Source organism: Nannobrachium achirus, assembly GCF_963921795.1.
Source record: "Nannobrachium achirus genome assembly, chromosome: 23".
NCBI lineage: Eukaryota > Metazoa > Chordata > Actinopteri > Myctophiformes > Myctophidae > Nannobrachium > Nannobrachium achirus.
This window is the reverse complement of record NC_137830.1, coordinates 15,456-87,544: the sequence shown is the minus strand read 5'-3', so window position 1 is coordinate 87,544 and position 72,089 is coordinate 15,456.

Genomic DNA, 72,089 nt, shown 5'->3' with positions numbered 1-72,089 from the left:
AAAGAAACATTTCTCAATTACTGAAAAACAAGGGTACATGTGGTAAAACAGTTGAACACTGGTGGTTGAAAGAGTGGAAAAAAGACGAGCAAAAAAAAAAAACACACCAGAACACTGTTAATTGGCTCTGTGCAAAACTGCACTCAAATATAAAATGAAATAGGGGCTAAAACCCTCCTAAGAGCACCTCAATTATGGAAAAACAAGTGTAAAAATGGTAAAAGTAAAATGAACAAACCTACAACATTAGTGCAAACAGGAGCTAAAACCTCCTTAAAAGAAACATTTCTCAATTACTGAAAAACAAGGGTAAAACTTTTGAACACTGGTGGTTGAAAGAGTGGAAAAAAGAAAAAGGACGAGGAGAACAAAAAATAAAATAATAAAAATAAAAAACACCAGAACACCGTTGATTGGCTGTGTTCAAAACTGCAATCCCAGGTTTTTCATTTACTCTGGCAGCCAAATCCAGCATGAATCAGATCTGGGCCACATCCAGATTGGAATCCAATTGGTTTTAATGGTCACGTGATGTTAATACCGATTGGATTCCAATCTGGATGTGGCACAGATCTGATTAAGGACAGTGTAAAACAAAAGGGTACAGGTGGTAAAACTTTTGAACACTGGTGGTTGAAAGAGTGGAAAAAAGAAAAAAGACGAGCAGAACAAAAAAGACCACACACCAGAACACTGTTAATTGGCTCTGTGCAAAACTGCAATCCCAGGTTTTTCATTTACACTAGCAGCCAAATCCAGATCTGTGCCACATCCAGATTGGAATCCAATTGGTTTTAATGGTCACGTGATGTTAATACCGATTGGATTCCAATCTGGATGTGGCACAGATCTGATTAAGGCCAGTGTAAATGGGGCCTAAAGGGTGGAATAAATGTTTCCTGTTCCTGATTACAGTTTTGCACAGAGTCTAATGCCTCATTCACATACAGAAAAGCCAAGCTAATGGTTTGCTTGGTAATGCAATGTATTCACTATGCAAACCAGCTTTTAAAATTTCCAAGCTGGAAAAAAAGCTTGGAATTTTTTAAAGCTGGTTTGCATAGAGAATACATTGAATTACCAAGCAAACCATTAGCTTGGTTTCTCTCAGTGTGAATGCAGCATTACAGAGCCTCTTCACTCCGCTGCAGAGAGATCAGCACTCCCAGAGGCTTCCTCATTGTGGAGAAGGTACATCTCCTTCTCCTGTGCAGCAGGGGGGGCTCTAATGCTGAATTCTCCATAGTTGTTTCGTGCGCGTGTGGATTTTGGCTCTATAGCTTTCTTTCGGTTGTCGTCGAGGGCCTTTTGACAGGCCTCCATTATACCTGAAAGCCGGGCTGCCCTCCACTTCGATGATTTCACTTTATAGGCCTTCTTGTCCTCGTCTGTCTCCTCATCAGACACAAAGTTTGTGTCACAGTTGGTCAGGTACTTGAGGTCTTCGGTGGACAGGATCTTCTGCCCAACAGTGACCCGTTTCTTGAATAGCTGTGTAACAGATGGAAAGAGGTGGTTAGAATTAGCACTTTGCATCGTTTGTGTAACAGATGGAAAGAGGTGGTTAGATTTAGCACTTTGCATTGTTTGAAGAAAAAATAAATAAGAAAAGACAAGGTTACAACAGGATGTAATTTCTTAACTTGCTGCCATTGACTGAGTATTGAAGCAGCAGATAAGCAGTATGGGGTTTATATAGCCCTAGTCTGTAGATTTTTAGTGTCCACCAGATGGCAATGATAGCTCTCTGACACCTGATCTATATATGGGACCCCACCCCAACATTTCCAGATCCTAGTTTGTATAGAGACCTGTTGTTTGCTGAACTGTGATGCTACTGAACCACTACCAGTCTTCTAAATAACTGAACTGAAAGAACCCAAGTTTCTTCATTTATAAATAAGAACATTACATGGTACCAGGAGTGTTCACGAGTTGTCATAATGTAAAGTGTGAAGCCGCCAGACACTGAATTGGGCTGGTATTGTGGAGTGGCATACCTTTAAACAGCGGTTCATGCTGTACCTGATGGCTGAAATACAGAAGATTGCACTGCTTTTGACTGTCATGGGACAACAAGCCATGGAAGTATACAACACATTTGTTTTTGCCATCACAGAGGACAAAGACAAGTTTGATGAGGTTGTCAAGAGGTTTGATGAACACTGTTCACCAAAGAAGAATGAAACCTTTGAACGGTATGTTTCGCTCGAGAATGCAACAGCCTGCTGAAGGTTTTGATGTGTTCCTGATGGACTTAAAGCTAAAAGTTAGAACATGTAACTTTGGAGTTGTGCATGATCCGTGACCAGCTTATGTTTGGCATACAAGATTCAAAGTTTAGGGAGAGGTTACTGCAGGAGATCGAGCTAACCCTTGAATCCGCTGTGAAAAGGCACAGGCAGAGGTGAATGTGTACACACAGTAGAAGAAAGTGACCCGTATGATTCCTTCTTTTTGGGCATGGTGACACAGGATGTGGACAACATGCCTGAAGAGTCAAGTGTGAAACAGATCAAGTGGACCGAGCCGTTGCACATACATGGAGCAACAATTGCTTTACAGGAGCAAAGGCTGACATGATAAATGAACCTCACATCAGAGCCATGAAGGTTAAGCCCCACATTCGTCCTAATCCAATTCTACTCAAGGCCTACATGGACAGCCCATTCCCACAAGAGGAATATGCAGACTACAGGTGAGAGTTGAAGGAAATCATCACCATCAACCATCACTGTTAGGGGAGATATATATATATATATATTGGAATATGCTTTGCTCCATGCATACTGGAAGGAGTACAAGGAGCACGGGTCTACGTGATGGATGATGTAGTTGTGTGGGGATCCACACTGATGCAGCACAATGAGAGACTTATCAAAGTGTCGCAAAACATCCAAAAGCATGGACTAAAGCTGAACAGAGCTAAATATCAGTTTGGTGTGAGAGAAATCACCTTTCTGGGAGACAAGCTTTTGAGTGCATTAGCTTGGTTTCTCTAACCCTAACCCTAACCCAAACACTAACCCAAACACGGGGTGTATTTTAGCTCAGGATTCTGTACTGATACGACCTATAACCATATATGAAGTCCAAACACGGGGTGTATTTTAGCTCAGGATTCTGTACTGATACAACCTATAACCATATATGAAGTCCAAACACGGGGTGTATTTATCTCAGGATTCTGTACTGATACGACCTGTAACCATATATTAAGTCCAAACACATAGCGTATTTATTTTACCTCAGGATTCTGTACTGATACAACCTGTACATACACACCGGGAGTATTTTAGCTCAGGATTCTGTATTGATACGACCTGTAACCATATATTAAGTCCCAAACACCATGTGAATTTTAGCTCAGGATTCTGTATTGATAAGACCTGTGACCATACTTCAAATCCTAACACCAGTTATGTTTTACGTCAGGATATTTTACAGCCAGGATATTGTATTGATACAGCCTGTAACCATATACTGTTTAAGTCCAAAACCAGTTGTAATTCTATTGCAAGGATACTGTATTGATATGACAAAATATAATAAATAATTTGATGGAATTAAACAACCATTTATTTTAGTGCAAATATCAAACAGTAGGGGCTAAAACCACTTAAGAGCACCTCAAATACTGAAAAACAAAAGGGTACACCTGGTAAAAGTAAAATGAACTTAATTATAATTTAGTGCAAATAAACAGGAGGGGCTAAAACCTTTAAAAACAATCTTAAAAAACAAAAGGGTACACATGGTAAAACTTTTGAACACTGGTGGTTGAAAGAGTGGAGGAAAAACGACGAGCAGAAAAAAAAAACACACCAGAACACTGTTCACACGAGGAAGCCTCTGGGAGTGGAGGGCAAGCTGATCTCTCTGCAGCGGAGTGAAGATAATCTGTGCAAAACTGCAATCCCAGGTTTTTCATTTACACTGGCAGCCAGCCAAATCCAGCATGAATCAGATCTGGGCCACATCCAGATTGGAATCCGATTGGTTTTAATGGTCACGTGATGTTAATACCGATAGGATTCCAATCTGGATGTGGCACAGATCTGATTCATGCTGGTTTTTCAGGAAACCTAACTAACAGGAAAAACTTGGGATTGCAGTTTTGCACAGAGCATCTTCACTCCGCTGCAGAGAGATCAGCTTGCCCTCCACTCCCAGAGGCTTCCTCGTTCTGCAGCGGGGGGGGGGGGGGGGCTCTTCAAATATAAAATAGGGGCTAAAACCCTCCTAAGAGCACCTCAATTATGGAAAAACAAGTGTACAAATGGTAAAAGTAAAATGAACAAACCTACAACATCAGTGCAAATATGAAACCAGGAGCTAAAACCTCCTTAAAAGAAACATTTCTCAATTACTGAAAAACAAGGGTACATGTGGTAAAACAGTTGAACACTGGTGGTTGAAAGAGTGGAAAAAAGACGAGCAAAAAAAAAAAAAAAACACACCAGAACACTGTTAATTGGCTCTGTGCAAAACTGCACTTGAAATATAAAATGAAATAGGGGCTAAAACCCTCCTAAGAGCACCTCAATTATGGAAAAACAAGTGTACAAATGGTAAAAGTAAAATGAACAAACCTACAACATTAGTGCAAACAGGAGCTAAAACCTCCTTAAAAGAAACATTTCTCAATTACTGAAAAACAAGGGTACACGTGGTAAAACTTTTGAACACTGGTGGTTGAAAGAGTGGAAAAAAGAAAAAGGACGAGGAGAACAAAAAATAAAATAATAAAAATAAAAAACACCAGAACACCGTTGATTGGCTGTGTTCAAAACTGCAATCCCAGGTTTTTCATTTACTCTGGCAGCCAAATCCAGCATGAATCAGATCTGGGCCACATCCAGATTGGAATCCAATTGGTTTTAATGGTCACGTGATGTTAATACCGATTGGATTCCAATCTGGATGTGGCACAGATCTGATTAAGGACAGTGTAAAACAAAAGGGTACAGGTGGTAAAACTTTTGAACACTGGTGGTTGAAAGAGTGGAAAAAAGAAAAAAGACGAGCAGAACAAAAAAAGACCACACACCAGAACACTGTTAATTGGCTCTGTGCAAAACTGCAATCCCAGGTTTTTCATTTACACTAGCAGCCAAATCCAGATCTGTGCCACATCCAGATTGGAATCCAATTGGTTTTAATGGTCACGTGATGTTAATACCGATTGGATTCCAATCTGGATGTGGCAGAGATCTGATTAAGGCCAGTGTAAATGGGGCCTAAAGGGTGGAATAAATGTTTCCTGTTCCTGATTACAGTTTTGCACAGAGCCTAATGCCTCATTCACATACAGAAAAGCCAAGCTAATGGTTTGCTTGGTAATGCAATGTATTCACTATGCAAACCAGCTTTTAAAATTTCCAAGCTGGAAAAAAAGCTTGGAATTTTTTAAAGCTGGTTTGCATAGAGAATACATTGAATTACCAAGCAAACCATTAGCTTGGTTTCTCTCAGTGTGAATGCAGCATTACAGAGCCTCTTCACTCCGCTGCAGAGAGATCAGCACTCCCAGAGGCTTCCTCATTGTGGAGAAGGTACATCTCCTTCTCCTGTGCAGCAGGGGGGGCTCTAATGCTGAATTCTCCATAGTTGTTTCGTGCGCGTGTGGACTTTGGCTCTATAGCTTTCTTTCGGTTGTCGTCGAGGGCCTTTTGACAGGCCTCCATTATACCTGAAAGCCGGGCGGCCCTCCACTTCGACGATTTCACTTTATAGGCCTTCTTGTCCTCGTCTGTCTCCTCATCAGACACAAAGTTTGTGTCACAGTTGGTCAGGTACTTGAGGTCTTCGGTGGACAGGATCTTCTGCCCAACAGTGACCCGTTTCTTGAATAGCTGTGTAACAGATGGAAAGAGGTGGTTAGAATTAGCACTTTGCATCGTTTGTGTAACAGATGGAAAGAGGTGGTTAGATTTAGCACTTTGCATTGTTTGAAGAAAAAATAAATAAGAAAAGACAAGGTTACAACAGGATGTAATTTCTTAACTTGCTGCCATTGACTGAGTATTGAAGAAGCAGATAAGCAGTATGGGGTTTATATAGCCCTAGTCTGTAGATTTTTAGTGTCCACCAGATGGCAATGATAGCTCTCTGACACCTGATCTATATATGGGACCCCACCCCAACATTTCCAGATCCTAGTTTGTATAGAGACCTGTTGTTTGCTGAACTTTGATGCTACTGAACCACTACCAGTCTTCTAAATAACTGAACTGAAAGAACCCAAGTTTCTTCATTTATAAATAAGAACATTACATGGTACCAGGAGTGTTCACGAGTTGTCATCATGTAAAGTGTGAAGCCGCCAGACACTGAATTGGGCTGGTATTGTGGAGTGGCATACCTTTAAACAGCGGTTCATGCTGTACCTGATGGCTGAAATACAGAAGATTGCACTGCTTTTGACTGTCATGGGACAACAAGCCATGGAAGTATACAACACATTTGTTTTTGCCATCACAGAGGACAAAGACAAGTTTGATGAGGTTGTCAAGAGGTTTGATGAACACTGTTCACCAAAGAAGAATGAAACCTTTGAACGGTATGTTTCGCTCGAGAATGCAACAGCCTGCTGAAGGTTTTGATGTGTTCCTGATGGACTTAAAGCTAAAAGCTAGAACATGTAACTTTGGAGTTGTGCATGATCCGTGACCAGCTTATGTTTGGCATACAAGATTCAAAGTTTAGGGAGAGGTTACTGCAGGAGATCGAGCTAACCCTTGAATCCGCTGTGAAAAGGCACAGGCAGAGGTGAATGTGTACACACAGTAGAAGAAAGTGACCCGTATGATTCCTTCTTTTTGGGCATGGTGACACAGGATGTGGACAACATGCCTGAAGAGTCAAGTGTGAAACAGATCAAGTGGACCGAGCCGTTGCACATACATGGAGCAACAATTGCTTTACAGGAGCAAAGGCTGACATGATAAATGAACCTCACATCAGAGCCATGAAGGTTAAGCCCCACATTCGTCCTAATCCAATTCTACTCAAGGCCTACATGGACAGCCCATTCCCACAAGAGGAATATGCAGAATACAGGTGAGAGTTGAAGGAAATCATCACCATCAACCATCACTGTTAGGGGAGATATATATATATATATATTGGAATATGCTTTGCTCCATGCATACTGGAAGGAGTACAAGGAGCACGGGTCTACGTGATGGATGATGTAGTTGTGTGGGGATCCACACTGATGCAGCACAATGAGAGACTTATCAAAGTGTCGCAAAACATCCAAAAGCATGGACTAAAGCTGAACAGAGCTAAATATCAGTTTGGTGTGAGAGAAATCACCTTTCTGGGAGACAAGCTTTTGAGTGCATTAGCTTGGTTTCTCTAACCCTAACCCTAACCCAAACACTAACCCAAACACGGGGTGTATTTTAGCTCAGGATTCTGTACTGATACGACCTATAACCATATATGAAGTCCAAACACGGGGTGTATTTTAGCTCAGGATTCTGTACTGATACAACCTATAACCATATATGAAGTCCAAACACGGGGTGTATTTATCTCAGGATTCTGTACTGATACGACCTGTAACCATATATTAAGTCCAAACACATAGCGTATTTATTTTACCTCAGGATTCTGTACTGATACAACCTGTACATACACACCGGGAGTATTTTAGCTCAGGATTCTGTATTGATACGACCTCTAACCATATATTAAGTCCCAAACACCATGTGTATTTTAGCTCAGGATTCTGTATTGATAAGACCTGTGACCATACTTCAAATCCTAACACCAGTTATGTTTTACGTCAGGATATTTTACAGCCAGGATATTGTATTGATACAGCCTGTAACCATATACTGTTTAAGTCCAAAACCAGTTGTAATTCTATTGCAAGGATACTGTATTGATATGACAAAATATAATAAATAATTTGATGGAATTAAACAACCATTTATTTTAGTGCAAATATCAAACAGTAGGGGCTAAAACCACTTAAGAGCACCTCAAATACTGAAAAACAAAAGGGTACACCTGGTAAAAGTAAAATGAACTTAATTATAATTTAGTGCAAATAAACAGGAGGGGCTAAAACCTTTAAAAACAATCTTAAAAAACAAAAGGGTACACATGGTAAAACTTTTGAACACTGGTGGTTGAAAGAGTGGAGGAAAAAAGACGAGCAGAAAAAAAAAACACACCAGAACACTGTTCACACGAGGAAGCCTCTGGGAGTGGAGGGCAAGCTGATCTCTCTGCAGCGGAGTGAAGATAATCTGTGCAAAACTGCAATCCCAGGTTTTTCATTTACACTGGCAGCCAGCCAAATCCAGCATGAATCAGATCTGGGCCACATCCAGATTGGAATCCGATTGGTTTTAATGGTCACGTGATGTTAATACCGATAGGATTCCAATCTGGATGTGGCACAGATCTGATTCATGCTGGTTTTTCAGGAAACCTAACTAACAGGAAAAACTTGGGATTGCAGTTTTGCACAGAGCATCTTCACTCCGCTGCAGAGAGATCAGCTTGCCCTCCACTCCCAGAGGCTTCCTCGTTCTGCAGCGGGGGGGGGGGGGGGGCTCTTCAAATATAAAATAGGGGCTAAAACCCTCCTAAGAGCACCTCAATTATGGAAAAACAAGTGTACAAATGGTAAAAGTAAAATGAACAAACCTACAACATCAGTGCAAATATGAAACCAGGAGCTAAAACCTCCTTAAAAGAAACATTTCTCAATTACTGAAAAACAAGGGTACATGTGGTAAAACAGTTGAACACTGGTGGTTGAAAGAGTGGAAAAAAGACGAGCAAAAAAAAAAAACACACCAGAACACTGTTAATTGGCTCTGTGCAAAACTGCACTCAAATATAAAATGAAATAGGGGCTAAAACCCTCCTAAGAGCACCTCAATTATGGAAAAACAAGTGTAAAAATGGTAAAAGTAAAATGAACAAACCTACAACATTAGTGCAAACAGGAGCTAAAACCTCCTTAAAAGAAACATTTCTCAATTACTGAAAAACAAGGGTAAAACTTTTGAACACTGGTGGTTGAAAGAGTGGAAAAAAGAAAAAGGACGAGGAGAACAAAAAATAAAATAATAAAAATAAAAAACACCAGAACACCGTTGATTGGCTGTGTTCAAAACTGCAATCCCAGGTTTTTCATTTACTCTGGCAGCCAAATCCAGCATGAATCAGATCTGGGCCACATCCAGATTGGAATCCAATTGGTTTTAATGGTCACGTGATGTTAATACCGATTGGATTCCAATCTGGATGTGGCACAGATCTGATTAAGGACAGTGTAAAACAAAAGGGTACAGGTGGTAAAACTTTTGAACACTGGTGGTTGAAAGAGTGGAAAAAAGAAAAAAGACGAGCAGAACAAAAAAGACCACACACCAGAACACTGTTAATTGGCTCTGTGCAAAACTGCAATCCCAGGTTTTTCATTTACACTAGCAGCCAAATCCAGATCTGTGCCACATCCAGATTGGAATCCAATTGGTTTTAATGGTCACGTGATGTTAATACCGATTGGATTCCAATCTGGATGTGGCACAGATCTGATTAAGGCCAGTGTAAATGGGGCCTAAAGGGTGGAATAAATGTTTCCTGTTCCTGATTACAGTTTTGCACAGAGTCTAATGCCTCATTCACATACAGAAAAGCCAAGCTAATGGTTTGCTTGGTAATGCAATGTATTCACTATGCAAACCAGCTTTTAAAATTTCCAAGCTGGAAAAAAAGCTTGGAATTTTTTAAAGCTGGTTTGCATAGAGAATACATTGAATTACCAAGCAAACCATTAGCTTGGTTTCTCTCAGTGTGAATGCAGCATTACAGAGCCTCTTCACTCCGCTGCAGAGAGATCAGCACTCCCAGAGGCTTCCTCATTGTGGAGAAGGTACATCTCCTTCTCCTGTGCAGCAGGGGGGGCTCTAATGCTGAATTCTCCATAGTTGTTTCGTGCGCGTGTGGATTTTGGCTCTATAGCTTTCTTTCGGTTGTCGTCGAGGGCCTTTTGACAGGCCTCCATTATACCTGAAAGCCGGGCTGCCCTCCACTTCGATGATTTCACTTTATAGGCCTTCTTGTCCTCGTCTGTCTCCTCATCAGACACAAAGTTTGTGTCACAGTTGGTCAGGTACTTGAGGTCTTCGGTGGACAGGATCTTCTGCCCAACAGTGACCCGTTTCTTGAATAGCTGTGTAACAGATGGAAAGAGGTGGTTAGAATTAGCACTTTGCATCGTTTGTGTAACAGATGGAAAGAGGTGGTTAGATTTAGCACTTTGCATTGTTTGAAGAAAAAATAAATAAGAAAAGACAAGGTTACAACAGGATGTAATTTCTTAACTTGCTGCCATTGACTGAGTATTGAAGCAGCAGATAAGCAGTATGGGGTTTATATAGCCCTAGTCTGTAGATTTTTAGTGTCCACCAGATGGCAATGATAGCTCTCTGACACCTGATCTATATATGGGACCCCACCCCAACATTTCCAGATCCTAGTTTGTATAGAGACCTGTTGTTTGCTGAACTGTGATGCTACTGAACCACTACCAGTCTTCTAAATAACTGAACTGAAAGAACCCAAGTTTCTTCATTTATAAATAAGAACATTACATGGTACCAGGAGTGTTCACGAGTTGTCATAATGTAAAGTGTGAAGCCGCCAGACACTGAATTGGGCTGGTATTGTGGAGTGGCATACCTTTAAACAGCGGTTCATGCTGTACCTGATGGCTGAAATACAGAAGATTGCACTGCTTTTGACTGTCATGGGACAACAAGCCATGGAAGTATACAACACATTTGTTTTTGCCATCACAGAGGACAAAGACAAGTTTGATGAGGTTGTCAAGAGGTTTGATGAACACTGTTCACCAAAGAAGAATGAAACCTTTGAACGGTATGTTTCGCTCGAGAATGCAACAGCCTGCTGAAGGTTTTGATGTGTTCCTGATGGACTTAAAGCTAAAAGTTAGAACATGTAACTTTGGAGTTGTGCATGATCCGTGACCAGCTTATGTTTGGCATACAAGATTCAAAGTTTAGGGAGAGGTTACTGCAGGAGATCGAGCTAACCCTTGAATCCGCTGTGAAAAGGCACAGGCAGAGGTGAATGTGTACACACAGTAGAAGAAAGTGACCCGTATGATTCCTTCTTTTTGGGCATGGTGACACAGGATGTGGACAACATGCCTGAAGAGTCAAGTGTGAAACAGATCAAGTGGACCGAGCCGTTGCACATACATGGAGCAACAATTGCTTTACAGGAGCAAAGGCTGACATGATAAATGAACCTCACATCAGAGCCATGAAGGTTAAGCCCCACATTCGTCCTAATCCAATTCTACTCAAGGCCTACATGGACAGCCCATTCCCACAAGAGGAATATGCAGACTACAGGTGAGAGTTGAAGGAAATCATCACCATCAACCATCACTGTTAGGGGAGATATATATATATATATATTGGAATATGCTTTGCTCCATGCATACTGGAAGGAGTACAAGGAGCACGGGTCTACGTGATGGATGATGTAGTTGTGTGGGGATCCACACTGATGCAGCACAATGAGAGACTTATCAAAGTGTCGCAAAACATCCAAAAGCATGGACTAAAGCTGAACAGAGCTAAATATCAGTTTGGTGTGAGAGAAATCACCTTTCTGGGAGACAAGCTTTTGAGTGCATTAGCTTGGTTTCTCTAACCCTAACCCTAACCCAAACACTAACCCAAACACGGGGTGTATTTTAGCTCAGGATTCTGTACTGATACGACCTATAACCATATATGAAGTCCAAACACGGGGTGTATTTTAGCTCAGGATTCTGTACTGATACAACCTATAACCATATATGAAGTCCAAACACGGGGTGTATTTATCTCAGGATTCTGTACTGATACGACCTGTAACCATATATTAAGTCCAAACACATAGCGTATTTATTTTACCTCAGGATTCTGTACTGATACAACCTGTACATACACACCGGGAGTATTTTAGCTCAGGATTCTGTATTGATACGACCTGTAACCATATATTAAGTCCCAAACACCATGTGAATTTTAGCTCAGGATTCTGTATTGATAAGACCTGTGACCATACTTCAAATCCTAACACCAGTTATGTTTTACGTCAGGATATTTTACAGCCAGGATATTGTATTGATACAGCCTGTAACCATATACTGTTTAAGTCCAAAACCAGTTGTAATTCTATTGCAAGGATACTGTATTGATATGACAAAATATAATAAATAATTTGATGGAATTAAACAACCATTTATTTTAGTGCAAATATCAAACAGTAGGGGCTAAAACCACTTAAGAGCACCTCAAATACTGAAAAACAAAAGGGTACACCTGGTAAAAGTAAAATGAACTTAATTATAATTTAGTGCAAATAAACAGGAGGGGCTAAAACCTTTAAAAACAATCTTAAAAAACAAAAGGGTACACATGGTAAAACTTTTGAACACTGGTGGTTGAAAGAGTGGAGGAAAAAAGACGAGCAGAAAAAAAAAACACACCAGAACACTGTTCACACGAGGAAGCCTCTGGGAGTGGAGGGCAAGCTGATCTCTCTGCAGCGGAGTGAAGATAATCTGTGCAAAACTGCAATCCCAGGTTTTTCATTTACACTGGCAGCCAGCCAAATCCAGCATGAATCAGATCTGGGCCACATCCAGATTGGAATCCGATTGGTTTTAATGGTCACGTGATGTTAATACCGATAGGATTCCAATCTGGATGTGGCACAGATCTGATTCATGCTGGTTTTTCAGGAAACCTAACTAACAGGAAAAACTTGGGATTGCAGTTTTGCACAGAGCATCTTCACTCCGCTGCAGAGAGATCAGCTTGCCCTCCACTCCCAGAGGCTTCCTCGTTCTGCAGCGGGGGGGGGGGGGGGGGCTCTTCAAATATAAAATAGGGGCTAAAACCCTCCTAAGAGCACCTCAATTATGGAAAAACAAGTGTACAAATGGTAAAAGTAAAATGAACAAACCTACAACATCAGTGCAAATATGAAACCAGGAGCTAAAACCTCCTTAAAAGAAACATTTCTCAATTACTGAAAAACAAGGGTACATGTGGTAAAACAGTTGAACACTGGTGGTTGAAAGAGTGGAAAAAAGACGAGCAAAAAAAAAAAACACACCAGAACACTGTTAATTGGCTCTGTGCAAAACTGCACTCAAATATAAAATGAAATAGGGGCTAAAACCCTCCTAAGAGCACCTCAATTATGGAAAAACAAGTGTAAAAATGGTAAAAGTAAAATGAACAAACCTACAACATTAGTGCAAACAGGAGCTAAAACCTCCTTAAAAGAAACATTTCTCAATTACTGAAAAACAAGGGTAAAACTTTTGAACACTGGTGGTTGAAAGAGTGGAAAAAAGAAAAAGGACGAGGAGAACAAAAAATAAAATAATAAAAATAAAAAACACCAGAACACCGTTGATTGGCTGTGTTCAAAACTGCAATCCCAGGTTTTTCATTTACTCTGGCAGCCAAATCCAGCATGAATCAGATCTGGGCCACATCCAGATTGGAATCCAATTGGTTTTAATGGTCACGTGATGTTAATACCGATTGGATTCCAATCTGGATGTGGCACAGATCTGATTAAGGACAGTGTAAAACAAAAGGGTACAGGTGGTAAAACTTTTGAACACTGGTGGTTGAAAGAGTGGAAAAAAGAAAAAAGACGAGCAGAACAAAAAAGACCACACACCAGAACACTGTTAATTGGCTCTGTGCAAAACTGCAATCCCAGGTTTTTCATTTACACTAGCAGCCAAATCCAGATCTGTGCCACATCCAGATTGGAATCCAATTGGTTTTAATGGTCACGTGATGTTAATACCGATTGGATTCCAATCTGGATGTGGCACAGATCTGATTAAGGCCAGTGTAAATGGGGCCTAAAGGGTGGAATAAATGTTTCCTGTTCCTGATTACAGTTTTGCACAGAGTCTAATGCCTCATTCACATACAGAAAAGCCAAGCTAATGGTTTGCTTGGTAATGCAATGTATTCACTATGCAAACCAGCTTTTAAAATTTCCAAGCTGGAAAAAAAGCTTGGAATTTTTTAAAGCTGGTTTGCATAGAGAATACATTGAATTACCAAGCAAACCATTAGCTTGGTTTCTCTCAGTGTGAATGCAGCATTACAGAGCCTCTTCACTCCGCTGCAGAGAGATCAGCACTCCCAGAGGCTTCCTCATTGTGGAGAAGGTACATCTCCTTCTCCTGTGCAGCAGGGGGGGCTCTAATGCTGAATTCTCCATAGTTGTTTCGTGCGCGTGTGGATTTTGGCTCTATAGCTTTCTTTCGGTTGTCGTCGAGGGCCTTTTGACAGGCCTCCATTATACCTGAAAGCCGGGCTGCCCTCCACTTCGATGATTTCACTTTATAGGCCTTCTTGTCCTCGTCTGTCTCCTCATCAGACACAAAGTTTGTGTCACAGTTGGTCAGGTACTTGAGGTCTTCGGTGGACAGGATCTTCTGCCCAACCCGTTTCTTGAATAGCTGTGTAACAGATGGAAAGAGGTGGTTAGAATTAGCACTTTGCATCGTTTGTGTAACAGATGGAAAGAGGTGGTTAGATTTAGCACTTTGCATTGTTTGAAGAAAAAATAAATAAGAAAAGACAAGGTTACAACAGGATGTAATTTCTTAACTTGCTGCCATTGACTGAGTATTGAAGCAGCAGATAAGCAGTATGGGGTTTATATAGCCCTAGTCTGTAGATTTTTAGTGTCCACCAGATGGCAATGATAGCTCTCTGACACCTGATCTATATATGGGACCCCACCCCAACATTTCCAGATCCTAGTTTGTATAGAGACCTGTTGTTTGCTGAACTGTGATGCTACTGAACCACTACCAGTCTTCTAAATAACTGAACTGAAAGAACCCAAGTTTCTTCATTTATAAATAAGAACATTACATGGTACCAGGAGTGTTCACGAGTTGTCATAATGTAAAGTGTGAAGCCGCCAGACACTGAATTGGGCTGGTATTGTGGAGTGTCATACCTTTAAACAGCGGTTCATGCTGTACCTGATGGCTGAAATACAGAAGATTGCACTGCTTTTGACTGTCATGGGACAACAAGCCATGGAAGTATACAACACATTTGTTTTTGCCATCACAGAGGACAAAGACAAGTTTGATGAGGTTGTCAAGAGGTTTGATGAACACTGTTCACCAAAGAAGAATGAAACCTTTGAACGGTATGTTTCGCTCGAGAATGCAACAGCCTGCTGAAGGTTTTGATGTGTTCCTGATGGACTTAAAGCTAAAAGTTAGAACATGTAACTTTGGAGTTGTGCATGATCCGTGACCAGCTTATGTTTGGCATACAAGATTCAAAGTTTAGGGAGAGGTTACTGCAGGAGATCGAGCTAACCCTTGAATCCGCTGTGAAAAGGCACAGGCAGAGGTGAATGTGTACACACAGTAGAAGAAAGTGACCCGTATGATTCCTTCTTTTTGGGCATGGTGACACAGGATGTGGACAACATGCCTGAAGAGTCAAGTGTGAAACAGATCAAGTGGACCGAGCCGTTGCACATACATGGAGCAACAATTGCTTTACAGGAGCAAAGGCTGACATGATAAATGAACCTCACATCAGAGCCATGAAGGTTAAGCCCCACATTCGTCCTAATCCAATTCTACTCAAGGCCTACATGGACAGCCCATTCCCACAAGAGGAATATGCAGACTACAGGTGAGAGTTGAAGGAAATCATCACCATCAACCATCACTGTTAGGGGAGATATATATATATATATATTGGAATATGCTTTGCTCCATGCATACTGGAAGGAGTACAAGGAGCACGGGTCTACGTGATGGATGATGTAGTTGTGTGGGGATCCACACTGATGCAGCACAATGAGAGACTTATCAAAGTGTCGCAAAACATCCAAAAGCATGGACTAAAGCTGAACAGAGCTAAATATCAGTTTGGTGTGAGAGAAATCACCTTTCTGGGAGACAAGCTTTTGAGTGCATTAGCTTGGTTTCTCTAACCCTAACCCTAACCCAAACACTAACCCAAACACGGGGTGTATTTTAGCTCAGGATTCTGTACTGATACGACCTATAACCATATATGAAGTCCAAACACGGGGTGTATTTTAGCTCAGGATTCTGTACTGATACAACCTATAACCATATATGAAGTCCAAACACGGGGTGTATTTATCTCAGGATTCTGTACTGATACGACCTGTAACCATATATTAAGTCCAAACACATAGCGTATTTATTTTACCTCAGGATTCTGTACTGATACAACCTGTACATACACACCGGGAGTATTTTAGCTCAGGATTCTGTATTGATACGACCTGTAACCATATATTAAGTCCCAAACACCATGTGAATTTTAGCTCAGGATTCTGTATTGATAAGACCTGTGACCATACTTCAAATCCTAACACCAGTTATGTTTTACGTCAGGATATTTTACAGCCAGGATATTGTATTGATACAGCCTGTAACCATATACTGTTTAAGTCCAAAACCAGTTGTAATTCTATTGCAAGGATACTGTATTGATATGACAAAATATAATAAATAATTTGATGGAATTAAACAACCATTTATTTTAGTGCAAATATCAAACAGTAGGGGCTAAAACCACTTAAGAGCACCTCAAATACTGAAAAACAAAAGGGTACACCTGGTAAAAGTAAAATGAACTTAATTATAATTTAGTGCAAATAAACAGGAGGGGCTAAAACCTTTAAAAACAATCTTAAAAAACAAAAGGGTACACATGGTAAAACTTTTGAACACTGGTGGTTGAAAGAGTGGAGGAAAAAAGACGAGCAGAAAAAAAAAACACACCAGAACACTGTTCACACGAGGAAGCCTCTGGGAGTGGAGGGCAAGCTGATCTCTCTGCAGCGGAGTGAAGATAATCTGTGCAAAACTGCAATCCCAGGTTTTTCATTTACACTGGCAGCCAGCCAAATCCAGCATGAATCAGATCTGGGCCACATCCAGATTGGAATCCGATTGGTTTTAATGGTCACGTGATGTTAATACCGATAGGATTCCAATCTGGATGTGGCACAGATCTGATTCATGCTGGTTTTTCAGGAAACCTAACTAACAGGAAAAACTTGGGATTGCAGTTTTGCACAGAGCATCTTCACTCCGCTGCAGAGAGATCAGCTTGCCCTCCACTCCCAGAGGCTTCCTCGTTCTGCAGCGGGGGGGGGGGGGGGGGGCTCTTCAAATATAAAATAGGGGCTAAAACCCTCCTAAGAGCACCTCAATTATGGAAAAACAAGTGTACAAATGGTAAAAGTAAAATGAACAAACCTACAACATCAGTGCAAATATGAAACCAGGAGCTAAAACCTCCTTAAAAGAAACATTTCTCAATTACTGAAAAACAAGGGTACATGTGGTAAAACAGTTGAACACTGGTGGTTGAAAGAGTGGAAAAAAGACGAGCAAAAAAAAAAAACACACCAGAACACTGTTAATTGGCTCTGTGCAAAACTGCACTCAAATATAAAATGAAATAGGGGCTAAAACCCTCCTAAGAGCACCTCAATTATGGAAAAACAAGTGTAAAAATGGTAAAAGTAAAATGAACAAACCTACAACATTAGTGCAAACAGGAGCTAAAACCTCCTTAAAAGAAACATTTCTCAATTACTGAAAAACAAGGGTAAAACTTTTGAACACTGGTGGTTGAAAGAGTGGAAAAAAGAAAAAGGACGAGGAGAACAAAAAATAAAATAATAAAAATAAAAAACACCAGAACACCGTTGATTGGCTGTGTTCAAAACTGCAATCCCAGGTTTTTCATTTACTCTGGCAGCCAAATCCAGCATGAATCAGATCTGGGCCACATCCAGATTGGAATCCAATTGGTTTTAATGGTCACGTGATGTTAATACCGATTGGATTCCAATCTGGATGTGGCACAGATCTGATTAAGGACAGTGTAAAACAAAAGGGTACAGGTGGTAAAACTTTTGAACACTGGTGGTTGAAAGAGTGGAAAAAAGAAAAAAGACGAGCAGAACAAAAAAGACCACACACCAGAACACTGTTAATTGGCTCTGTGCAAAACTGCAATCCCAGGTTTTTCATTTACACTAGCAGCCAAATCCAGATCTGTGCCACATCCAGATTGGAATCCAATTGGTTTTAATGGTCACGTGATGTTAATACCGATTGGATTCCAATCTGGATGTGGCACAGATCTGATTAAGGCCAGTGTAAATGGGGCCTAAAGGGTGGAATAAATGTTTCCTGTTCCTGATTACAGTTTTGCACAGAGTCTAATGCCTCATTCACATACAGAAAAGCCAAGCTAATGGTTTGCTTGGTAATGCAATGTATTCACTATGCAAACCAGCTTTTAAAATTTCCAAGCTGGAAAAAAAGCTTGGAATTTTTTAAAGCTGGTTTGCATAGAGAATACATTGAATTACCAAGCAAACCATTAGCTTGGTTTCTCTCAGTGTGAATGCAGCATTACAGAGCCTCTTCACTCCGCTGCAGAGAGATCAGCACTCCCAGAGGCTTCCTCATTGTGGAGAAGGTACATCTCCTTCTTCTGTGCAGCAGGGGGGGCTCTAATGCTGAATTCTCCATAGTTGTTTCGTGCGCGTGTGGATTTTGGCTCTATAGCTTTCTTTCGGTTGTCGTCGAGGGCCTTTTGACAGGCCTCCATTATACCTGAAAGCCGGGCTGCCCTCCACTTCGATGATTTCACTTTATAGGCCTTCTTGTCCTCGTCTGTCTCCTCATCAGACACAAAGTTTGTGTCACAGTTGGTCAGGTACTTGAGGTCTTCGGTGGACAGGATCTTCTGCCCAACAGTGACCCGTTTCTTGAATAGCTGTGTAACAGATGGAAAGAGGTGGTTAGAATTAGCACTTTGCATCGTTTGTGTAACAGATGGAAAGAGGTGGTTAGATTTAGCACTTTGCATTGTTTGAAGAAAAAATAAATAAGAAAAGACAAGGTTACAACAGGATGTAATTTCTTAACTTGCTGCCATTGACTGAGTATTGAAGCAGCAGATAAGCAGTATGGGGTTTATATAGCCCTAGTCTGTAGATTTTTAGTGTCCACCAGATGGCAATGATAGCTCTCTGACACCTGATCTATATATGGGACCCCACCCCAACATTTCCAGATCCTAGTTTGTATAGAGACCTGTTGTTTGCTGAACTGTGATGCTACTGAACCACTACCAGTCTTCTAAATAACTGAACTGAAAGAACCCAAGTTTCTTCATTTATAAATAAGAACATTACATGGTACCAGGAGTGTTCACGAGTTGTCATAATGTAAAGTGTGAAGCCGCCAGACACTGAATTGGGCTGGTATTGTGGAGTGTCATACCTTTAAACAGCGGTTCATGCTGTACCTGATGGCTGAAATACAGAAGATTGCACTGCTTTTGACTGTCATGGGACAACAAGCCATGGAAGTATACAACACATTTGTTTTTGCCATCACAGAGGACAAAGACAAGTTTGATGAGGTTGTCAAGAGGTTTGATGAACACTGTTCACCAAAGAAGAATGAAACCTTTGAACGGTATGTTTCGCTCGAGAATGCAACAGCCTGCTGAAGGTTTTGATGTGTTCCTGATGGACTTAAAGCTAAAAGTTAGAACATGTAACTTTGGAGTTGTGCATGATCCGTGACCAGCTTATGTTTGGCATACAAGATTCAAAGTTTAGGGAGAGGTTACTGCAGGAGATCGAGCTAACCCTTGAATCCGCTGTGAAAAGGCACAGGCAGAGGTGAATGTGTACACACAGTAGAAGAAAGTGACCCGTATGATTCCTTCTTTTTGGGCATGGTGACACAGGATGTGGACAACATGCCTGAAGAGTCAAGTGTGAAACAGATCAAGTGGACCGAGCCGTTGCACATACATGGAGCAACAATTGCTTTACAGGAGCAAAGGCTGACATGATAAATGAACCTCACATCAGAGCCATGAAGGTTAAGCCCCACATTCGTCCTAATCCAATTCTACTCAAGGCCTACATGGACAGCCCATTCCCACAAGAGGAATATGCAGACTACAGGTGAGAGTTGAAGGAAATCATCACCATCAACCATCACTGTTAGGGGAGATATATATATATATATATTGGAATATGCTTTGCTCCATGCATACTGGAAGGAGTACAAGGAGCACGGGTCTACGTGATGGATGATGTAGTTGTGTGGGGATCCACACTGATGCAGCACAATGAGAGACTTATCAAAGTGTCGCAAAACATCCAAAAGCATGGACTAAAGCTGAACAGAGCTAAATATCAGTTTGGTGTGAGAGAAATCACCTTTCTGGGAGACAAGCTTTTGAGTGCATTAGCTTGGTTTCTCTAACCCTAACCCTAACCCAAACACTAACCCAAACACGGGGTGTATTTTAGCTCAGGATTCTGTACTGATACGACCTATAACCATATATGAAGTCCAAACACGGGGTGTATTTTAGCTCAGGATTCTGTACTGATACAACCTATAACCATATATGAAGTCCAAACACGGGGTGTATTTATCTCAGGATTCTGTACTGATACGACCTGTAACCATATATTAAGTCCAAACACATAGCGTATTTATTTTACCTCAGGATTCTGTACTGATACAACCTGTACATACACACCGGGAGTATTTTAGCTCAGGATTCTGTATTGATACGACCTGTAACCATATATTAAGTCCCAAACACCATGTGAATTTTAGCTCAGGATTCTGTATTGATAAGACCTGTGACCATACTTCAAATCCTAACACCAGTTGTGTTTTACGTCAGGATATTTTACAGCCAGGATATTGTATTGATACAGCCTGTAACCATATACTGTTTAAGTCCAAAACCAGTTGTAATTCTATTGCAAGGATACTGTATTGATATGACAAAATATAATAAATAATTTGATGGAATTAAACAACCATTTATTTTAGTGCAAATATCAAACAGTAGGGGCTAAAACCACTTAAGAGCACCTCAAATACTGAAAAACAAAAGGGTACACCTGGTAAAAGTAAAATGAACTTAATTATAATTTAGTGCAAATAAACAGGAGGGGCTAAAACCTTTAAAAACAATCTTAAAAAACAAAAGGGTACACATGGTAAAACTTTTGAACACTGGTGGTTGAAAGAGTGGAGGAAAAAAGACGAGCAGAAAAAAAAAACACACCAGAACACTGTTCACACGAGGAAGCCTCTGGGAGTGGAGGGCAAGCTGATCTCTCTGCAGCGGAGTGAAGATAATCTGTGCAAAACTGCAATCCCAGGTTTTTCATTTACACTGGCAGCCAGCCAAATCCAGCATGAATCAGATCTGGGCCACATCCAGATTGGAATCCGATTGGTTTTAATGGTCACGTGATGTTAATACCGATAGGATTCCAATCTGGATGTGGCACAGATCTGATTCATGCTGGTTTTTCAGGAAACCTAACTAACAGGAAAAACTTGGGATTGCAGTTTTGCACAGAGCATCTTCACTCCGCTGCAGAGAGATCAGCTTGCCCTCCACTCCCAGAGGCTTCCTCGTTCTGCAGCGGGGGGGGGGGGGGGGGCTCTTCAAATATAAAATAGGGGCTAAAACCCTCCTAAGAGCACCTCAATTATGGAAAAACAAGTGTACAAATGGTAAAAGTAAAATGAACAAACCTACAACATCAGTGCAAATATGAAACCAGGAGCTAAAACCTCCTTAAAAGAAACATTTCTCAATTACTGAAAAACAAGGGTACATGTGGTAAAACAGTTGAACACTGGTGGTTGAAAGAGTGGAAAAAAGACGAGCAAAAAAAAAAAACACACCAGAACACTGTTAATTGGCTCTGTGCAAAACTGCACTCAAATATAAAATGAAATAGGGGCTAAAACCCTCCTAAGAGCACCTCAATTATGGAAAAACAAGTGTAAAAATGGTAAAAGTAAAATGAACAAACCTACAACATTAGTGCAAACAGGAGCTAAAACCTCCTTAAAAGAAACATTTCTCAATTACTGAAAAACAAGGGTAAAACTTTTGAACACTGGTGGTTGAAAGAGTGGAAAAAAGAAAAAGGACGAGGAGAACAAAAAATAAAATAATAAAAATAAAAAACACCAGAACACCGTTGATTGGCTGTGTTCAAAACTGCAATCCCAGGTTTTTCATTTACTCTGGCAGCCAAATCCAGCAAGAATCAGATCTGGGCCACATCCAGATTGGAATCCAATTGGTTTTAATGGTCACGTGATGTTAATACCGATTGGATTCCAATCTGGATGTGGCACAGATCTGATTAAGGACAGTGTAAAACAAAAGGGTACAGGTGGTAAAACTTTTGAACACTGGTGGTTGAAAGAGTGGAAAAAAGAAAAAAGACGAGCAGAACAAAAAAGACCACACACCAGAACACTGTTAATTGGCTCTGTGCAAAACTGCAATCCCAGGTTTTTCATTTACACTAGCAGCCAAATCCAGATCTGTGCCACATCCAGATTGGAATCCAATTGGTTTTAATGGTCACGTGATGTTAATACCGATTGGATTCCAATCTGGATGTGGCACAGATCTGATTAAGGCCAGTGTAAATGGGGCCTAAAGGGTGGAATAAATGTTTCCTGTTCCTGATTACAGTTTTGCACAGAGTCTAATGCCTCATTCACATACAGAAAAGCCAAGCTAATGGTTTGCTTGGTAATGCAATGTATTCACTATGCAAACCAGCTTTTAAAATTTCCAAGCTGGAAAAAAAGCTTGGAATTTTTTAAAGCTGGTTTGCATAGAGAATACATTGAATTACCAAGCAAACCATTAGCTTGGTTTCTATCAGTGTGAATGCAGCATTACATAGCCTCTTCACTCCGCTGCAGAGAGATCAGCACTCCCAGAGGCTTCCTCATTGTGGAGAAGGTACATCTCCTTCTCCTGTGCAGCAGGGGGGGCTCTAATGCTGAATTCTCCATAGTTGTTTCGTGCGCGTGTGGACTTTGGCTCTATAGCTTTCTTTCGGTTGTCGTCGAGGGCCTTTTGACAGGCCTCCATTATACCTGAAAGCCGGGCTGCCCTCCACTTCGATGATTTCACTTTATAGGCCTTCTTGTCCTCGTCTGTCTCCTCATCAGACACAAAGTTTGTGTCACAGTTGGTCAGGTACTTGAGGTCTTCGGTGGACAGGATCTTCTGCCCAACAGTGACCCGTTTCTTGAATAGCTGTGTAACAGATGGAAAGAGGTGGTTAGAATTAGCACTTTGCATCGTTTGTGTAACAGATGGAAAGAGGTGGTTAGATTTAGCACTTTGCATTGTTTGAAGAAAAAATAAATAAGAAAAGACAAGGTTACAACAGGATGTAATTTCTTAACTTGCTGCCATTGACTGAGTATTGAAGCAGCAGATAAGCAGTATGGGGTTTATATAGCCCTAGTCTGTAGATTTTTAGTGTCCACCAGATGGCAATGATAGCTCTCTGACACCTGATCTATATATGGGACCCCACCCCAACATTTCCAGATCCTAGTTTGTATAGAGACCTGTTGTTTGCTGAACTGTGATGCTACTGAACCACTACCAGTCTTCTAAATAACTGAACTGAAAGAACCCAAGTTTCTTCATTTATAAATAAGAACATTACATGGTACCAGGAGTGTTCACGAGTTGTCATAATGTAAAGTGTGAAGCCGCCAGACACTGAATTGGGCTGGTATTGTGGAGTGGCATTCCTTTAAACAGCGGTTCATGCTGTACCTGATGGCTGAAATACAGAAGATTGCACTGCTTTTGACTGTCATGGGACAACAAGCCATGGAAGTATACAACACATTTGTTTTTGCCATCACAGAGGACAAAGACAAGTTTGATGAGGTTGTCAAGAGGTTTGATGAACACTGTTCACCAAAGAAGAATGAAACCTTTGAAAGGTATGTTTCGCTCGAGAATGCAACAGCCTGCTGAAGGTTTTGATGTGTTCCTGATGGACTTAAAGCTAAAAGCTAGAACATGTAACTTTGGAGTTGTGCATGATCCGTGACCAGCTTATGTTTGGCATACAAGATTCAAAGTTTAGGGAGAGGTTACTGCAGGAGATCGAGCTAACCCTTGAATCCGCTGTGAAAAGGCACAGGCAGAGGTGAATGTGTACACACAGTAGAAGAAAGTGACCCGTATGATTCCTTCTTTTTGGGCATGGTGACACAGGATGTGGACAACATGCCTGAAGAGTCAAGTGTGAAACAGATCAAGTGGACCGAGCCGTTGCACATACATGGAGCAACAATTGCTTTACAGGAGCAAAGGCTGACATGATAAATGAACCTCACATCAGAGCCATGAAGGTTAAGCCCCACATTCGTCCTAATCCAATTCTACTCAAGGCCTACATGGACAGCCCATTCCCACAAGAGGAATATGCAGACTACAGGTGAGAGTTGAAGGAAATCATCACCATCAACCATCACTGTTAGGGGAGATATATATATATATATATTGGAATATGCTTTGCTCCATGCATACTGGAAGGAGTACAAGGAGCACGGGTCTACGTGATGGATGATGTAGTTGTGTGGGGATCCACACTGATGCAGCACAATGAGAGACTTATCAAAGTGTCGCAAAACATCCAAAAGCATGGACTAAAGCTGAACAGAGCTAAATATCAGTTTGGTGTGAGAGAAATCACCTTTCTGGGAGACAAGCTTTTGAGTGCATTAGCTTGGTTTCTCTAACCCTAACCCTAACCCAAACACTAACCCAAACACGGGGTGTATTTTAGCTCAGGATTCTGTACTGATACGACCTATAACCATATATGAAGTCCAAACACGGGGTGTATTTTAGCTCAGGATTCTGTACTGATACAACCTATAACCATATATGAAGTCCAAACACGGGGTGTATTTATCTCAGGATTCTGTACTGATACGACCTGTAACCATATATTAAGTCCAAACACATAGCGTATTTATTTTACCTCAGGATTCTGTACTGATACAACCTGTACATACACACCGGGAGTATTTTAGCTCAGGATTCTGTATTGATACGACCTGTAACCATATATTAAGTCCCAAACACCATGTGTATTTTAGCTCAGGATTCTGTATTGATAAGACCTGTGACCATACTTCAAATCCTAACACCAGTTATGTTTTACGTCAGGATATTTTACAGCCAGGATATTGTATTGATACAGCCTGTAACCATATACTGTTTAAGTCCAAAACCAGTTGTAATTCTATTGCAAGGATACTGTATTGATATGACAAAATATAATAAATAATTTGATGGAATTAAACAACCATTTATTTTAGTGCAAATATCAAACAGTAGGGGCTAAAACCACTTAAGAGCACCTCAAATACTGAAAAACAAAAGGGTACACCTGGTAAAAGTAAAATGAACTTAATTATAATTTAGTGCAAATAAACAGGAGGGGCTAAAACCTTTAAAAACAATCTTAAAAAACAAAAGGGTACACATGGTAAAACTTTTGAACACTGGTGGTTGAAAGAGTGGAGGAAAAAAGACGAGCAGAAAAAAAAAACACACCAGAACACTGTTCACACGAGGAAGCCTCTGGGAGTGGAGGGCAAGCTGATCTCTCTGCAGCGGAGTGAAGATAATCTGTGCAAAACTGCAATCCCAGGTTTTTCATTTACACTGGCAGCCAGCCAAATCCAGCATGAATCAGATCTGGGCCACATCCAGATTGGAATCCGATTGGTTTTAATGGTCACGTGATGTTAATACCGATAGGATTCCAATCTGGATGTGGCACAGATCTGATTCATGCTGGTTTTTCAGGAAACCTAACTAACAGGAAAAACTTGGGATTGCAGTTTTGCACAGAGCATCTTCACTCCGCTGCAGAGAGATCAGCTTGCCCTCCACTCCCAGAGGCTTCCTCGTTCTGCAGCGGGGGGGGGGGGGGGGGGGCTCTTCAAATATAAAATAGGGGCTAAAACCCTCCTAAGAGCACCTCAATTATGGAAAAACAAGTGTACAAATGGTAAAAGTAAAATGAACAAACCTACAACATCAGTGCAAATATGAAACCAGGAGCTAAAACCTCCTTAAAAGAAACATTTCTCAATTACTGAAAAACAAGGGTACATGTGGTAAAACAGTTGAACACTGGTGGTTGAAAGAGTGGAAAAAAGACGAGCAAAAAAAAAAAACACACCAGAACACTGTTAATTGGCTCTGTGCAAAACTGCACTCAAATATAAAATGAAATAGGGGCTAAAACCCTCCTAAGAGCACCTCAATTATGGAAAAACAAGTGTAAAAATGGTAAAAGTAAAATGAACAAACCTACAACATTAGTGCAAACAGGAGCTAAAACCTCCTTAAAAGAAACATTTCTCAATTACTGAAAAACAAGGGTAAAACTTTTGAACACTGGTGGTTGAAAGAGTGGAAAAAAGAAAAAGGACGAGGAGAACAAAAAATAAAATAATAAAAATAAAAAACACCAGAACACCGTTGATTGGCTGTGTTCAAAACTGCAATCCCAGGTTTTTCATTTACTCTGGCAGCCAAATCCAGCATGAATCAGATCTGGGCCACATCCAGATGGGAATCCAATTGGTTTTAATGGTCACGTGATGTTAATACCGATTGGATTCCAATCTGGATGTGGCACAGATCTGATTAAGGACAGTGTAAAACAAAAGGGTACAGGTGGTAAAACTTTTGAACACTGGTGGTTGAAAGAGTGGAAAAAAGAAAAAAGACGAGCAGAACAAAAAAGACCACACACCAGAACACTGTTAATTGGCTCTGTGCAAAACTGCAATCCCAGGTTTTTCATTTACACTAGCAGCCAAATCCAGATCTGTGCCACATCCAGATTGGAATCCAATTGGTTTTAATGGTCACGTGATGTTAATACCGATTGGATTCCAATCTGGATGTGGCACAGATCTGATTAAGGCCAGTGTAAATGGGGCCTAAAGGGTGGAATAAATGTTTCCTGTTCCTGATTACAGTTTTGCACAGAGTCTAATGCCTCATTCACATACAGAAAAGCCAAGCTAATGGTTTGCTTGGTAATGCAATGTATTCACTATGCAAACCAGCTTTTAAAATTTCCAAGCTGGAAAAAAAGCTTGGAATTTTTTAAAGCTGGTTTGCATAGAGAATACATTGAATTACCAAGCAAACCATTAGCTTGGTTTCTCTCAGTGTGAATGCAGCATTACAGAGCCTCTTCACTCCGCTGCAGAGAGATCAGCACTCCCAGAGGCTTCCTCATTGTGGAGAAGGTACATCTCCTTCTCCTGTGCAGCAGGGGGGGCTCTAATGCTGAATTCTCCATAGTTGTTTCGTGCGCGTGTGGATTTTGGCTCTATAGCTTTCTTTCGGTTGTCGTCGAGGGCCTTTTGACAGGCCTCCATTATACCTGAAAGCCGGGCTGCCCTCCACTTCGATGATTTCACTTTATAGGCCTTCTTGTCCTCGTCTGTCTCCTCATCAGACACAAAGTTTGTGTCACAGTTGGTCAGGTACTTGAGGTCTTCGGTGGACAGGATCTTCTGCCCAACCCGTTTCTTGAATAGCTGTGTAACAGATGGAAAGAGGTGGTTAGAATTAGCACTTTGCATCGTTTGTGTAACAGATGGAAAGAGGTGGTTAGATTTAGCACTTTGCATTGTTTGAAGAAAAAATAAATAAGAAAAGACAAGGTTACAACAGGATGTAATTTCTTAACTTGCTGCCATTGACTGAGTATTGAAGCAGCAGATAAGCAGTATGGGGTTTATATAGCCCTAGTCTGTAGATTTTTAGTGTCCACCAGATGGCAATGATAGCTCTCTGACACCTGATCTATATATGGGACCCCACCCCAACATTTCCAGATCCTAGTTTGTATAGAGACCTGTTGTTTGCTGAACTGTGATGCTACTGAACCACTACCAGTCTTCTAAATAACTGAACTGAAAGAACCCAAGTTTCTTCATTTATAAATAAGAACATTACATGGTACCAGGAGTGTTCACGAGTTGTCATAATGTAAAGTGTGAAGCCGCCAGACACTGAATTGGGCTGGTATTGTGGAGTGTCATACCTTTAAACAGCGGTTCATGCTGTACCTGATGGCTGAAATACAGAAGATTGCACTGCTTTTGACTGTCATGGGACAACAAGCCATGGAAGTATACAACACATTTGTTTTTGCCATCACAGAGGACAAAGACAAGTTTGATGAGGTTGTCAAGAGGTTTGATGAGCACTGTTCACCAAAGAAGAATGAAACCTTTGAACGGTATGTTTCGCTCGAGAATGCAACAGCCTGCTGAAGGTTTTGATGTGTTCCTGATGGACTTAAAGCTAAAAGTTAGAACATGTAACTTTGGAGTTGTGCATGATCCGTGACCAGCTTATGTTTGGCATACAAGATTCAAAGTTTAGGGAGAGGTTACTGCAGGAGATCGAGCTAACCCTTGAATCCGCTGTGAAAAGGCACAGGCAGAGGTGAATGTGTACACACAGTAGAAGAAAGTGACCCGTATGATTCCTTCTTTTTGGGCATGGTGACACAGGATGTGGACAACATGCCTGAAGAGTCAAGTGTGAAACAGATCAAGTGGACCGAGCCGTTGCACATACATGGAGCAACAATTGCTTTACAGGAGCAAAGGCTGACATGATAAATGAACCTCACATCAGAGCCATGAAGGTTAAGCCCCACATTCGTCCTAATCCAATTCTACTCAAGGCCTACATGGACAGCCCATTCCCACAAGAGGAATATGCAGACTACAGGTGAGAGTTGAAGGAAATCATCACCATCAACCATCACTGTTAGGGGAGATATATATATATATATATTGGAATATGCTTTGCTCCATGCATACTGGAAGGAGTACAAGGAGCACGGGTCTACGTGATGGATGATGTAGTTGTGTGGGGATCCACACTGATGCAGCACAATGAGAGACTTATCAAAGTGTCGCAAAACATCCAAAAGCATGGACTAAAGCTGAACAGAGCTAAATATCAGTTTGGTGTGAGAGAAATCACCTTTCTGGGAGACAAGCTTTTGAGTGCATTAGCTTGGTTTCTCTAACCCTAACCCTAACCCAAACACTAACCCAAACACGGGGTGTATTTTAGCTCAGGATTCTGTACTGATACGACCTATAACCATATATGAAGTCCAAACACGGGGTGTATTTTAGCTCAGGATTCTGTACTGATACAACCTATAACCATATATGAAGTCCAAACACGGGGTGTATTTATCTCAGGATTCTGTACTGATACGACCTGTAACCATATATTAAGTCCAAACACATAGCGTATTTATTTTACCTCAGGATTCTGTACTGATACAACCTGTACATACACACCGGGAGTATTTTAGCTCAGGATTCTGTATTGATACGACCTGTAACCATATATTAAGTCCCAAACACCATGTGAATTTTAGCTCAGGATTCTGTATTGATAAGACCTGTGACCATACTTCAAATCCTAACACCAGTTATGTTTTACGTCAGGATATTTTACAGCCAGGATATTGTATTGATACAGCCTGTAACCATATACTGTTTAAGTCCAAAACCAGTTGTAATTCTATTGCAAGGATACTGTATTGATATGACAAAATATAATAAATAATTTGATGGAATTAAACAACCATTTATTTTAGTGCAAATATCAAACAGTAGGGGCTAAAACCACTTAAGAGCACCTCAAATACTGAAAAACAAAAGGGTACACCTGGTAAAAGTAAAATGAACTTAATTATAATTTAGTGCAAATAAACAGGAGGGGCTAAAACCTTTAAAAACAATCTTAAAAAACAAAAGGGTACACATGGTAAAACTTTTGAACACTGGTGGTTGAAAGAGTGGAGGAAAAAAGACGAGCAGAAAAAAAAAACACACCAGAACACTGTTCACACGAGGAAGCCTCTGGGAGTGGAGGGCAAGCTGATCTCTCTGCAGCGGAGTGAAGATAATCTGTGCAAAACTGCAATCCCAGGTTTTTCATTTACACTGGCAGCCAGCCAAATCCAGCATGAATCAGATCTGGGCCACATCCAGATTGGAATCCGATTGGTTTTAATGGTCACGTGATGTTAATACCGATAGGATTCCAATCTGGATGTGGCACAGATCTGATTCATGCTGGTTTTTCAGGAAACCTAACTAACAGGAAAAACTTGGGATTGCAGTTTTGCACAGAGCATCTTCACTCCGCTGCAGAGAGATCAGCTTGCCCTCCACTCCCAGAGGCTTCCTCGTTCTGCAGCGGGGGGGGGGGGGGGGGGCTCTTCAAATATAAAATAGGGGCTAAAACCCTCCTAAGAGCACCTCAATTATGGAAAAACAAGTGTACAAATGGTAAAAGTAAAATGAACAAACCTACAACATCAGTGCAAATATGAAACCAGGAGCTAAAACCTCCTTAAAAGAAACATTTCTCAATTACTGAAAAACAAGGGTACATGTGGTAAAACAGTTGAACACTGGTGGTTGAAAGAGTGGAAAAAAGACGAGCAAAAAAAAAAAACACACCAGAACACTGTTAATTGGCTCTGTGCAAAACTGCACTCAAATATAAAATGAAATAGGGGCTAAAACCCTCCTAAGAGCACCTCAATTATGGAAAAACAAGTGTAAAAATGGTAAAAGTAAAATGAACAAACCTACAACATTAGTGCAAACAGGAGCTAAAACCTCCTTAAAAGAAACATTTCTCAATTACTGAAAAACAAGGGTAAAACTTTTGAACACTGGTGGTTGAAAGAGTGGAAAAAAGAAAAAGGACGAGGAGAACAAAAAATAAAATAATAAAAATAAAAAACACCAGAACACCGTTGATTGGCTGTGTTCAAAACTGCAATCCCAGGTTTTTCATTTACTCTGGCAGCCAAATCCAGCATGAATCAGATCTGGGCCACATCCAGATTGGAATCCAATTGGTTTTAATGGTCACGTGATGTTAATACCGATTGGATTCCAATCTGGATGTGGCACAGATCTGATTAAGGACAGTGTAAAACAAAAGGGTACAGGTGGTAAAACTTTTGAACACTGGTGGTTGAAAGAGTGGAAAAAAGAAAAAAGACGAGCAGAACAAAAAAGACCACACACCAGAACACTGTTAATTGGCTCTGTGCAAAACTGCAATCCCAGGTTTTTCATTTACACTAGCAGCCAAATCCAGATCTGTGCCACATCCAGATTGGAATCCAATTGGTTTTAATGGTCACGTGATGTTAATACCGATTGGATTCCAATCTGGATGTGGCACAGATCTGATTAAGGCCAGTGTAAATGGGGCCTAAAGGGTGGAATAAATGTTTCCTGTTCCTGATTACAGTTTTGCACAGAGTCTAATGCCTCATTCACATACAGAAAAGCCAAGCTAATGGTTTGCTTGGTAATGCAATGTATTCACTATGCAAACCAGCTTTTAAAATTTCCAAGCTGGAAAAAAAGCTTGGAATTTTTTAAAGCTGGTTTGCATAGAGAATACATTGAATTACCAAGCAAACCATTAGCTTGGTTTCTCTCAGTGTGAATGCAGCATTACAGAGCCTCTTCACTCCGCTGCAGAGAGATCAGCACTCCCAGAGGCTTCCTCATTGTGGAGAAGGTACATCTCCTTCTTCTGTGCAGCAGGGGGGGCTCTAATGCTGAATTCTCCATAGTTGTTTCGTGCGCGTGTGGATTTTGGCTCTATAGCTTTCTTTCGGTTGTCGTCGAGGGCCTTTTGACAGGCCTCCATTATACCTGAAAGCCGGGCTGCCCTCCACTTCGATGATTTCACTTTATAGGCCTTCTTGTCCTCGTCTGTCTCCTCATCAGACACAAAGTTTGTGTCACAGTTGGTCAGGTACTTGAGGTCTTCGGTGGACAGGATCTTCTGCCCAACAGTGACCCGTTTCTTGAATAGCTGTGTAACAGATGGAAAGAGGTGGTTAGAATTAGCACTTTGCATCGTTTGTGTAACAGATGGAAAGAGGTGGTTAGATTTAGCACTTTGCATTGTTTGAAGAAAAAATAAATAAGAAAAGACAAGGTTACAACAGGATGTAATTTCTTAACTTGCTGCCATTGACTGAGTATTGAAGCAGCAGATAAGCAGTATGGGGTTTATATAGCCCTAGTCTGTAGATTTTTAGTGTCCACCAGATGGCAATGATAGCTCTCTGACACCTGATCTATATATGGGACCCCACCCCAACATTTCCAGATCCTAGTTTGTATAGAGACCTGTTGTTTGCTGAACTGTGATGCTACTGAACCACTACCAGTCTTCTAAATAACTGAACTGAAAGAACCCAAGTTTCTTCATTTATAAATAAGAACATTACATGGTACCAGGAGTGTTCACGAGTTGTCATAATGTAAAGTGTGAAGCCGCCAGACACTGAATTGGGCTGGTATTGTGGAGTGTCATACCTTTAAACAGCGGTTCATGCTGTACCTGATGGCTGAAATACAGAAGATTGCACTGCTTTTGACTGTCATGGGACAACAAGCCATGGAAGTATACAACACATTTGTTTTTGCCATCACAGAGGACAAAGACAAGTTTGATGAGGTTGTCAAGAGGTTTGATGAACACTGTTCACCAAAGAAGAATGAAACCTTTGAACGGTATGTTTCGCTCGAGAATGCAACAGCCTGCTGAAGGTTTTGATGTGTTCCTGATGGACTTAAAGCTAAAAGTTAGAACATGTAACTTTGGAGTTGTGCATGATCCGTGACCAGCTTATGTTTGGCATACAAGATTCAAAGTTTAGGGAGAGGTTACTGCAGGAGATCGAGCTAACCCTTGAATCCGCTGTGAAAAGGCACAGGCAGAGGTGAATGTGTACACACAGTAGAAGAAAGTGACCCGTATGATTCCTTCTTTTTGGGCATGGTGACACAGGATGTGGACAACATGCCTGAAGAGTCAAGTGTGAAACAGATCAAGTGGACCGAGCCGTTGCACATACATGGAGCAACAATTGCTTTACAGGAGCAAAGGCTGACATGATAAATGAACCTCACATCAGAGCCATGAAGGTTAAGCCCCACATTCGTCCTAATCCAATTCTACTCAAGGCCTACATGGACAGCCCATTCCCACAAGAGGAATATGCAGACTACAGGTGAGAGTTGAAGGAAATCATCACCATCAACCATCACTGTTAGGGGAGATATATATATATATATATTGGAATATGCTTTGCTCCATGCATACTGGAAGGAGTACAAGGAGCACGGGTCTACGTGATGGATGATGTAGTTGTGTGGGGATCCACACTGATGCAGCACAATGAGAGACTTATCAAAGTGTCGCAAAACATCCAAAAGCATGGACTAAAGCTGAACAGAGCTAAATATCAGTTTGGTGTGAGAGAAATCACCTTTCTGGGAGACAAGCTTTTGAGTGCATTAGCTTGGTTTCTCTAACCCTAACCCTAACCCAAACACTAACCCAAACACGGGGTGTATTTTAGCTCAGGATTCTGTACTGATACGACCTATAACCATATATGAAGTCCAAACACGGGGTGTATTTTAGCTCAGGATTCTGTACTGATACAACCTATAACCATATATGAAGTCCAAACACGGGGTGTATTTATCTCAGGATTCTGTACTGATACGACCTGTAACCATATATTAAGTCCAAACACATAGCGTATTTATTTTACCTCAGGATTCTGTACTGATACAACCTGTACATACACACCGGGAGTATTTTAGCTCAGGATTCTGTATTGATACGACCTGTAACCATATATTAAGTCCCAAACACCATGTGAATTTTAGCTCAGGATTCTGTATTGATAAGACCTGTGACCATACTTCAAATCCTAACACCAGTTGTGTTTTACGTCAGGATATTTTACAGCCAGGATATTGTATTGATACAGCCTGTAACCATATACTGTTTAAGTCCAAAACCAGTTGTAATTCTATTGCAAGGATACTGTATTGATATGACAAAATATAATAAATAATTTGATGGAATTAAACAACCATTTATTTTAGTGCAAATATCAAACAGTAGGGGCTAAAACCACTTAAGAGCACCTCAAATACTGAAAAACAAAAGGGTACACCTGGTAAAAGTAAAATGAACTTAATTATAATTTAGTGCAAATAAACAGGAGGGGCTAAAACCTTTAAAAACAATCTTAAAAAACAAAAGGGTACACATGGTAAAACTTTTGAACACTGGTGGTTGAAAGAGTGGAGGAAAAAAGACGAGCAGAAAAAAAAAACACACCAGAACACTGTTCACACGAGGAAGCCTCTGGGAGTGGAGGGCAAGCTGATCTCTCTGCAGCGGAGTGAAGATAATCTGTGCAAAACTGCAATCCCAGGTTTTTCATTTACACTGGCAGCCAGCCAAATCCAGCATGAATCAGATCTGGGCCACATCCAGATTGGAATCCGATTGGTTTTAATGGTCACGTGATGTTAATACCGATAGGATTCCAATCTGGATGTGGCACAGATCTGATTCATGCTGGTTTTTCAGGAAACCTAACTAACAGGAAAAACTTGGGATTGCAGTTTTGCACAGAGCATCTTCACTCCGCTGCAGAGAGATCAGCTTGCCCTCCACTCCCAGAGGCTTCCTCGTTCTGCAGCGGGGGGGGGGGGGGGGGCTCTTCAAATATAAAATAGGGGCTAAAACCCTCCTAAGAGCACCTCAATTATGGAAAAACAAGTGTACAAATGGTAAAAGTAAAATGAACAAACCTACAACATCAGTGCAAATATGAAACCAGGAGCTAAAACCTCCTTAAAAGAAACATTTCTCAATTACTGAAAAACAAGGGTACATGTGGTAAAACAGTTGAACACTGGTGGTTGAAAGAGTGGAAAAAAGACGAGCAAAAAAAAAAACACACCAGAACACTGTTAATTGGCTCTGTGCAAAACTGCACTCAAATATAAAATGAAATAGGGGCTAAAACCCTCCTAAGAGCACCTCAATTATGGAAAAACAAGTGTAAAAATGGTAAAAGTAAAATGAACAAACCTACAACATTAGTGCAAACAGGAGCTAAAACCTCCTTAAAAGAAACATTTCTCAATTACTGAAAAACAAGGGTAAAACTTTTGAACACTGGTGGTTGAAAGAGTGGAAAAAAGAAAAAGGACGAGGAGAACAAAAAATAAAATAATAAAAATAAAAAACACCAGAACACCGTTGATTGGCTGTGTTCAAAACTGCAATCCCAGGTTTTTCATTTACTCTGGCAGCCAAATCCAGCAAGAATCAGATCTGGGCCACATCCAGATTGGAATCCAATTGGTTTTAATGGTCACGTGATGTTAATACCGATTGGATTCCAATCTGGATGTGGCACAGATCTGATTAAGGACAGTGTAAAACAAAAGGGTACAGGTGGTAAAACTTTTGAACACTGGTGGTTGAAAGAGTGGAAAAAAGAAAAAAGACGAGCAGAACAAAAAAGACCACACACCAGAACACTGTTAATTGGCTCTGTGCAAAACTGCAATCCCAGGTTTTTCATTTACACTAGCAGCCAAATCCAGATCTGTGCCACATCCAGATTGGAATCCAATTGGTTTTAATGGTCACGTGATGTTAATACCGATTGGATTCCAATCTGGATGTGGCACAGATCTGATTAAGGCCAGTGTAAATGGGGCCTAAAGGGTGGAATAAATGTTTCCTGTTCCTGATTACAGTTTTGCACAGAGTCTAATGCCTCATTCACATACAGAAAAGCCAAGCTAATGGTTTGCTTGGTAATGCAATGTATTCACTATGCAAACCAGCTTTTAAAATTTCCAAGCTGGAAAAAAAGCTTGGAATTTTTTAAAGCTGGTTTGCATAGAGAATACATTGAATTACCAAGCAAACCATTAGCTTGGTTTCTATCAGTGTGAATGCAGCATTACATAGCCTCTTCACTCCGCTGCAGAGAGATCAGCACTCCCAGAGGCTTCCTCATTGTGGAGAAGGTACATCTCCTTCTCCTGTGCAGCAGGGGGGGCTCTAATGCTGAATTCTCCATAGTTGTTTCGTGCGCGTGTGGACTTTGGCTCTATAGCTTTCTTTCGGTTGTCGTCGAGGGCCTTTTGACAGGCCTCCATTATACCTGAAAGCCGGGCTGCCCTCCACTTCGATGATTTCACTTTATAGGCCTTCTTGTCCTCGTCTGTCTCCTCATCAGACACAAAGTTTGTGTCACAGTTGGTCAGGTACTTGAGGTCTTCGGTGGACAGGATCTTCTGCCCAACAGTGACCCGTTTCTTGAATAGCTGTGTAACAGATGGAAAGAGGTGGTTAGAATTAGCACTTTGCATCGTTTGTGTAACAGATGGAAAGAGGTGGTTAGATTTAGCACTTTGCATTGTTTGAAGAAAAAATAAATAAGAAAAGACAAGGTTACAACAGGATGTAATTTCTTAACTTGCTGCCATTGACTGAGTATTGAAGCAGCAGATAAGCAGTATGGGGTTTATATAGCCCTAGTCTGTAGATTTTTAGTGTCCACCAGATGGCAATGATAGCTCTCTGACACCTGATCTATATATGGGACCCCACCCCAACATTTCCAGATCCTAGTTTGTATAGAGACCTGTTGTTTGCTGAACTGTGATGCTACTGAACCACTACCAGTCTTCTAAATAACTGAACTGAAAGAACCCAAGTTTCTTCATTTATAAATAAGAACATTACATGGTACCAGGAGTGTTCACGAGTTGTCATAATGTAAAGTGTGAAGCCGCCAGACACTGAATTGGGCTGGTATTGTGGAGTGGCATTCCTTTAAACAGCGGTTCATGCTGTACCTGATGGCTGAAATACAGAAGATTGCACTGCTTTTGACTGTCATGGGACAACAAGCCATGGAAGTATACAACACATTTGTTTTTGCCATCACAGAGGACAAAGACAAGTTTGATGAGGTTGTCAAGAGGTTTGATGAACACTGTTCACCAAAGAAGAATGAAACCTTTGAAAGGTATGTTTCGCTCGAGAATGCAACAGCCTGCTGAAGGTTTTGATGTGTTCCTGATGGACTTAAAGCTAAAAGCTAGAACATGTAACTTTGGAGTTGTGCATGATCCGTGACCAGCTTATGTTTGGCATACAAGATTCAAAGTTTAGGGAGAGGTTACTGCAGGAGATCGAGCTAACCCTTGAATCCGCTGTGAAAAGGCACAGGCAGAGGTGAATGTGTACACACAGTAGAAGAAAGTGACCCGTATGATTCCTTCTTTTTGGGCATGGTGACACAGGATGTGGACAACATGCCTGAAGAGTCAAGTGTGAAACAGATCAAGTGGACCGAGCCGTTGCACATACATGGAGCAACAATTGCTTTACAGGAGCAAAGGCTGACATGATAAATGAACCTCACATCAGAGCCATGAAGGTTAAGCCCCACATTCGTCCTAATCCAATTCTACTCAAGGCCTACATGGACAGCCCATTCCCACAAGAGGAATATGCAGACTACAGGTGAGAGTTGAAGGAAATCATCACCATCAACCATCACTGTTAGGGGAGATATATATATATATATATTGGAATATGCTTTGCTCCATGCATACTGGAAGGAGTACAAGGAGCACGGGTCTACGTGATGGATGATGTAGTTGTGTGGGGATCCACACTGATGCAGCACAATGAGAGACTTATCAAAGTGTCGCAAAACATCCAAAAGCATGGACTAAAGCTGAACAGAGCTAAATATCAGTTTGGTGTGAGAGAAATCACCTTTCTGGGAGACAAGCTTTTGAGTGCATTAGCTTGGTTTCTCTAACCCTAACCCTAACCCAAACACTAACCCAAACACGGGGTGTATTTTAGCTCAGGATTCTGTACTGATACGACCTATAACCATATATGAAGTCCAAACACGGGGTGTATTTTAGCTCAGGATTCTGTACTGATACAACCTATAACCATATATGAAGTCCAAACACGGGGTGTATTTATCTCAGGATTCTGTACTGATACGACCTGTAACCATATATTAAGTCCAAACACATAGCGTATTTATTTTACCTCAGGATTCTGTACTGATACAACCTGTACATACACACCGGGAGTATTTTAGCTCAGGATTCTGTATTGATACGACCTGTAACCATATATTAAGTCCCAAACACCATGTGTATTTTAGCTCAGGATTCTGTATTGATAAGACCTGTGACCATACTTCAAATCCTAACACCAGTTATGTTTTACGTCAGGATATTTTACAGCCAGGATATTGTATTGATACAGCCTGTAACCATATACTGTTTAAGTCCAAAACCAGTTGTAATTCTATTGCAAGGATACTGTATTGATATGACAAAATATAATAAATAATTTGATGGAATTAAACAACCATTTATTTTAGTGCAAATATCAAACAGTAGGGGCTAAAACCACTTAAGAGCACCTCAAATACTGAAAAACAAAAGGGTACACCTGGTAAAAGTAAAATGAACTTAATTATAATTTAGTGCAAATAAACAGGAGGGGCTAAAACCTTTAAAAACAATCTTAAAAAACAAAAGGGTACACATGGTAAAACTTTTGAACACTGGTGGTTGAAAGAGTGGAGGAAAAAAGACGAGCAGAAAAAAAAAACACACCAGAACACTGTTCACACGAGGAAGCCTCTGGGAGTGGAGGGCAAGCTGATCTCTCTGCAGCGGAGTGAAGATAATCTGTGCAAAACTGCAATCCCAGGTTTTTCATTTACACTGGCAGCCAGCCAAATCCAGCATGAATCAGATCTGGGCCACATCCAGATTGGAATCCGATTGGTTTTAATGGTCACGTGATGTTAATACCGATAGGATTCCAATCTGGATGTGGCACAGATCTGATTCATGCTGGTTTTTCAGGAAACCTAACTAACAGGAAAAACTTGGGATTGCAGTTTTGCACAGAGCATCTTCACTCCGCTGCAGAGAGATCAGCTTGCCCTCCACTCCCAGAGGCTTCCTCGTTCTGCAGCGGGGGGGGGGGGGGGGGGGCTCTTCAAATATAAAATAGGGGCTAAAACCCTCCTAAGAGCACCTCAATTATGGAAAAACAAGTGTACAAATGGTAAAAGTAAAATGAACAAACCTACAACATCAGTGCAAATATGAAACCAGGAGCTAAAACCTCCTTAAAAGAAACATTTCTCAATTACTGAAAAACAAGGGTACATGTGGTAAAACAGTTGAACACTGGTGGTTGAAAGAGTGGAAAAAAGACGAGCAAAAAAAAAAAACACACCAGAACACTGTTAATTGGCTCTGTGCAAAACTGCACTCAAATATAAAATGAAATAGGGGCTAAAACCCTCCTAAGAGCACCTCAATTATGGAAAAACAAGTGTAAAAATGGTAAAAGTAAAATGAACAAACCTACAACATTAGTGCAAACAGGAGCTAAAACCTCCTTAAAAGAAACATTTCTCAATTACTGAAAAACAAGGGTAAAACTTTTGAACACTGGTGGTTGAAAGAGTGGAAAAAAGAAAAAGGACGAGGAGAACAAAAAATAAAATAATAAAAATAAAAAACACCAGAACACCGTTGATTGGCTGTGTTCAAAACTGCAATCCCAGGTTTTTCATTTACTCTGGCAGCCAAATCCAGCATGAATCAGATCTGGGCCACATCCAGATTGGAATCCAATTGGTTTTAATGGTCACGTGATGTTAATACCGATTGGATTCCAATCTGGATGTGGCACAGATCTGATTAAGGACAGTGTAAAACAAAAGGGTACAGGTGGTAAAACTTTTGAACACTGGTGGTTGAAAGAGTGGAAAAAAGAAAAAAGACGAGCAGAACAAAAAAGACCACACACCAGAACACTGTTAATTGGCTCTGTGCAAAACTGCAATCCCAGGTTTTTCATTTACACTAGCAGCCAAATCCAGATCTGTGCCACATCCAGATTGGAATCCAATTGGTTTTAATGGTCACGTGATGTTAATACCGATTGGATTCCAATCTGGATGTGGCACAGATCTGATTAAGGCCAGTGTAAATGGGGCCTAAAGGGTGGAATAAATGTTTCCTGTTCCTGATTACAGTTTTGCACAGAGTCTAATGCCTCATTCACATACAGAAAAGCCAAGCTAATGGTTTGCTTGGTAATGCAATGTATTCACTATGCAAACCAGCTTTTAAAATTTCCAAGCTGGAAAAAAAGCTTGGAATTTTTTAAAGCTGGTTTGCATAGAGAATACATTGAATTACCAAGCAAACCATTAGCTTGGTTTCTCTCAGTGTGAATGCAGCATTACAGAGCCTCTTCACTCCGCTGCAGAGAGATCAGCACTCCCAGAGGCTTCCTCATTGTGGAGAAGGTACATCTCCTTCTCCTGTGCAGCAGGGGGGGCTCTAATGCTGAATTCTCCATAGTTGTTTCGTGCGCGTGTGGATTTTGGCTCTATAGCTTTCTTTCGGTTGTCGTCGAGGGCCTTTTGACAGGCCTCCATTATACCTGAAAGCCGGGCTGCCCTCCACTTCGATGATTTCACTTTATAGGCCTTCTTGTCCTCGTCTGTCTCCTCATCAGACACAAAGTTTGTGTCACAGTTGGTCAGGTACTTGAGGTCTTCGGTGGACAGGATCTTCTGCCCAACCCGTTTCTTGAATAGCTGTGTAACAGATGGAAAGAGGTGGTTAGAATTAGCACTTTGCATCGTTTGTGTAACAGATGGAAAGAGGTGGTTAGATTTAGCACTTTGCATTGTTTGAAGAAAAAATAAATAAGAAAAGACAAGGTTACAACAGGATGTAATTTCTTAACTTGCTGCCATTGACTGAGTATTGAAGCAGCAGATAAGCAGTATGGGGTTTATATAGCCCTAGTCTGTAGATTTTTAGTGTCCACCAGATGGCAATGATAGCTCTCTGACACCTGATCTATATATGGGACCCCACCCCAACATTTCCAGATCCTAGTTTGTATAGAGACCTGTTGTTTGCTGAACTGTGATGCTACTGAACCACTACCAGTCTTCTAAATAACTGAACTGAAAGAACCCAAGTTTCTTCATTTATAAATAAGAACATTACATGGTACCAGGAGTGTTCACGAGTTGTCATAATGTAAAGTGTGAAGCCGCCAGACACTGAATTGGGCTGGTATTGTGGAGTGTCATACCTTTAAACAGCAGTTCATGCTGTACCTGATGGCTGAAATACAGAAGATTGCACTGCTTTTGACTGTCATGGGACAACAAGCCATGGAAGTATACAACACATTTGTTTTTGCCATCACAGAGGACAAAGACAAGTTTGATGAGGTTGTCAAGAGGTTTGATGAACACTGTTCACCAAAGAAGAATGAAACCTTTGAACGGTATGTTTCGCTCGAGAATGCAACAGCCTGCTGAAGGTTTTGATGTGTTCCTGATGGACTTAAAGCTAAAAGTTAGAACATGTAACTTTGGAGTTGTGCATGATCCGTGACCAGCTTATGTTTGGCATACAAGATTCAAAGTTTAGGGAGAGGTTACTGCAGGAGATCGAGCTAACCCTTGAATCCGCTGTGAAAAGGCACAGGCAGAGGTGAATGTGTACACACAGTAGAAGAAAGTGACCCGTATGATTCCTTCTTTTTGGGCATGGTGACACAGGATGTGGACAACATGCCTGAAGAGTCAAGTGTGAAACAGATCAAGTGGACCGAGCCGTTGCACATACATGGAGCAACAATTGCTTTACAGGAGCAAAGGCTGACATGATAAATGAACCTCACATCAGAGCCATGAAGGTTAAGCCCCACATTCGTCCTAATCCAATTCTACTCAAGGCCTACATGGACAGCCCATTCCCACAAGAGGAATATGCAGACTACAGGTGAGAGTTGAAGGAAATCATCACCATCAACCATCACTGTTAGGGGAGATATATATATATATATATTGGAATATGCTTTGCTCCATGCATACTGGAAGGAGTACAAGGAGCACGGGTCTACGTGATGGATGATGTAGTTGTGTGGGGATCCACACTGATGCAGCACAATGAGAGACTTATCAAAGTGTCGCAAAACATCCAAAAGCATGGACTAAAGCTGAACAGAGCTAAATATCAGTTTGGTGTGAGAGAAATCACCTTTCTGGGAGACAAGCTTTTGAGTGCATTAGCTTGGTTTCTCTAACCCTAACCCTAACCCAAACACTAACCCAAACACGGGGTGTATTTTAGCTCAGGATTCTGTACTGATACGACCTATAACCATATATGAAGTCCAAACACGGGGTGTATTTTAGCTCAGGATTCTGTACTGATACAACCTATAACCATATATGAAGTCCAAACACGGGGTGTATTTATCTCAGGATTCTGTACTGATACGACCTGTAACCATATATTAAGTCCAAACACATAGCGTATTTATTTTACCTCAGGATTCTGTACTGATACAACCTGTACATACACACCGGGAGTATTTTAGCTCAGGATTCTGTATTGATACGACCTGTAACCATATATTAAGTCCCAAACACCATGTGAATTTTAGCTCAGGATTCTGTATTGATAAGACCTGTGACCATACTTCAAATCCTAACACCAGTTATGTTTTACGTCAGGATATTTTACAGCCAGGATATTGTATTGATACAGCCTGTAACCATATACTGTTTAAGTCCAAAACCAGTTGTAATTCTATTGCAAGGATACTGTATTGATATGACAAAATATAATAAATAATTTGATGGAATTAAACAACCATTTATTTTAGTGCAAATATCAAACAGTAGGGGCTAAAACCACTTAAGAGCACCTCAAATACTGAAAAACAAAAGGGTACACCTGGTAAAAGTAAAATGAACTTAATTATAATTTAGTGCAAATAAACAGGAGGGGCTAAAACCTTTAAAAACAATCTTAAAAAACAAAAGGGTACACATGGTAAAACTTTTGAACACTGGTGGTTGAAAGAGTGGAGGAAAAAAGACGAGCAGAAAAAAAAAACACACCAGAACACTGTTCACACGAGGAAGCCTCTGGGAGTGGAGGGCAAGCTGATCTCTCTGCAGCGGAGTGAAGATAATCTGTGCAAAACTGCAATCCCAGGTTTTTCATTTACACTGGCAGCCAGCCAAATCCAGCATGAATCAGATCTGGGCCACATCCAGATTGGAATCCGATTGGTTTTAATGGTCACGTGATGTTAATACCGATAGGATTCCAATCTGGATGTGGCACAGATCTGATTCATGCTGGTTTTTCAGGAAACCTAACTAACAGGAAAAACTTGGGATTGCAGTTTTGCACAGAGCATCTTCACTCCGCTGCAGAGAGATCAGCTTGCCCTCCACTCCCAGAGGCTTCCTCGTTCTGCAGCGGGGGGGGGGGGGGGGGGCTCTTCAAATATAAAATAGGGGCTAAAACCCTCCTAAGAGCACCTCAATTATGGAAAAACAAGTGTACAAATGGTAAAAGTAAAATGAACAAACCTACAACATCAGTGCAAATATGAAACCAGGAGCTAAAACCTCCTTAAAAGAAACATTTCTCAATTACTGAAAAACAAGGGTACATGTGGTAAAACAGTTGAACACTGGTGGTTGAAAGAGTGGAAAAAAGACGAGCAAAAAAAAAAAACACACCAGAACACTGTTAATTGGCTCTGTGCAAAACTGCACTCAAATATAAAATGAAATAGGGGCTAAAACCCTCCTAAGAGCACCTCAATTATGGAAAAACAAGTGTAAAAATGGTAAAAGTAAAATGAACAAACCTACAACATTAGTGCAAACAGGAGCTAAAACCTCCTTAAAAGAAACATTTCTCAATTACTGAAAAACAAGGGTAAAACTTTTGAACACTGGTGGTTGAAAGAGTGGAAAAAAGAAAAAGGACGAGGAGAACAAAAAATAAAATAATAAAAATAAAAAACACCAGAACACCGTTGATTGGCTGTGTTCAAAACTGCAATCCCAGGTTTTTCATTTACTCTGGCAGCCAAATCCAGCATGAATCAGATCTGGGCCACATCCAGATTGGAATCCAATTGGTTTTAATGGTCACGTGATGTTAATACCGATTGGATTCCAATCTGGATGTGGCACAGATCTGATTAAGGACAGTGTAAAACAAAAGGGTACAGGTGGTAAAACTTTTGAACACTGGTGGTTGAAAGAGTGGAAAAAAGAAAAAAGACGAGCAGAACAAAAAAGACCACACACCAGAACACTGTTAATTGGCTCTGTGCAAAACTGCAATCCCAGGTTTTTCATTTACACTAGCAGCCAAATCCAGATCTGTGCCACATCCAGATTGGAATCCAATTGGTTTTAATGGTCACGTGATGTTAATACCGATTGGATTCCAATCTGGATGTGGCACAGATCTGATTAATGCCAGTGTAAATGGGGCCTAAAGGGTGGAATAAATGTTTCCTGTTCCTGATTACAGTTTTGCACAGAGTCTAATGCCTCATTCACATACAGAAAAGCCAAGCTAATGGTTTGCTTGGTAATGCAATGTATTCACTATGCAAACCAGCTTTTAAAATTTCCAAGCTGGAAAAAAAGCTTGGAATTTTTTAAAGCTGGTTTGCATAGAGAATACATTGAATTACCAAGCAAACCATTAGCTTGGTTTCTCTCAGTGTGAATGCAGCATTACAGAGCCTCTTCACTCCGCTGCAGAGAGATCAGCACTCCCAGAGGCTTCCTCATTGTGGAGAAGGTACATCTCCTTCTTCTGTGCAGCAGGGGGGGCTCTAATGCTGAATTCTCCATAGTTGTTTCGTGCGCGTGTGGATTTTGGCTCTATAGCTTTCTTTCGGTTGTCGTCGAGGGCCTTTTGACAGGCCTCCATTATACCTGAAAGCCGGGCTGCCCTCCACTTCGATGATTTCACTTTATAGGCCTTCTTGTCCTCGTCTGTCTCCTCATCAGACACAAAGTTTGTGTCACAGTTGGTCAGGTACTTGAGGTCTTCGGTGGACAGGATCTTCTGCCCAACAGTGACCCGTTTCTTGAATAGCTGTGTAACAGATGGAAAGAGGTGGTTAGAATTAGCACTTTGCATCGTTTGTGTAACAGATGGAAAGAGGTGGTTAGATTTAGCACTTTGCATTGTTTGAAGAAAAAATAAATAAGAAAAGACAAGGTTACAACAGGATGTAATTTCTTAACTTGCTGCCATTGACTGAGTATTGAAGCAGCAGATAAGCAGTATGGGGTTTATATAGCCCTAGTCTGTAGATTTTTAGTGTCCACCAGATGGCAATGATAGCTCTCTGACACCTGATCTATATATGGGACCCCACCCCAACATTTCCAGATCCTAGTTTGTATAGAGACCTGTTGTTTGCTGAACTGTGATGCTACTGAACCACTACCAGTCTTCTAAATAACTGAACTGAAAGAACCCAAGTTTCTTCATTTATAAATAAGAACATTACATGGTACCAGGAGTGTTCACGAGTTGTCATAATGTAAAGTGTGAAGCCGCCAGACACTGAATTGGGCTGGTATTGTGGAGTGTCATACCTTTAAACAGCGGTTCATGCTGTACCTGATGGCTGAAATACAGAAGATTGCACTGCTTTTGACTGTCATGGGACAACAAGCCATGGAAGTATACAACACATTTGTTTTTGCCATCACAGAGGACAAAGACAAGTTTGATGAGGTTGTCAAGAGGTTTGATGAACACTGTTCACCAAAGAAGAATGAAACCTTTGAACGGTATGTTTCGCTCGAGAATGCAACAGCCTGCTGAAGGTTTTGATGTGTTCCTGATGGACTTAAAGCTAAAAGTTAGAACATGTAACTTTGGAGTTGTGCATGATCCGTGACCAGCTTATGTTTGGCATACAAGATTCAAAGTTTAGGGAGAGGTTACTGCAGGAGATCGAGCTAACCCTTGAATCCGCTGTGAAAAGGCACAGGCAGAGGTGAATGTGTACACACAGTAGAAGAAAGTGACCCGTATGATTCCTTCTTTTTGGGCATGGTGACACAGGATGTGGACAACATGCCTGAAGAGTCAAGTGTGAAACAGATCAAGTGGACCGAGCCGTTGCACATACATGGAGCAACAATTGCTTTACAGGAGCAAAGGCTGACATGATAAATGAACCTCACATCAGAGCCATGAAGGTTAAGCCCCACATTCGTCCTAATCCAATTCTACTCAAGGCCTACATGGACAGCCCATTCCCACAAGAGGAATATGCAGACTACAGGTGAGAGTTGAAGGAAATCATCACCATCAACCATCACTGTTAGGGGAGATATATATATATATATATTGGAATATGCTTTGCTCCATGCATACTGGAAGGAGTACAAGGAGCACGGGTCTACGTGATGGATGATGTAGTTGTGTGGGGATCCACACTGATGCAGCACAATGAGAGACTTATCAAAGTGTCGCAAAACATCCAAAAGCATGGACTAAAGCTGAACAGAGCTAAATATCAGTTTGGTGTGAGAGAAATCACCTTTCTGGGAGACAAGCTTTTGAGTGCATTAGCTTGGTTTCTCTAACCCTAACCCTAACCCAAACACTAACCCAAACACGGGGTGTATTTTAGCTCAGGATTCTGTACTGATACGACCTATAACCATATATGAAGTCCAAACACGGGGTGTATTTTAGCTCAGGATTCTGTACTGATACAACCTATAACCATATATGAAGTCCAAACACGGGGTGTATTTATCTCAGGATTCTGTACTGATACGACCTGTAACCATATATTAAGTCCAAACACATAGCGTATTTATTTTACCTCAGGATTCTGTACTGATACAACCTGTACATACACACCGGGAGTATTTTAGCTCAGGATTCTGTATTGATACGACCTGTAACCATATATTAAGTCCCAAACACCATGTGAATTTTAGCTCAGGATTCTGTATTGATAAGACCTGTGACCATACTTCAAATCCTAACACCAGTTATGTTTTACGTCAGGATATTTTACAGCCAGGATATTGTATTGATACAGCCTGTAACCATATACTGTTTAAGTCCAAAACCAGTTGTAATTCTATTGCAAGGATACTGTATTGATATGACAAAATATAATAAATAATTTGATGGAATTAAACAACCATTTATTTTAGTGCAAATATCAAACAGTAGGGGCTAAAACCACTTAAGAGCACCTCAAATACTGAAAAACAAAAGGGTACACCTGGTAAAAGTAAAATGAACTTAATTATAATTTAGTGCAAATAAACAGGAGGGGCTAAAACCTTTAAAAACAATCTTAAAAAACAAAAGGGTACACATGGTAAAACTTTTGAACACTGGTGGTTGAAAGAGTGGAGGAAAAAAGACGAGCAGAAAAAAAAAACACACCAGAACACTGTTCACACGAGGAAGCCTCTGGGAGTGGAGGGCAAGCTGATCTCTCTGCAGCGGAGTGAAGATAATCTGTGCAAAACTGCAATCCCAGGTTTTTCATTTACACTGGCAGCCAGCCAAATCCAGCATGAATCAGATCTGGGCCACATCCAGATTGGAATCCGATTGGTTTTAATGGTCACGTGATGTTAATACCGATAGGATTCCAATCTGGATGTGGCACAGATCTGATTCATGCTGGTTTTTCAGGAAACCTAACTAACAGGAAAAACTTGGGATTGCAGTTTTGCACAGAGCATCTTCACTCCGCTGCAGAGAGATCAGCTTGCCCTCCACTCCCAGAGGCTTCCTCGTTCTGCAGCGGGGGGGGGGGGGGGGGCTCTTCAAATATAAAATAGGGGCTAAAACCCTCCTAAGAGCACCTCAATTATGGAAAAACAAGTGTACAAATGGTAAAAGTAAAATGAACAAACCTACAACATCAGTGCAAATATGAAACCAGGAGCTAAAACCTCCTTAAAAGAAACATTTCTCAATTACTGAAAAACAAGGGTACATGTGGTAAAACAGTTGAACACTGGTGGTTGAAAGAGTGGAAAAAAGACGAGCAAAAAAAAAAAACACACCAGAACACTGTTAATTGGCTCTGTGCAAAACTGCACTCAAATATAAAATGAAATAGGGGCTAAAACCCTCCTAAGAGCACCTCAATTATGGAAAAACAAGTGTAAAAATGGTAAAAGTAAAATGAACAAACCTACAACATTAGTGCAAACAGGAGCTAAAACCTCCTTAAAAGAAACATTTCTCAATTACTGAAAAACAAGGGTAAAACTTTTGAACACTGGTGGTTGAAAGAGTGGAAAAAAGAAAAAGGACGAGGAGAACAAAAAATAAAATAATAAAAATAAAAAACACCAGAACACCGTTGATTGGCTGTGTTCAAAACTGCAATCCCAGGTTTTTCATTTACTCTGGCAGCCAAATCCAGCATGAATCAGATCTGGGCCACATCCAGATTGGAATCCAATTGGTTTTAATGGTCACGTGATGTTAATACCGATTGGATTCCAATCTGGATGTGGCACAGATCTGATTAAGGACAGTGTAAAACAAAAGGGTACAGGTGGTAAAACTTTTGAACACTGGTGGTTGAAAGAGTGGAAAAAAGAAAAAAGACGAGCAGAACAAAAAAGACCACACACCAGAACACTGTTAATTGGCTCTGTGCAAAACTGCAATCCCAGGTTTTTCATTTACACTAGCAGCCAAATCCAGATCTGTGCCACATCCAGATTGGAATCCAATTGGTTTTAATGGTCACGTGATGTTAATACCGATTGGATTCCAATCTGGATGTGGCACAGATCTGATTAAGGCCAGTGTAAATGGGGCCTAAAGGGTGGAATAAATGTTTCCTGTTCCTGATTACAGTTTTGCACAGAGTCTAATGCCTCATTCACATACAGAAAAGCCAAGCTAATGGTTTGCTTGGTAATGCAATGTATTCACTATGCAAACCAGCTTTTAAAATTTCCAAGCTGGAAAAAAAGCTTGGAATTTTTTAAAGCTGGTTTGCATAGAGAATACATTGAATTACCAAGCAAACCATTAGCTTGGTTTCTCTCAGTGTGAATGCAGCATTACAGAGCCTCTTCACTCCGCTGCAGAGAGATCAGCACTCCCAGAGGCTTCCTCATTGTGGAGAAGGTACATCTCCTTCTTCTGTGCAGCAGGGGGGGCTCTAATGCTGAATTCTCCATAGTTGTTTCGTGCGCGTGTGGATTTTGGCTCTATAGCTTTCTTTCGGTTGTCGTCGAGGGCCTTTTGACAGGCCTCCATTATACCTGAAAGCCGGGCTGCCCTCCACTTCGATGATTTCACTTTATAGGCCTTCTTGTCCTCGTCTGTCTCCTCATCAGACACAAAGTTTGTGTCACAGTTGGTCAGGTACTTGAGGTCTTCGGTGGACAGGATCTTCTGCCCAACAGTGACCCGTTTCTTGAATAGCTGTGTAACAGATGGAAAGAGGTGGTTAGAATTAGCACTTTGCATCGTTTGTGTAACAGATGGAAAGAGGTGGTTAGATTTAGCACTTTGCATTGTTTGAAGAAAAAATAAATAAGAAAAGACAAGGTTACAACAGGATGTAATTTCTTAACTTGCTGCCATTGACTGAGTATTGAAGCAGCAGATAAGCAGTATGGGGTTTATATAGCCCTAGTCTGTAGATTTTTAGTGTCCACCAGATGGCAATGATAGCTCTCTGACACCTGATCTATATATGGGACCCCACCCCAACATTTCCAGATCCTAGTTTGTATAGAGACCTGTTGTTTGCTGAACTGTGATGCTACTGAACCACTACCAGTCTTCTAAATAACTGAACTGAAAGAACCCAAGTTTCTTCATTTATAAATAAGAACATTACATGGTACCAGGAGTGTTCACGAGTTGTCATAATGTAAAGTGTGAAGCCGCCAGACACTGAATTGGGCTGGTATTGTGGAGTGTCATACCTTTAAACAGCGGTTCATGCTGTACCTGATGGCTGAAATACAGAAGATTGCACTGCTTTTGACTGTCATGGGACAACAAGCCATGGAAGTATACAACACATTTGTTTTTGCCATCACAGAGGACAAAGACAAGTTTGATGAGGTTGTCAAGAGGTTTGATGAACACTGTTCACCAAAGAAGAATGAAACCTTTGAACGGTATGTTTCGCTCGAGAATGCAACAGCCTGCTGAAGGTTTTGATGTGTTCCTGATGGACTTAAAGCTAAAAGTTAGAACATGTAACTTTGGAGTTGTGCATGATCCGTGACCAGCTTATGTTTGGCATACAAGATTCAAAGTTTAGGGAGAGGTTACTGCAGGAGATCGAGCTAACCCTTGAATCCGCTGTGAAAAGGCACAGGCAGAGGTGAATGTGTACACACAGTAGAAGAAAGTGACCCGTATGATTCCTTCTTTTTGGGCATGGTGACACAGGATGTGGACAACATGCCTGAAGAGTCAAGTGTGAAACAGATCAAGTGGACCGAGCCGTTGCACATACATGGAGCAACAATTGCTTTACAGGAGCAAAGGCTGACATGATAAATGAACCTCACATCAGAGCCATGAAGGTTAAGCCCCACATTCGTCCTAATCCAATTCTACTCAAGGCCTACATGGACAGCCCATTCCCACAAGAGGAATATGCAGACTACAGGTGAGAGTTGAAGGAAATCATCACCATCAACCATCACTGTTAGGGGAGATATATATATATATATATTGGAATATGCTTTGCTCCATGCATACTGGAAGGAGTACAAGGAGCACGGGTCTACGTGATGGATGATGTAGTTGTGTGGGGATCCACACTGATGCAGCACAATGAGAGACTTATCAAAGTGTCGCAAAACATCCAAAAGCATGGACTAAAGCTGAACAGAGCTAAATATCAGTTTGGTGTGAGAGAAATCACCTTTCTGGGAGACAAGCTTTTGAGTGCATTAGCTTGGTTTCTCTAACCCTAACCCTAACCCAAACACTAACCCAAACACGGGGTGTATTTTAGCTCAGGATTCTGTACTGATACGACCTATAACCATATATGAAGTCCAAACACGGGGTGTATTTTAGCTCAGGATTCTGTACTGATACAACCTATAACCATATATGAAGTCCAAACACGGGGTGTATTTATCTCAGGATTCTGTACTGATACGACCTGTAACCATATATTAAGTCCAAACACATAGCGTATTTATTTTACCTCAGGATTCTGTACTGATACAACCTGTACATACACACCGGGAGTATTTTAGCTCAGGATTCTGTATTGATACGACCTGTAACCATATATTAAGTCCCAAACACCATGTGTATTTTAGCTCAGGATTCTGTATTGATAAGACCTGTGACCATACTTCAAATCCTAACACCAGTTATGTTTTACGTCAGGATATTTTACAGCCAGGATATTGTATTGATACAGCCTGTAACCATATACTGTTTAAGTCCAAAACCAGTTGTAATTCTATTGCAAGGATACTGTATTGATATGACAAAATATAATAAATAATTTGATGGAATTAAACAACCATTTATTTTAGTGCAAATATCAAACAGTAGGGGCTAAAACCACTTAAGAGCACCTCAAATACTGAAAAACAAAAGGGTACACCTGGTAAAAGTAAAATGAACTTAATTATAATTTAGTGCAAATAAACAGGAGGGGCTAAAACCTTTAAAAACAATCTTAAAAAACAAAAGGGTACACATGGTAAAACTTTTGAACACTGGTGGTTGAAAGAGTGGAGGAAAAAAGACGAGCAGAAAAAAAAAACACACCAGAACACTGTTCACACGAGGAAGCCTCTGGGAGTGGAGGGCAAGCTGATCTCTCTGCAGCGGAGTGAAGATAATCTGTGCAAAACTGCAATCCCAGGTTTTTCATTTACACTGGCAGCCAGCCAAATCCAGCATGAATCAGATCTGGGCCACATCCAGATTGGAATCCGATTGGTTTTAATGGTCACGTGATGTTAATACCGATAGGATTCCAATCTGGATGTGGCACAGATCTGATTCATGCTGGTTTTTCAGGAAACCTAACTAACAGGAAAAACTTGGGATTGCAGTTTTGCACAGAGCATCTTCACTCCGCTGCAGAGAGATCAGCTTGCCCTCCACTCCCAGAGGCTTCCTCGTTCTGCAGCGGGGGGGGGGGGGGGGGGCTCTTCAAATATAAAATAGGGGCTAAAACCCTCCTAAGAGCACCTCAATTATGGAAAAACAAGTGTACAAATGGTAAAAGTAAAATGAACAAACCTACAACATCAGTGCAAATATGAAACCAGGAGCTAAAACCTCCTTAAAAGAAACATTTCTCAATTACTGAAAAACAAGGGTACATGTGGTAAAACAGTTGAACACTGGTGGTTGAAAGAGTGGAAAAAAGACGAGCAAAAAAAAAAAACACACCAGAACACTGTTAATTGGCTCTGTGCAAAACTGCACTCAAATATAAAATGAAATAGGGGCTAAAACCCTCCTAAGAGCACCTCAATTATGGAAAAACAAGTGTAAAAATGGTAAAAGTAAAATGAACAAACCTACAACATTAGTGCAAACAGGAGCTAAAACCTCCTTAAAAGAAACATTTCTCAATTACTGAAAAACAAGGGTAAAACTTTTGAACACTGGTGGTTGAAAGAGTGGAAAAAAGAAAAAGGACGAGGAGAACAAAAAATAAAATAATAAAAATAAAAAACACCAGAACACCGTTGATTGGCTGTGTTCAAAACTGCAATCCCAGGTTTTTCATTTACTCTGGCAGCCAAATCCAGCATGAATCAGATCTGGGCCACATCCAGATTGGAATCCAATTGGTTTTAATGGTCACGTGATGTTAATACCGATTGGATTCCAATCTGGATGTGGCACAGATCTGATTAAGGACAGTGTAAAACAAAAGGGTACAGGTGGTAAAACTTTTGAACACTGGTGGTTGAAAGAGTGGAAAAAAGAAAAAAGACGAGCAGAACAAAAAAGACCACACACCAGAACACTGTTAATTGGCTCTGTGCAAAACTGCAATCCCAGGTTTTTCATTTACACTAGCAGCCAAATCCAGATCTGTGCCACATCCAGATTGGAATCCAATTGGTTTTAATGGTCACGTGATGTTAATACCGATTGGATTCCAATCTGGATGTGGCACAGATCTGATTAAGGCCAGTGTAAATGGGGCCTAAAGGGTGGAATAAATGTTTCCTGTTCCTGATTACAGTTTTGCACAGAGTCTAATGCCTCATTCACATACAGAAAAGCCAAGCTAATGGTTTGCTTGGTAATGCAATGTATTCACTATGCAAACCAGCTTTTAAAATTTCCAAGCTGGAAAAAAAGCTTGGAATTTTTTAAAGCTGGTTTGCATAGAGAATACATTGAATTACCAAGCAAACCATTAGCTTGGTTTCTCTCAGTGTGAATGCAGCATTACAGAGCCTCTTCACTCCGCTGCAGAGAGATCAGCACTCCCAGAGGCTTCCTCATTGTGGAGAAGGTACATCTCCTTCTCCTGTGCAGCAGGGGGGGCTCTAATGCTGAATTCTCCATAGTTGTTTCGTGCGCGTGTGGATTTTGGCTCTATAGCTTTCTTTCGGTTGTCGTCGAGGGCCTTTTGACAGGCCTCCATTATACCTGAAAGCCGGGCTGCCCTCCACTTCGATGATTTCACTTTATAGGCCTTCTTGTCCTCGTCTGTCTCCTCATCAGACACAAAGTTTGTGTCACAGTTGGTCAGGTACTTGAGGTCTTCGGTGGACAGGATCTTCTGCCCAACCCGTTTCTTGAATAGCTGTGTAACAGATGGAAAGAGGTGGTTAGAATTAGCACTTTGCATCGTTTGTGTAACAGATGGAAAGAGGTGGTTAGATTTAGCACTTTGCATTGTTTGAAGAAAAAATAAATAAGAAAAGACAAGGTTACAACAGGATGTAATTTCTTAACTTGCTGCCATTGACTGAGTATTGAAGCAGCAGATAAGCAGTATGGGGTTTATATAGCCCTAGTCTGTAGATTTTTAGTGTCCACCAGATGGCAATGATAGCTCTCTGACACCTGATCTATATATGGGACCCCACCCCAACATTTCCAGATCCTAGTTTGTATAGAGACCTGTTGTTTGCTGAACTGTGATGCTACTGAACCACTACCAGTCTTCTAAATAACTGAACTGAAAGAACCCAAGTTTCTTCATTTATAAATAAGAACATTACATGGTACCAGGAGTGTTCACGAGTTGTCATAATGTAAAGTGTGAAGCCGCCAGACACTGAATTGGGCTGGTATTGTGGAGTGTCATACCTTTAAACAGCGGTTCATGCTGTACCTGATGGCTGAAATACAGAAGATTGCACTGCTTTTGACTGTCATGGGACAACAAGCCATGGAAGTATACAACACATTTGTTTTTGCCATCACAGAGGACAAAGACAAGTTTGATGAGGTTGTCAAGAGGTTTGATGTACACTGTTCACCAAAGAAGAATGAAACCTTTGAACGGTATGTTTCGCTCGAGAATGCAACAGCCTGCTGAAGGTTTTGATGTGTTCCTGATGGACTTAAAGCTAAAAGTTAGAACATGTAACTTTGGAGTTGTGCATGATCCGTGACCAGCTTATGTTTGGCATACAAGATTCAAAGTTTAGGGAGAGGTTACTGCAGGAGATCGAGCTAACCCTTGAATCCGCTGTGAAAAGGCACAGGCAGAGGTGAATGTGTACACACAGTAGAAGAAAGTGACCCGTATGATTCCTTCTTTTTGGGCATGGTGACACAGGATGTGGACAACATGCCTGAAGAGTCAAGTGTGAAACAGATCAAGTGGACCGAGCCGTTGCACATACATGGAGCAACAATTGCTTTACAGGAGCAAAGGCTGACATGATAAATGAACCTCACATCAGAGCCATGAAGGTTAAGCCCCACATTCGTCCTAATCCAATTCTACTCAAGGCCTACATGGACAGCCCATTCCCACAAGAGGAATATGCAGACTACAGGTGAGAGTTGAAGGAAATCATCACCATCAACCATCACTGTTAGGGGAGATATATATATATATATATTGGAATATGCTTTGCTCCATGCATACTGGAAGGAGTACAAGGAGCACGGGTCTACGTGATGGATGATGTAGTTGTGTGGGGATCCACACTGATGCAGCACAATGAGAGACTTATCAAAGTGTCGCAAAACATCCAAAAGCATGGACTAAAGCTGAACAGAGCTAAATATCAGTTTGGTGTGAGAGAAATCACCTTTCTGGGAGACAAGCTTTTGAGTGCATTAGCTTGGTTTCTCTAACCCTAACCCTAACCCAAACACTAACCCAAACACGGGGTGTATTTTAGCTCAGGATTCTGTACTGATACGACCTATAACCATATATGAAGTCCAAACACGGGGTGTATTTTAGCTCAGGATTCTGTACTGATACAACCTATAACCATATATGAAGTCCAAACACGGGGTGTATTTATCTCAGGATTCTGTACTGATACGACCTGTAACCATATATTAAGTCCAAACACATAGCGTATTTATTTTACCTCAGGATTCTGTACTGATACAACCTGTACATACACACCGGGAGTATTTTAGCTCAGGATTCTGTATTGATACGACCTGTAACCATATATTAAGTCCCAAACACCATGTGAATTTTAGCTCAGGATTCTGTATTGATAAGACCTGTGACCATACTTCAAATCCTAACACCAGTTATGTTTTACGTCAGGATATTTTACAGCCAGGATATTGTATTGATACAGCCTGTAACCATATACTGTTTAAGTCCAAAACCAGTTGTAATTCTATTGCAAGGATACTGTATTGATATGACAAAATATAATAAATAATTTGATGGAATTAAACAACCATTTATTTTAGTGCAAATATCAAACAGTAGGGGCTAAAACCACTTAAGAGCACCTCAAATACTGAAAAACAAAAGGGTACACCTGGTAAAAGTAAAATGAACTTAATTATAATTTAGTGCAAATAAACAGGAGGGGCTAAAACCTTTAAAAACAATCTTAAAAAACAAAAGGGTACACATGGTAAAACTTTTGAACACTGGTGGTTGAAAGAGTGGAGGAAAAAAGACGAGCAGAAAAAAAAAACACACCAGAACACTGTTCACACGAGGAAGCCTCTGGGAGTGGAGGGCAAGCTGATCTCTCTGCAGCGGAGTGAAGATAATCTGTGCAAAACTGCAATCCCAGGTTTTTCATTTACACTGGCAGCCAGCCAAATCCAGCATGAATCAGATCTGGGCCACATCCAGATTGGAATCCGATTGGTTTTAATGGTCACGTGATGTTAATACCGATAGGATTCCAATCTGGATGTGGCACAGATCTGATTCATGCTGGTTTTTCAGGAAACCTAACTAACAGGAAAAACTTGGGATTGCAGTTTTGCACAGAGCATCTTCACTCCGCTGCAGAGAGATCAGCTTGCCCTCCACTCCCAGAGGCTTCCTCGTTCTGCAGCGGGGGGGGGGGGGGGGGGCTCTTCAAATATAAAATAGGGGCTAAAACCCTCCTAAGAGCACCTCAATTATGGAAAAACAAGTGTACAAATGGTAAAAGTAAAATGAACAAACCTACAACATCAGTGCAAATATGAAACCAGGAGCTAAAACCTCCTTAAAAGAAACATTTCTCAATTACTGAAAAACAAGGGTACATGTGGTAAAACAGTTGAACACTGGTGGTTGAAAGAGTGGAAAAAAGACGAGCAAAAAAAAAAAACACACCAGAACACTGTTAATTGGCTCTGTGCAAAACTGCACTCAAATATAAAATGAAATAGGGGCTAAAACCCTCCTAAGAGCACCTCAATTATGGAAAAACAAGTGTAAAAATGGTAAAAGTAAAATGAACAAACCTACAACATTAGTGCAAACAGGAGCTAAAACCTCCTTAAAAGAAACATTTCTCAATTACTGAAAAACAAGGGTAAAACTTTTGAACACTGGTGGTTGAAAGAGTGGAAAAAAGAAAAAGGACGAGGAGAACAAAAAATAAAATAATAAAAATAAAAAACACCAGAACACCGTTGATTGGCTGTGTTCAAAACTGCAATCCCAGGTTTTTCATTTACTCTGGCAGCCAAATCCAGCATGAATCAGATCTGGGCCACATCCAGATTGGAATCCAATTGGTTTTAATGGTCACGTGATGTTAATACCGATTGGATTCCAATCTGGATGTGGCACAGATCTGATTAAGGACAGTGTAAAACAAAAGGGTACAGGTGGTAAAACTTTTGAACACTGGTGGTTGAAAGAGTGGAAAAAAGAAAAAAGACGAGCAGAACAAAAAAGACCACACACCAGAACACTGTTAATTGGCTCTGTGCAAAACTGCAATCCCAGGTTTTTCATTTACACTAGCAGCCAAATCCAGATCTGTGCCACATCCAGATTGGAATCCAATTGGTTTTAATGGTCACGTGATGTTAATACCGATTGGATTCCAATCTGGATGTGGCACAGATCTGATTAAGGCCAGTGTAAATGGGGCCTAAAGGGTGGAATAAATGTTTCCTGTTCCTGATTACAGTTTTGCACAGAGTCTAATGCCTCATTCACATACAGAAAAGCCAAGCTAATGGTTTGCTTGGTAATGCAATGTATTCACTATGCAAACCAGCTTTTAAAATTTCCAAGCTGGAAAAAAAGCTTGGAATTTTTTAAAGCTGGTTTGCATAGAGAATACATTGAATTACCAAGCAAACCATTAGCTTGGTTTCTCTCAGTGTGAATGCAGCATTACAGAGCCTCTTCACTCCGCTGCAGAGAGATCAGCACTCCCAGAGGCTTCCTCATTGTGGAGAAGGTACATCTCCTTCTTCTGTGCAGCAGGGGGGGCTCTAATGCTGAATTCTCCATAGTTGTTTCGTGCGCGTGTGGATTTTGGCTCTATAGCTTTCTTTCGGTTGTCGTCGAGGGCCTTTTGACAGGCCTCCATTATACCTGAAAGCCGGGCTGCCCTCCACTTCGATGATTTCACTTTATAGGCCTTCTTGTCCTCGTCTGTCTCCTCATCAGACACAAAGTTTGTGTCACAGTTGGTCAGGTACTTGAGGTCTTCGGTGGACAGGATCTTCTGCCCAACAGTGACCCGTTTCTTGAATAGCTGTGTAACAGATGGAAAGAGGTGGTTAGAATTAGCACTTTGCATCGTTTGTGTAACAGATGGAAAGAGGTGGTTAGATTTAGCACTTTGCATTGTTTGAAGAAAAAATAAATAAGAAAAGACAAGGTTACAACAGGATGTAATTTCTTAACTTGCTGCCATTGACTGAGTATTGAAGCAGCAGATAAGCAGTATGGGGTTTATATAGCCCTAGTCTGTAGATTTTTAGTGTCCACCAGATGGCAATGATAGCTCTCTGACACCTGATCTATATATGGGACCCCACCCCAACATTTCCAGATCCTAGTTTGTATAGAGACCTGTTGTTTGCTGAACTGTGATGCTACTGAACCACTACCAGTCTTCTAAATAACTGAACTGAAAGAACCCAAGTTTCTTCATTTATAAATAAGAACATTACATGGTACCAGGAGTGTTCACGAGTTGTCATAATGTAAAGTGTGAAGCCGCCAGACACTGAATTGGGCTGGTATTGTGGAGTGTCATACCTTTAAACAGCGGTTCATGCTGTACCTGATGGCTGAAATACAGAAGATTGCACTGCTTTTGACTGTCATGGGACAACAAGCCATGGAAGTATACAACACATTTGTTTTTGCCATCACAGAGGACAAAGACAAGTTTGATGAGGTTGTCAAGAGGTTTGATGAACACTGTTCACCAAAGAAGAATGAAACCTTTGAACGGTATGTTTCGCTCGAGAATGCAACAGCCTGCTGAAGGTTTTGATGTGTTCCTGATGGACTTAAAGCTAAAAGTTAGAACATGTAACTTTGGAGTTGTGCATGATCCGTGACCAGCTTATGTTTGGCATACAAGATTCAAAGTTTAGGGAGAGGTTACTGCAGGAGATCGAGCTAACCCTTGAATCCGCTGTGAAAAGGCACAGGCAGAGGTGAATGTGTACACACAGTAGAAGAAAGTGACCCGTATGATTCCTTCTTTTTGGGCATGGTGACACAGGATGTGGACAACATGCCTGAAGAGTCAAGTGTGAAACAGATCAAGTGGACCGAGCCGTTGCACATACATGGAGCAACAATTGCTTTACAGGAGCAAAGGCTGACATGATAAATGAACCTCACATCAGAGCCATGAAGGTTAAGCCCCACATTCGTCCTAATCCAATTCTACTCAAGGCCTACATGGACAGCCCATTCCCACAAGAGGAATATGCAGACTACAGGTGAGAGTTGAAGGAAATCATCACCATCAACCATCACTGTTAGGGGAGATATATATATATATATATTGGAATATGCTTTGCTCCATGCATACTGGAAGGAGTACAAGGAGCACGGGTCTACGTGATGGATGATGTAGTTGTGTGGGGATCCACACTGATGCAGCACAATGAGAGACTTATCAAAGTGTCGCAAAACATCCAAAAGCATGGACTAAAGCTGAACAGAGCTAAATATCAGTTTGGTGTGAGAGAAATCACCTTTCTGGGAGACAAGCTTTTGAGTGCATTAGCTTGGTTTCTCTAACCCTAACCCTAACCCAAACACTAACCCAAACACGGGGTGTATTTTAGCTCAGGATTCTGTACTGATACGACCTATAACCATATATGAAGTCCAAACACGGGGTGTATTTTAGCTCAGGATTCTGTACTGATACAACCTATAACCATATATGAAGTCCAAACACGGGGTGTATTTATCTCAGGATTCTGTACTGATACGACCTGTAACCATATATTAAGTCCAAACACATAGCGTATTTATTTTACCTCAGGATTCTGTACTGATACAACCTGTACATACACACCGGGAGTATTTTAGCTCAGGATTCTGTATTGATACGACCTGTAACCATATATTAAGTCCCAAACACCATGTGAATTTTAGCTCAGGATTCTGTATTGATAAGACCTGTGACCATACTTCAAATCCTAACACCAGTTATGTTTTACGTCAGGATATTTTACAGCCAGGATATTGTATTGATACAGCCTGTAACCATATACTGTTTAAGTCCAAAACCAGTTGTAATTCTATTGCAAGGATACTGTATTGATATGACAAAATATAATAAATAATTTGATGGAATTAAACAACCATTTATTTTAGTGCAAATATCAAACAGTAGGGGCTAAAACCACTTAAGAGCACCTCAAATACTGAAAAACAAAAGGGTACACCTGGTAAAAGTAAAATGAACTTAATTATAATTTAGTGCAAATAAACAGGAGGGGCTAAAACCTTTAAAAACAATCTTAAAAAACAAAAGGGTACACATGGTAAAACTTTTGAACACTGGTGGTTGAAAGAGTGGAGGAAAAAAGACGAGCAGAAAAAAAAAACACACCAGAACACTGTTCACACGAGGAAGCCTCTGGGAGTGGAGGGCAAGCTGATCTCTCTGCAGCGGAGTGAAGATAATCTGTGCAAAACTGCAATCCCAGGTTTTACATTTACACTGGCAGCCAGCCAAATCCAGCATGAATCAGATCTGGGCCACATCCAGATTGGAATCCGATTGGTTTTAATGGTCACGTGATGTTAATACCGATAGGATTCCAATCTGGATGTGGCACAGATCTGATTCATGCTGGTTTTTCAGGAAACCTAACTAACAGGAAAAACTTGGGATTGCAGTTTTGCACAGAGCATCTTCACTCCGCTGCAGAGAGATCAGCTTGCCCTCCACTCCCAGAGGCTTCCTCGTTCTGCAGCGGGGGGGGGGGGGGGGCTCTTCAAATATAAAATAGGGGCTAAAACCCTCCTAAGAGCACCTCAATTATGGAAAAACAAGTGTACAAATGGTAAAAGTAAAATGAACAAACCTACAACATCAGTGCAAATATGAAACCAGGAGCTAAAACCTCCTTAAAAGAAACATTTCTCAATTACTGAAAAACAAGGGTACATGTGGTAAAACAGTTGAACACTGGTGGTTGAAAGAGTGGAAAAAAGACGAGCAAAAAAAAAAAAACACACCAGAACACTGTTAATTGGCTCTGTGCAAAACTGCACTCAAATATAAAATGAAATAGGGGCTAAAACCCTCCTAAGAGCACCTCAATTATGGAAAAACAAGTGTAAAAATGGTAAAAGTAAAATGAACAAACCTACAACATTAGTGCAAACAGGAGCTAAAACCTCCTTAAAAGAAACATTTCTCAATTACTGAAAAACAAGGGTAAAACTTTTGAACACTGGTGGTTGAAAGAGTGGAAAAAAGAAAAAGGACGAGGAGAACAAAAAATAAAATAATAAAAATAAAAAACACCAGAACACCGTTGATTGGCTGTGTTCAAAACTGCAATCCCAGGTTTTTCATTTACTCTGGCAGCCAAATCCAGCAAGAATCAGATCTGGGCCACATCCAGATTGGAATCCAATTGGTTTTAATGGTCACGTGATGTTAATACCGATTGGATTCCAATCTGGATGTGGCACAGATCTGATTAAGGACAGTGTAAAACAAAAGGGTACAGGTGGTAAAACTTTTGAACACTGGTGGTTGAAAGAGTGGAAAAAAGAAAAAAGACGAGCAGAACAAAAAAGACCACACACCAGAACACTGTTAATTGGCTCTGTGCAAAACTGCAATCCCAGGTTTTTCATTTACACTAGCAGCCAAATCCAGATCTGTGCCACATCCAGATTGGAATCCAATTGGTTTTAATGGTCACGTGATGTTAATACCGATTGGATTCCAATCTGGATGTGGCACAGATCTGATTAAGGCCAGTGTAAATGGGGCCTAAAGGGTGGAATAAATGTTTCCTGTTCCTGATTACAGTTTTGCACAGAGTCTAATGCCTCATTCACATACAGAAAAGCCAAGCTAATGGTTTGCTTGGTAATGCAATGTATTCACTATGCAAACCAGCTTTTAAAATTTCCAAGCTGGAAAAAAAGCTTGGAATTTTTTAAAGCTGGTTTGCATAGAGAATACATTGAATTACCAAGCAAACCATTAGCTTGGTTTCTATCAGTGTGAATGCAGCATTACATAGCCTCTTCACTCCGCTGCAGAGAGATCAGCACTCCCAGAGGCTTCCTCATTGTGGAGAAGGTACATCTCCTTCTCCTGTGCAGCAGGGGGGGCTCTAATGCTGAATTCTCCATAGTTGTTTCGTGCGCGTGTGGACTTTGGCTCTATAGCTTTCTTTCGGTTGTCGTCGAGGGCCTTTTGACAGGCCTCCATTATACCTGAAAGCCGGGCTGCCCTCCACTTCGATGATTTCACTTTATAGGCCTTCTTGTCCTCGTCTGTCTCCTCATCAGACACAAAGTTTGTGTCACAGTTGGTCAGGTACTTGAGGTCTTCGGTGGACAGGATCTTCTGCCCAACAGTGACCCGTTTCTTGAATAGCTGTGTAACAGATGGAAAGAGGTGGTTAGAATTAGCACTTTGCATCGTTTGTGTAACAGATGGAAAGAGGTGGTTAGATTTAGCACTTTGCATTGTTTGAAGAAAAAATAAATAAGAAAAGACAAGGTTACAACAGGATGTAATTTCTTAACTTGCTGCCATTGACTGAGTATTGAAGCAGCAGATAAGCAGTATGGGGTTTATATAGCCCTAGTCTGTAGATTTTTAGTGTCCACCAGATGGCAATGATAGCTCTCTGACACCTGATCTATATATGGGACCCCACCCCAACATTTCCAGATCCTAGTTTGTATAGAGACCTGTTGTTTGCTGAACTGTGATGCTACTGAACCACTACCAGTCTTCTAAATAACTGAACTGAAAGAACCCAAGTTTCTTCATTTATAAATAAGAACATTACATGGTACCAGGAGTGTTCACGAGTTGTCATAATGTAAAGTGTGAAGCCGCCAGACACTGAATTGGGCTGGTATTGTGGAGTGGCATACCTTTAAACAGCGGTTCATGCTGTACCTGATGGCTGAAATACAGAAGATTGCACTGCTTTTGACTGTCATGGGACAACAAGCCATGGAAGTATACAACACATTTGTTTTTGCCATCACAGAGGACAAAGACAAGTTTGATGAGGTTGTCAAGAGGTTTGATGAACACTGTTCACCAAAGAAGAATGAAACCTTTGAAAGGTATGTTTCGCTCGAGAATGCAACAGCCTGCTGAAGGTTTTGATGTGTTCCTGATGGACTTAAAGCTAAAAGCTAGAACATGTAACTTTGGAGTTGTGCATGATCCGTGACCAGCTTATGTTTGGCATACAAGATTCAAAGTTTAGGGAGAGGTTACTGCAGGAGATCGAGCTAACCCTTGAATCCGCTGTGAAAAGGCACAGGCAGAGGTGAATGTGTACACACAGTAGAAGAAAGTGACCCGTATGATTCCTTCTTTTTGGGCATGGTGACACAGGATGTGGACAACATGCCTGAAGAGTCAAGTGTGAAACAGATCAAGTGGACCGAGCCGTTGCACATACATGGAGCAACAATTGCTTTACAGGAGCAAAGGCTGACATGATAAATGAACCTCACATCAGAGCCATGAAGGTTAAGCCCCACATTCGTCCTAATCCAATTCTACTCAAGGCCTACATGGACAGCCCATTCCCACAAGAGGAATATGCAGACTACAGGTGAGAGTTGAAGGAAATCATCACCATCAACCATCACTGTTAGGGGAGATATATATATATATATATTGGAATATGCTTTGCTCCATGCATACTGGAAGGAGTACAAGGAGCACGGGTCTACGTGATGGATGATGTAGTTGTGTGGGGATCCACACTGATGCAGCACAATGAGAGACTTATCAAAGTGTCGCAAAACATCCAAAAGCATGGACTAAAGCTGAACAGAGCTAAATATCAGTTTGGTGTGAGAGAAATCACCTTTCTGGGAGACAAGCTTTTGAGTGCATTAGCTTGGTTTCTCTAACCCTAACCCTAACCCAAACACTAACCCAAACACGGGGTGTATTTTAGCTCAGGATTCTGTACTGATACGACCTATAACCATATATGAAGTCCAAACACGGGGTGTATTTTAGCTCAGGATTCTGTACTGATACAACCTATAACCATATATGAAGTCCAAACACGGGGTGTATTTATCTCAGGATTCTGTACTGATACGACCTGTAACCATATATTAAGTCCAAACACATAGCGTATTTATTTTACCTCAGGATTCTGTACTGATACAACCTGTACATACACACCGGGAGTATTTTAGCTCAGGATTCTGTATTGATACGACCTGTAACCATATATTAAGTCCCAAACACCATGTGAATTTTAGCTCAGGATTCTGTATTGATAAGACCTGTGACCATACTTCAAATCCTAACACCAGTTATGTTTTACGTCAGGATATTTTACAGCCAGGATATTGTATTGATACAGCCTGTAACCATATACTGTTTAAGTCCAAAACCAGTTGTAATTCTATTGCAAGGATACTGTATTGATATGACAAAATATAATAAATAATTTGATGGAATTAAACAACCATTTATTTTAGTGCAAATATCAAACAGTAGGGGCTAAAACCACTTAAGAGCACCTCAAATACTGAAAAACAAAAGGGTACACCTGGTAAAAGTAAAATGAACTTAATTATAATTTAGTGCAAATAAACAGGAGGGGCTAAAACCTTTAAAAACAATCTTAAAAAACAAAAGGGTACACATGGTAAAACTTTTGAACACTGGTGGTTGAAAGAGTGGAGGAAAAAAGACGAGCAGAAAAAAAAAACACACCAGAACACTGTTCACACGAGGAAGCCTCTGGGAGTGGAGGGCAAGCTGATCTCTCTGCAGCGGAGTGAAGATAATCTGTGCAAAACTGCAATCCCAGGTTTTTCATTTACACTGGCAGCCAGCCAAATCCAGCATGAATCAGATCTGGGCCACATCCAGATTGGAATCCGATTGGTTTTAATGGTCACGTGATGTTAATACCGATAGGATTCCAATCTGGATGTGGCACAGATCTGATTCATGCTGGTTTTTCAGGAAACCTAACTAACAGGAAAAACTTGGGATTGCAGTTTTGCACAGAGCATCTTCACTCCGCTGCAGAGAGATCAGCTTGCCCTCCACTCCCAGAGGCTTCCTCGTTCTGCAGCGGGGGGGGGGGGGGGGGGGGGGGGGGGGCTCTTCAAATATAAAATAGGGGCTAAAACCCTCCTAAGAGCACCTCAATTATGGAAAAACAAGTGTACAAATGGTAAAAGTAAAATGAACAAACCTACAACATCAGTGCAAATATGAAACCAGGAGCTAAAACCTCCTTAAAAGAAACATTTCTCAATTACTGAAAAACAAGGGTACATGTGGTAAAACAGTTGAACACTGGTGGTTGAAAGAGTGGAAAAAAGACGAGCAAAAAAAAAAAACACACCAGAACACTGTTAATTGGCTCTGTGCAAAACTGCACTCAAATATAAAATGAAATAGGGGCTAAAACCCTCCTAAGAGCACCTCAATTATGGAAAAACAAGTGTAAAAATGGTAAAAGTAAAATGAACAAACCTACAACATTAGTGCAAACAGGAGCTAAAACCTCCTTAAAAGAAACATTTCTCAATTACTGAAAAACAAGGGTAAAACTTTTGAACACTGGTGGTTGAAAGAGTGGAAAAAAGAAAAAGGACGAGGAGAACAAAAAATAAAATAATAAAAATAAAAAACACCAGAACACCGTTGATTGGCTGTGTTCAAAACTGCAATCCCAGGTTTTTCATTTACTCTGGCAGCCAAATCCAGCATGAATCAGATCTGGGCCACATCCAGATTGGAATCCAATTGGTTTTAATGGTCACGTGATGTTAATACCGATTGGATTCCAATCTGGATGTGGCACAGATCTGATTAAGGACAGTGTAAAACAAAAGGGTACAGGTGGTAAAACTTTTGAACACTGGTGGTTGAAAGAGTGGAAAAAAGAAAAAAGACGAGCAGAACAAAAAAGACCACACACCAGAACACTGTTAATTGGCTCTGTGCAAAACTGCAATCCCAGGTTTTTCATTTACACTAGCAGCCAAATCCAGATCTGTGCCACATCCAGATTGGAATCCAATTGGTTTTAATGGTCACGTGATGTTAATACCGATTGGATTCCAATCTGGATGTGGCACAGATCTGATTAAGGCCAGTGTAAATGGGGCCTAAAGGGTGGAATAAATGTTTCCTGTTCCTGATTACAGTTTTGCACAGAGTCTAATGCCTCATTCACATACAGAAAAGCCAAGCTAATGGTTTGCTTGGTAATGCAATGTATTCACTATGCAAACCAGCTTTTAAAATTTCCAAGCTGGAAAAAAAGCTTGGAATTTTTTAAAGCTGGTTTGCATAGAGAATACATTGAATTACCAAGCAAACCATTAGCTTGGTTTCTCTCAGTGTGAATGCAGCATTACAGAGCCTCTTCACTCCGCTGCAGAGAGATCAGCACTCCCAGAGGCTTCCTCATTGTGGAGAAGGTACATCTCCTTCTTCTGTGCAGCAGGGGGGGCTCTAATGCTGAATTCTCCATAGTTGTTTCGTGCGCGTGTGGATTTTGGCTCTATAGCTTTCTTTCGGTTGTCGTCGAGGGCCTTTTGACAGGCCTCCATTATACCTGAAAGCCGGGCTGCCCTCCACTTCGATGATTTCACTTTATAGGCCTTCTTGTCCTCGTCTGTCTCCTCATCAGACACAAAGTTTGTGTCACAGTTGGTCAGGTACTTGAGGTCTTCGGTGGACAGGATCTTCTGCCCAACAGTGACCCGTTTCTTGAATAGCTGTGTAACAGATGGAAAGAGGTGGTTAGAATTAGCACTTTGCATCGTTTGTGTAACAGATGGAAAGAGGTGGTTAGATTTAGCACTTTGCATTGTTTGAAGAAAAAATAAATAAGAAAAGACAAGGTTACAACAGGATGTAATTTCTTAACTTGCTGCCATTGACTGAGTATTGAAGCAGCAGATAAGCAGTATGGGGTTTATATAGCCCTAGTCTGTAGATTTTTAGTGTCCACCAGATGGCAATGATAGCTCTCTGACACCTGATCTATATATGGGACCCCACCCCAACATTTCCAGATCCTAGTTTGTATAGAGACCTGTTGTTTGCTGAACTGTGATGCTACTGAACCACTACCAGTCTTCTAAATAACTGAACTGAAAGAACCCAAGTTTCTTCATTTATAAATAAGAACATTACATGGTACCAGGAGTGTTCACGAGTTGTCATAATGTAAAGTGTGAAGCCGCCAGACACTGAATTGGGCTGGTATTGTGGAGTGTCATACCTTTAAACAGCGGTTCATGCTGTACCTGATGGCTGAAATACAGAAGATTGCACTGCTTTTGACTGTCATGGGACAACAAGCCATGGAAGTATACAACACATTTGTTTTTGCCATCACAGAGGACAAAGACAAGTTTGATGAGGTTGTCAAGAGGTTTGATGAACACTGTTCACCAAAGAAGAATGAAACCTTTGAACGGTATGTTTCGCTCGAGAATGCAACAGCCTGCTGAAGGTTTTGATGTGTTCCTGATGGACTTAAAGCTAAAAGTTAGAACATGTAACTTTGGAGTTGTGCATGATCCGTGACCAGCTTATGTTTGGCATACAAGATTCAAAGTTTAGGGAGAGGTTACTGCAGGAGATCGAGCTAACCCTTGAATCCGCTGTGAAAAGGCACAGGCAGAGGTGAATGTGTACACACAGTAGAAGAAAGTGACCCGTATGATTCCTTCTTTTTGGGCATGGTGACACAGGATGTGGACAACATGCCTGAAGAGTCAAGTGTGAAACAGATCAAGTGGACCGAGCCGTTGCACATACATGGAGCAACAATTGCTTTACAGGAGCAAAGGCTGACATGATAAATGAACCTCACATCAGAGCCATGAAGGTTAAGCCCCACATTCGTCCTAATCCAATTCTACTCAAGGCCTACATGGACAGCCCATTCCCACAAGAGGAATATGCAGACTACAGGTGAGAGTTGAAGGAAATCATCACCATCAACCATCACTGTTAGGGGAGATATATATATATATATATTGGAATATGCTTTGCTCCATGCATACTGGAAGGAGTACAAGGAGCACGGGTCTACGTGATGGATGATGTAGTTGTGTGGGGATCCACACTGATGCAGCACAATGAGAGACTTATCAAAGTGTCGCAAAACATCCAAAAGCATGGACTAAAGCTGAACAGAGCTAAATATCAGTTTGGTGTGAGAGAAATCACCTTTCTGGGAGACAAGCTTTTGAGTGCATTAGCTTGGTTTCTCTAACCCTAACCCTAACCCAAACACTAACCCAAACACGGGGTGTATTTTAGCTCAGGATTCTGTACTGATACGACCTATAACCATATATGAAGTCCAAACACGGGGTGTATTTTAGCTCAGGATTCTGTACTGATACAACCTATAACCATATATGAAGTCCAAACACGGGGTGTATTTATCTCAGGATTCTGTACTGATACGACCTGTAACCATATATTAAGTCCAAACACATAGCGTATTTATTTTACCTCAGGATTCTGTACTGATACAACCTGTACATACACACCGGGAGTATTTTAGCTCAGGATTCTGTATTGATACGACCTGTAACCATATATTAAGGCCCAAACACCATGTGAATTTTAGCTCAGGATTCTGTATTGATAAGACCTGTGACCATACTTCAAATCCTAACACCAGTTATGTTTTACGTCAGGATATTTTACAGCCAGGATATTGTATTGATACAGCCTGTAACCATATACTGTTTAAGTCCAAAACCAGTTGTAATTCTATTGCAAGGATACTGTATTGATATGACAAAATATAATAAATAATTTGATGGAATTAAACAACCATTTATTTTAGTGCAAATATCAAACAGTAGGGGCTAAAACCACTTAAGAGCACCTCAAATACTGAAAAACAAAAGGGTACACCTGGTAAAAGTAAAATGAACTTAATTATAATTTAGTGCAAATAAACAGGAGGGGCTAAAACCTTTAAAAACAATCTTAAAAAACAAAAGGGTACACATGGTAAAACTTTTGAACACTGGTGGTTGAAAGAGTGGAGGAAAAAAGACGAGCAGAAAAAAAAAACACACCAGAACACTGTTCACACGAGGAAGCCTCTGGGAGTGGAGGGCAAGCTGATCTCTCTGCAGCGGAGTGAAGATAATCTGTGCAAAACTGCAATCCCAGGTTTTACATTTACACTGGCAGCCAGCCAAATCCAGCATGAATCAGATCTGGGCCACATCCAGATTGGAATCCGATTGGTTTTAATGGTCACGTGATGTTAATACCGATAGGATTCCAATCTGGATGTGGCACAGATCTGATTCATGCTGGTTTTTCAGGAAACCTAACTAACAGGAAAAACTTGGGATTGCAGTTTTGCACAGAGCATCTTCACTCCGCTGCAGAGAGATCAGCTTGCCCTCCACTCCCAGAGGCTTCCTCGTTCTGCAGCGGGGGGGGGGGGGCTCTTCAAATATAAAATAGGGGCTAAAACCCTCCTAAGAGCACCTCAATTATGGAAAAACAAGTGTACAAATGGTAAAAGTAAAATGAACAAACCTACAACATCAGTGCAAATATGAAACCAGGAGCTAAAACCTCCTTAAAAGAAACATTTCTCAATTACTGAAAAACAAGGGTACATGTGGTAAAACAGTTGAACACTGGTGGTTGAAAGAGTGGAAAAAAGACGAGCAAAAAAAAAAAACACACCAGAACACTGTTAATTGGCTCTGTGCAAAACTGCACTCAAATATAAAATGAAATAGGGGCTAAAACCCTCCTAAGAGCACCTCAATTATGGAAAAACAAGTGTAAAAATGGTAAAAGTAAAATGAACAAACCTACAACATTAGTGCAAACAGGAGCTAAAACCTCCTTAAAAGAAACATTTCTCAATTACTGAAAAACAAGGGTAAAACTTTTGAACACTGGTGGTTGAAAGAGTGGAAAAAAGAAAAAGGACGAGGAGAACAAAAAATAAAATAATAAAAATAAAAAACACCAGAACACCGTTGATTGGCTGTGTTCAAAACTGCAATCCCAGGTTTTTCATTTACTCTGGCAGCCAAATCCAGCAAGAATCAGATCTGGGCCACATCCAGATTGGAATCCAATTGGTTTTAATGGTCACGTGATGTTAATACCGATTGGATTCCAATCTGGATGTGGCACAGATCTGATTAAGGACAGTGTAAAACAAAAGGGTACAGGTGGTAAAACTTTTGAACACTGGTGGTTGAAAGAGTGGAAAAAAGAAAAAAGACGAGCAGAACAAAAAAGACCACACACCAGAACACTGTTAATTGGCTCTGTGCAAAACTGCAATCCCAGGTTTTTCATTTACACTAGCAGCCAAATCCAGATCTGTGCCACATCCAGATTGGAATCCAATTGGTTTTAATGGTCACGTGATTTTAATACCGATTGGATTCCAATCTGGATGTGGCACAGATCTGATTAAGGCCAGTGTAAATGGGGCCTAAAGGGTGGAATAAATGTTTCCTGTTCCTGATTACAGTTTTGCACAGAGTCTAATGCCTCATTCACATACAGAAAAGCCAAGCTAATGGTTTGCTTGGTAATGCAATGTATTCACTATGCAAACCAGCTTTTAAAATTTCCAAGCTGGAAAAAAAGCTTGGAATTTTTTAAAGCTGGTTTGCATAGAGAATACATTGAATTACCAAGCAAACCATTAGCTTGGTTTCTATCAGTGTGAATGCAGCATTACATAGCCTCTTCACTCCGCTGCAGAGAGATCAGCACTCCCAGAGGCTTCCTCATTGTGGAGAAGGTACATCTCCTTCTCCTGTGCAGCAGGGGGGGCTCTAATGCTGAATTCTCCATAGTTGTTTCGTGCGCGTGTGGACTTTGGCTCTATAGCTTTCTTTCGGTTGTCGTCGAGGGCCTTTTGACAGGCCTCCATTATACCTGAAAGCCGGGCTGCCCTCCACTTCGATGATTTCACTTTATAGGCCTTCTTGTCCTCGTCTGTCTCCTCATCAGACACAAAGTTTGTGTCACAGTTGGTCAGGTACTTGAGGTCTTCGGTGGACAGGATCTTCTGCCCAACAGTGACCCGTTTCTTGAATAGCTGTGTAACAGATGGAAAGAGGTGGTTAGAATTAGCACTTTGCATCGTTTGTGTAACAGATGGAAAGAGGTGGTTAGATTTAGCACTTTGCATTGTTTGAAGAAAAAATAAATAAGAAAAGACAAGGTTACAACAGGATGTAATTTCTTAACTTGCTGCCATTGACTGAGTATTGAAGCAGCAGATAAGCAGTATGGGGTTTATATAGCCCTAGTCTGTAGATTTTTAGTGTCCACCAGATGGCAATGATAGCTCTCTGACACCTGATCTATATATGGGACCCCACCCCAACATTTCCAGATCCTAGTTTGTATAGAGACCTGTTGTTTGCTGAACTGTGATGCTACTGAACCACTACCAGTCTTCTAAATAACTGAACTGAAAGAACCCAAGTTTCTTCATTTATAAATAAGAACATTACATGGTACCAGGAGTGTTCACGAGTTGTCATAATGTAAAGTGTGAAGCCGCCAGACACTGAATTGGGCTGGTATTGTGGAGTGGCATACCTTTAAACAGCGGTTCATGCTGTACCTGATGGCTGAAATACAGAAGATTGCACTGCTTTTGACTGTCATGGGACAACAAGCCATGGAAGTATACAACACATTTGTTTTTGCCATCACAGAGGACAAAGACAAGTTTGATGAGGTTGTCAAGAGGTTTGATGAACACTGTTCACCAAAGAAGAATGAAACCTTTGAAAGGTATGTTTCGCTCGAGAATGCAACAGCCTGCTGAAGGTTTTGATGTGTTCCTGATGGACTTAAAGCTAAAAGCTAGAACATGTAACTTTGGAGTTGTGCATGATCCGTGACCAGCTTATGTTTGGCATACAAGATTCAAAGTTTAGGGAGAGGTTACTGCAGGAGATCGAGCTAACCCTTGAATCCGCTGTGAAAAGGCACAGGCAGAGGTGAATGTGTACACACAGTAGAAGAAAGTGACCCGTATGATTCCTTCTTTTTGGGCATGGTGACACAGGATGTGGACA